Source organism: Watersipora subatra, chromosome 11 (assembly GCF_963576615.1).
Source record: "Watersipora subatra chromosome 11, tzWatSuba1.1, whole genome shotgun sequence".
In the NCBI taxonomy this organism is placed as follows: Eukaryota; Metazoa; Bryozoa; class Gymnolaemata; order Cheilostomatida; family Watersiporidae; genus Watersipora; species Watersipora subatra.
The window spans coordinates 14955824-15027912 of record NC_088718.1 but is presented as its reverse complement, the minus strand read 5'-3'; the positions used below and the strand labels follow the sequence as shown (position 1 = coordinate 15027912).

General features: G+C 34.8%; 2 protein-coding genes across 2 annotated transcripts; both read right to left on the bottom strand.

The window, feature by feature from the left end:
* Window positions 1-26042: 26042 nt before the first annotated feature.
* LOC137407852 (uncharacterized) lies at window positions 26043-36416 on the bottom strand. The gene is made up of 4 exons (XM_068094232.1): window positions 36331-36416; window positions 35436-35638; window positions 34962-35084; window positions 26043-26466 (listed from the first exon to the last, which is right to left on the bottom strand). Exons 1-4 carry the CDS (start codon window positions 36414-36416, stop codon window positions 26294-26296), a joined length of 585 nt encoding a protein of 194 aa, XP_067950333.1. The 3' UTR covers window positions 26043-26293.
* An 8254-nt stretch (window positions 36417-44670) lies between these two features.
* On the bottom strand, window positions 44671-70113 carry LOC137408837 (galactoside alpha-(1,2)-fucosyltransferase 1-like). The gene is made up of 3 exons (XM_068095418.1): window positions 69993-70113; window positions 54399-54741; window positions 44671-46439 (listed from the first exon to the last, which is right to left on the bottom strand). Exons 2-3 carry the CDS (start codon window positions 54739-54741, stop codon window positions 45571-45573), a joined length of 1212 nt encoding a protein of 403 aa, XP_067951519.1. The 5' UTR covers window positions 69993-70113; the 3' UTR covers window positions 44671-45570.
* Between the last annotated feature and the right edge of the window lie 1976 nt (window positions 70114-72089).

The window sequence follows — 72089 nt, the reverse complement described above, 5'->3', positions numbered from 1 at the left end:
TGGGATTAATTTTATCATAATTTTTGTTACATCAACAAAATATATATTTTATAAACTTATTATGCAACACTTAACGAAGCAAAAAAGATCTTGCCACATTGTATTATTCATTAACTTTTTTATCTTTATCAAATGTTTATTTTCAGTTTCATGCTCTACTAATCCATGATAGTCTCAGTAACGCATTAGACCAGCCTGCTGACATTGTTATAGTACCAAGACATGATTCTGAGCGAAGTCACTATTCCCTCATGGTTAGTATTCTTATGCTGCACTTTTATACTAAAAGACTATGTCATGATATTAATTTTGAGAACAATTCCTGCTGCATGGCTCTGCATAGCTATTATAATTGTTTTAAAAATTTAAAACAGCACTTCTTTTCTATAGCGTGTAACTTGAGTAAGATAACTGTTTTGTAGTCACGGGAATACTTGCTCTGCGTGCATCTATAACATGCAACTTGCATTAGCTTGCATAGCTTAATATACAAGTTGTATATGGTACTCTGTTTGCAGCTGGTAGATAGGAAACTTAAGAAAATTCATTAAATGAACTCTTTTTCTTACAAAAGACAACAGACCATTGAAAAAGGTAAGCATGAAATACTTAACTAGGTTTGTCGGTAAATCTTACAAAAAGCAACAGTTATTGCCTTTGCATTCTAGCATAAATGGTTTAATCCAAAAACTCACTGTTAGCAACAATATTTGCAGGAAGCTTATTTCTGTTGATGACAGGTTTGCTGATTATGCTGCGACAGATAGTGAGATGGGGCTATGCAACAGAAAGATTGTGTAAGCTGTGGGCTGTATGTTATCAAGGTGAGTGACACCGTCATTCGTAGAGGTCTCAAGACTTCAACAATTATCAGTAGGAAACGTCTAGTTGGATTATTTATCTACACATTAAAAGTTGACTTGCAACAAAATTCACATTACAGTTATTTGGTATCAAAAGATTCACCATGTCTTACTCTATTGTGTTGTAAGTGTCAAATATGTGGAAATGTGATTACAAGCTCTTAAAAGCTCAAAAACGAAAAGCCGCCGTAGATTGGAATCTCCTTATTTCGATGGCGTAACCACGAAATTTGGTTATCGTCTTGTTACGTATATTCTCACGTGAATTGAAAGGCCAATACAAAGCTCAATATAAAACTTATCATAGTACTAGTTTATGACAAACACTTTGGGTTTTACTGAAGACCCCGTATCAAATATAGATGCTCGCTACTTCACAGTTTTGTTTCGGCATTATTCAATCGTCAAGTCATAATCTGATCATGTGACCCAATACTTCGCAAATATTTTTTGCAACACTTTTCGATTATCACAGGTGACCAACTGGCTCGTCATGATTATCAGACAATGATATGTACTCATTTGAGATAAGGTTAAAAAGTTTAACGATTTTTTACGGTAAGTTATAAGATATCAGTGCTAAAAGTGACAGCATTACGATGACGATAAAATAGACACATAAGATCAATAGACATAGTTTTATTGAATGCGTGAAGTATATTTGTAAAAATATTTTGACGAATAAGGTTGCAAGAAAGTGTAAACAGAAACCATCTCTCACAACAACATCACATTTGAGCCGTTTTGGAAAGGGAATCCAAACTACGGCAGTCTCGTGTGGCTGCGATTTTCTGTTCGTTTTTGAGCTTTGAAGAGCTTGTAATCACATTTCTACACATTTTGCACCTACAACACAACAGAGGAAGACATGGTGAATCTTTTCATATCAAATAACGGTAATGTGAATTTTGTTGCAAGTCAACCTTTAACTATTACTAGGGAACCCAGTCCTATTCTGTCAATTTTCCCTGTTAACCACAATGTTTTTTCAACAAAATTAGTGTGATTCCTTGTAGGGGGTTATGCAATAATCTTGAACTTTCTAGATATTCGGCACACTTTTTGTTGTTGTAAACTTATTAAAGAATAATTCTAAGAATCTCTATTTTTATAATGTTATTAATATTTTCAGCACGCGCCACGATATGCTGAATCGTTTGAGCTAGAAAATAGAAAAGATGGTGATATGTCTTTAAATCCTTCCACATACCATAAAGAATTATTGGCAAGTATAAAGGTATGTGAAACAATAACTATTCCCAGCAGATTTAGCACATTTGTATATCTTGTATTTAAATATATGTTAAGATACTTCCTCACTTATTTGGTTTAATTTTTTCAACCTGAACTAATAACTTTTTAACGTTTTTGCATTGAATTTCGTTTTTAACCAGTTGTCTTTATTTATGTTAGGAAGATGGTTGAGCATTTACGGATATCAAGCTCTCTATTGAAGCAGGTAGGTTGAAGATGTAAGCCACATACAGGCTAACAAGTTTTATATTTGTATCATGTTAATACATAAAAATTATTTTACTGTGTTCACCAATCTAGAGCATGAGAGTACTATTCTGATATCTTTAAAATTTAATAGTATAGTGTTGGTATCTACAGACATTACCTGCTTTATATATATCTAATGCATGTTCTTAACCCTTTGGCTATGGCGCGCTTACGGCCGGGAAAATACCAGCGTACAGAGGCAATTACTAGGGCGATTTGAGCCTTCGACACGACTGCATAAAAGCTGCGGTAACTTACATCATGATTCTAGTAGTTACATAACTTAATATCCATAAGAAAGCTGAGAAATTTCTTTACAAGCTGATATTTTTTCTATGCAGATAGCTTGCAAATGCTTTCCAGCAAAAGTCTCAATTTGTTGAAGCTATTAATTTTTTTTATACGCCATTTTCAATTGTATTTTCCTAGTTGATAAAAGTAATTGACAATGTTGTATAAATAATACTTGGACGATTCATAGGTTCTCAACAATTTGCAAAAGAAATTGGTCGTCAAAGAGCATTGAAAGTGGAGTTATGAGCTCCGATGCATTGCGGGAGCGCCACTCAAAATTCTCAGTGCATGACCCAAAAGACCAGCGAAAAATGGAGGCCTGATAATGTCGCCTAAACTTCGCTATAACTTACATGCAAATTGGAATAGAGCTATAAATGAATATGCATTTGAAAGCTTTGAAATTTCTCAACAGGCAGCCATTTATTCCCAGCAAATCGTCCCTGCAAATTTATTCGTCTGGGAATATTTCTATCAAAATTGTGATGTGTCAAAGATGCCACCTTTCTATCATAAAACATCGATAACAAATACATTTTTGGAAGCAATAACTCTGTGAAAATGGTTTATGATAAGCATCTGCACAGTGTCATATGTTTGCAAGAGTTTGCAAAGAAACTGGTTGTCCAAGTTATCCTTTCCAAGCCAGCAAGCTTTCATCTATAGATATGAATTTACCAGGCAGCATAACAGAATATAACCGGTTGCATATCACGGCAAAACATTTTCTAACTTGAAAAATTTATTGCTAGCAAGCTGTTCAAAATTGTCAGCAAACTGCACAGTAGAAAGTAAACTTGCTTCTATTTTTAATTTTATTAAAAATCAGCGTAGATAATAAAGGATTGTGAATCAGTAAGACAACAGAGTAGGCTTTTTGAAAATACTTACATGCAAAACTAAATAAATAACTTGCCAAATATCTTTACCATCAACAGGCTCCAAGGCATCGCCATGTTTTTGGAGGCCATATTTATTCATTTCGTTAAATATAACATTTATAATGGCCAATGTTATAAAAAGCTTTAAATATTAAAAATACTTACTGTTTAAAAATTCGAACTTACTCCTGCCAAGCTGTCAGCAAAATGTAATTTTTTTGGTTTTTAGTCAGCTCTTCTTTGAAATCCGTAAATACTCCTGGTTTCATTGCCGGCCGTTTCACTCTCACTTTCGCAATCCAATTCACCCTGTGATTTTATTTTTCACTTTCATCGTCTTCCCCACATTCTTCCGACCTGATATCCTCTTCTTCACTTCCAAACCAGTCGATGTTTTCCTCTAAACAAACTTTTTTAGTCGAGCTTGAACAACTGCGTGCGCTCATGATGAATAGATTTCCATAAAAGATCACATCTTTGCAAAGTGTAATGCTTGCACATGCGTATTAGGGATTATTTATAGCCTCAAAACAGTATTAAAAAGCCAACGGAAATTGATCAAATTACTAATTTTAATGCTGTTTTTTTAATAAATAACATATTTTAAAAAAAGGTCTATCGAAGGCCAAATTATTTCAGGATTTTCGGGGTCCGTACGCTGAGACAATGCTCGTATTCTGGGCTTTTATGGATTTCGTAAGCAAAGGGTTAACTAGATCAAAACTTTGTCAAGTAGTCTAACATTTTCTATTTATTTATTTATTTATTTATTTATTTGTGTAATAGCCAAGGAAGAATCCACCAGAGAAGGAGCAGTGAAGTGTTTCACGACAACAGAAGATCATGAAGTTACCAACTGGAATGGCAAGGAGCTTACAGGAAACCCTGTGGAATTTCCTGCTGTCTCACTAGATGTTCAGCTTATGTATTATAAAATCAAGTACCTGAAGCGCTATAAAACACACTATACTAGTTATGGTGTATTTAATGTAGTTCCAGCCGAGGATTACAAACATTGTCGACAGGAGCATATATCTGGAATGTATGATGGTATTCAGATGATAAATGAGACCATTTTATATTATCTTAAAGAGAGTAGCTCTGACTATCAGGTCATTAGTCGGCGACTTATTAGATTGAGTCCAGCTGTACCAAAAGCTTATGAGTCATGGTGTAAAAAGTTGACTCCAGAAGATGACAATAGTAAGCCATCTCCAGCATATTATGGTATGGAAAAATCCATTACGCATAGCTAAACATATGTTTTCCTGTTATACTTTCCAATGTACACATGTATGCGGATAACTGGCATATCTTTAATATGTTTTAAAACAAAAATTTATTGTTTGTTCACACATTGTTTGTTGTTGTTTGTTATTTGATGCCCTGATCCAGTAGTAACTACTGTTTTATTAATTTTTATGTTGCATACATTTATATAGTTTAGCCATCCTGTATTTCTAGTCAGTTTGTTTGCATTAGTGGAATATGCATCAAGGCGGTGTGTACTCAGTGTGTACTTTTTCTTTATACAATTTTGCAACTTGGTGTATTCAACTTTTTCAACGGTTTTTCTATTTGGTGCATATTATATTTCGTTGAGAGATGCTATGTAAATGTATGTAAATCTATGTAAATCTAAATAATGTATAACTTTTACATACAACATACAATGATAATACTTTCTCATAACTCTAAGCTTTAGTTTGTATGAAGTCATAAAACTTTTATGTAGCCAGGCTAGTACTTGCTGTTCAAGTCCATGAAGTTGAAATAAGATAACTATTATGTAGCTTGGCTAATAATTGCTAAAAAGTCAGGTTGCAATATGTATTTAATAGAAATATAACTGTTTTGTAGCTGGGCTAATAATTGCGAAAAAGTCAGGTTCTAACATGTATCTAACAGAAATAAAACTGTTTTGTAGCTGGGCTAATAATTGCGAAAAAGTCAGGTTCTAACATGTATTTAACAGAAATAAAACTGTTTTGTAGCCAGGCTAATAATTGCTGAAAAGTTACGTTCTAACATGCATTTAATAAAAATATAACTGTTTTGTAGCTGGGCTAATAATTGCTAAAAAGTCAGGTTCTAACATGTATTTAATAGAAATATAACTGTTTTGTAGCTGGGCTAATAATTGCGAAAAAGTCAGGTTCTAACATGTATTTAACAGAAATAAAACTGTTTTGTAGCCAGGCTAATAATTGCTGAAAAGTTAGGTTCTAACATGCATTTAATAAAAATATAACTGTTTTGTAGCTAGGCTAATATTTGCTGAAAAGTCAGGTTCCAATACGTATTTACTAGAAATATAACTGTTTTGTAGCTGGGCTAACACTTGCTGAAAAGTCAGGTTTTAACATGTATTTAATAGAAATATAACTGTTTTGAAGCTAGGCGAATATTTTGTTTGTGTGCAACTGGTTGGCGGGCAAGCCAAAACCTGCTGTAGTCATATAAAATAACCGCTTTGCAATGTAGTACATACGTAATAGTTTGCAAAAATATTATCAATTTACAAGCTCTATTCAAGAGTATACTAAAAACCATTTACAACAACAGCTTACGACAACTATGCAGTACAACTAACATTAGCAGTTTTGTAGTTCCGTAGAAACGACCTTGTCAATGCGCAGTTATATTGTAGGCGCCAAAATTTATTTCTGTGTACATTCCGCAACCGAGTTAGGAATTGCGGCTAGAAACTTACAAATCGTTATATTTTTTAGATCTGACCCTACTGCAAGATGACACTAAAAACAGCTACTGCAAAATGACACTGGAAACAGCTACTGCAAAATGACACTGTAAACAGCTACTGCAAAATGACACTGGAAACAGCTACTGCAAGATGACACTGGAAACAGCTACTGCAAGATGACACTGAAAACAGCTACTGCAAGATGACACTAGAAACAGCTACTGCAAGATGACACTGGAAACGGCTACTGCAAGATGACACTGGAAACAGCTACTGCAAGATGACACTGGAAACAGCTACTGCAAAATAACATGACAATCAAATCATCTGATCTTAAAAGTAAAATGTCTTTAAGATGAACTCGCACAAAATGTTAGTGGATTTTATTCAACAGGGTCGGTATTTTTCTATCATTGTGTTTTATGTTTGAAGTGATCTGACTGCCAGAATGTTTCAAGATTAAAATCAACAAATTTTATCACGGTTTAAACGTTCAGATCAAGCCAAAATGTGATTATCACATAAATAGTTGCGAAAAGACTGACAGAATAGAAACGCGTAACGTTGCAACTGAACACAATAGCTAATATTGATTATAGCAGTGATAGCAACCAATTACGTCAATTCGCACGTTTTTTATGAGTATTTAACCGTGATGAAGTTTGGTTGATTTTAATCCCAAAACATCCCGGCAATCATATTATCTCAAACATCAAAAATAATCTTAAAGGTTGACTTGCAACAAAATTCGCATTACAGTTATTTGGTATCAACAGATTCACCATGTCTTACTCTGCTGTGTTGTAGGTGCGAAATATGTGAAAATGTGATTACAAGCTCTTGAAAGCTAAAAAATGAACAGCTAATCACAGCCATCACAAAAACGCCTTAGATCGGAATCCCTTTCCGAGATGGCTCAAATGGGATGTAGTTGAACAGGATGGCTTCTGTTTACACTTTCATGCAACCTTATTCGTCGAAATATTTTCAAAAATATACTTCACGCATTCAATAAAACCATGTCTATTGCCCTTACATGTCTATTTCATCATCATTGTAATGCTGTCACTTTAAGCACTGATATCTCATAACCTACCGTAAAAATTCGTTTAACTTTTGAATGCTTGAATGAGAGCATATCATCCTCTGATAAACATGACGAGCCTGTTGGTCACCTGGGATAGTCAAAAAATGCTGCAGAAATTGTTTGGGCTATTTGGCAGAAAGTATGGGTCACATGATGAAATTACGACTACATGATTATACCAAGTCGAAACAAAACTGTAACATAGGGAGAATCTATATTTGATATGGGCCTTTCGGTAGAACCCGAAGTGTTTGTTATAGACTAGTGTTACGAGACGTTTTATATTGAGTCTTTTATTGTCCTTTAATTTCACGGGATCACACCACGTGACAAAACAACAACCACAATTTTTGAGTACGTCAGAGAAATAAATTGATTCCAACCTACAGCGGTTTTGTGATGACTGCAATTAACTGTTCATTTTTTATCTTTTAAGAGCTTGTAATCACATTTCCACATATTTGGCACCTACAACATAACAGAGTAAGACATGGTAAATCTTCCTTTGCCAAATAACTGTAATGTGAGTTTCGTCAAAGCTAACCTTTAAGTGATAGAAAAATACTGGTACTTTCTGCAAGTTCATCTTTAAGCTTGTCCAAAAAATAGTCGGTCTTAATTGCTTTAACTAGCTGCATGAAACTTCAAAAATATTGCTAATAAGTCTAACTCTGTTTTGTCTAGTAAATACAAGACTCTGTCTTGTCGAGTAAATACAAGACTCTGTTTTGTCTAGTAAATACAAGCCTCTGTCTTGTCGAGTAAATACAAGACTCTGTCTTGTCGAGTAAATACAAGACTCTGTCTTGTCGAGTAAATACAAGACTCTGTCTTGTCTAGTGAATACAAGACTCTGTCTTGTCTAGTAAATACAAGACTCTGTCTTGTCGAGTAAATACAAGACTCTGTCTTGTCTAGTAAATACAAGACTGTCTTGTCTATTAAATACAAGACTCTGTCTTGTCTAGTAAATACAAGACTTTGTCTTGTCTAGTAAATACAAGCCTCTTTCTTCTCTAGTAAATACAAGACTCTATCTTGTCTAGTAAATACAAGACTCTATCTTGTCTAGTAAATACAAGACTCTATCTTGTCTAGTAAATACAAGACTCTGTCTTGTCTAGTAAATACAAGACTCTGTCTTGTCAAGTAAATACAAGACTCTGTCTTGTCTAGTAAATACAAGACTCTGTCTTGTCTAGTAAATACAAGACTCTGTTTTGTCTAGTAAATACAAGACTCTGTCTTGTCGAGTAAATACAAGACTCTGTCTTGTCGAGTAAATACAAGACTCTGTCTTGTCTAGTAAATACAAGACTGTCTTGTCTATTAAATACAAGACTCTGTCTTGTCGAGTAAATACAAGACTCTATCTTGTCTAGTAAATACAAGACTCTATCTTGTCTAGTAAATACAAGACTCTGTCTTGTCTAGTAAATACAAGACTCTGTCTTGTCGAGTAAATACAAGACTCTGTCTTGTCGAGTAAATACAAGACTCTGTCTTGTCTAGTAAATACAAGACTGTCTTGTCTATTAAATACAAGACTCTGTCTTGTCGAGTAAATACAAGACTCTATCTTGTCTAGTAAATACAAGACTCTATCTTGTCTAGTAAATACAAGACTCTGTCTTGTCTAGTAAATACAAGACTCTGTCTTGTCGAGTAAATACAAGACTCTGTCTTGTCTAGTAAATACAAGACTTTGTCTTGTCTAGTAAATACAAGCCTCTTTCTTGTCTAGTAAATACAAGACTCTATCTTGTCTAGTAAATACAAGACTCTATCTTGTCTAGTAAATACAAGACTCTATCTTGTCTAGTAAATACAAGACTCTGTCATGTCTAGTAAATACAAGACTCTGTCTTGTCGAGTAAATACAAGACTCTGTTTTGTCTAGTAAATACAAGACTCTGTCTTGTCTAGTAAATACAAGCCTCTTTCTTGTCTAGTAAATACAAGACTCTGTCTTGTCTAGTAAATACAAGACTCTATCTTGTCTAGTAAATACAAGACTCTGTCTTGTCTAGTAAATACAAGACTCTGTCTTGTCTAGTAAATACAAGACTCTGCTTTGGAAAATGGCTAGCTTATTTTGGTCTTGTTTGATATGAACAAAAAGAACGTCGATGCTCTGAAGATTTGATTGCATGCGTCTGAAATAATTGAATATTTTGTAGATGAAAAAATGCTAAAATAGATATTAAAGTGAGGTAACTCCAATTTTTATTTCTCTTATATGTTTTCTTGTTTGAATCTCCTTTTTTTTTATCAAAAAAGAGTTTTAAATAATAAAGTTTTTAAATCCATACCAAACTTTTCAATTAATTAATATTATTATTAAAATAACTCGATGAATTCAAATTACTTTATTGTTAACATTAGCATTAGTTTAAGCAAATACTCACTCATTTGGAAGGAAACTGTTGCATTTACGTTTTATAGACAATATGCGTTGACAAATATAGACATCTCCCATGTTTGGAGTTTTAAAAACAATTAATAAACTTCAACTAGTATCATGAAAAATACTAAACTTTTTTACTACAGAGAGTGTTTTCAACAATGGTAGAGCAAAAATTCAAAAAAGTCATGCCATCTCAACAACCTAACTGATGTTCACAAATAAAAATAGCAAGAGAACACAGGTACTGCTATAACACTGCCACAGTTTTTATATCAATTTTGTTTTAATTGTTGAACAATCTTTACACTAACTGAAATTTGCAAATAAATTTAACAAGAGAACACGACTCCTACCACAATAACACAGCAATTTGTATATCACTTGTTTATTAATAGTTGAACCATGTGTCACTGGTTGGCCTAGAAGGTTTAAAACTGTGTTGTACTAAACCATCAACTTAGAACAAAATATGTTAATTTTATTTAGGAAAAGTTAAATGACAGCTCTTTCTCAATTATGCTAATAAAATTTGTGTAATCATAACATATCATAAATAAATCATAACATCAAAGTAATTGAGACATATCTATTCTTAAGACTGAGTGATTATATATACCAAAGCATTATTTTAGCGGTGGTTGTATTTTTTTGGCAAATTTAAAGCGATGACAACACACTCGGCGCTCACGTTGTTGGCAATCATTCAAATCCATTTCAGATGCTTCATTAGAAGGGTGAAGAGTTTTTTAAGTTCAAAAAACTAGAATGCTTTCTTTTAAGTTTTATCTAAATAGGTTTCAGTTAAAAGATTCTCCCTTTCCAGCCTTGGTGTTATTTGTAACATAGGGCAGTCATGGAGTATTTGCAGGCTTGGTCTCTCGCCTTTCTTTGAAAACTTGGCTAGCATTTTTGTTGGCATAGCTTTTCCCTTTAGCAGAAAAGAGTTGAGAAATTTCAACTGTTCATTTAGATTACTTATATGTTGGAAGCAAGTGATTTCCATGTAAATCGTCAGACAGGAATGACTCGCTGAATAAATCTCATGAGAAAACACCACCAATTATTCTGCTGAAAGAAATCTGGCGTGAAATTCTTATATTTTAATAGCGGTAAAGTTTTTTTGACGTTTTAAAAGCAAATTTAAAGCCAGTTTACATGCTGTTGCAACCAAAACTGTTGACTCTTGCTTTTGCAATGCTTTTCATGAGCATTATTATAAAATTTATTTTGTATTTTTAGCTAGAATTTCAAGATATGGCGATTTAATGGTTTGGTGGGGCTTTGAAGGCAGGAAACTTGAAAATCAGCATCATTTAAAAAAATATTGCCATTCATATAAACGATATAATTGTGTAATGGCAATTTATCTTACACCTGACGACGCTCAGATTCAGTGATCCTGAAACTAAAATGCACGGGCCTTTTAGCAATATAATAAGCTCATTCCATGGCCTTCCACATACATGGGCGTTCATAAAATGAATGATTTTAATTACCCTGAACACAAAACAGTTTCTTTTTAAGTTGAAAAACACAAAAAAATATTTAAAAAAATTTACAAGCTTTTTACATAAAAATATTGTAATTGTTATATCACGATATATCGTGAATGGTCTATACATAGAAAATTCGTAATATATCGCAATTCAATTCAATAATGCAAATTTGCACTAAATCGAGTGGAAATCGTCCATCTCTATTCTTAGCCTAGCTGAATTGAGAAAATTTTCATGCGTTATTTAACTTGTTAGATAGCTTTCAATATAGCTTTATACAGTATTAAATATAACTTTACATAGTATCTAATATAACTTTACATAGTATTCAATATAACTTTATATAGTATTCAATACAGCTTTATACAGTATTAAATATAACTTTATATAGTATTCAATATAACTTTATATAGTATTCAATATAACTTTATATAGTATTCAATATAGCTTTATATAGTATTCAATATAACTTTATATAGTATTCAATATAACTTTATATAGTAATCAATATAACTTTATATGGTATTTGATATAGCTTTATATAGTATTCATTATAGCTTTATATAGTATTCAATATAGCTTTATATACTATTCAATAAAGCTTTATATAGTATTCAATATAACTTTATATAGTGTTCAATATAACTTTATATAGTATTTAATATAGCTTTATATAGTATTCAATATAGCTTTATATAGTATTCAATATAGCTTTATATAGTATTCAATATAACTTTATATAGCATTCGATATAGCTTTATATAGTATTCAATATAACTTTATATAGTATTTAATATAACTTTATATAGTATTCAATATAACTTTATATAGTATTCAATACAGCTTTATACAGTATTAAATATAACTTTATATAGTATTCAATATAACTTTATATAGTATTCAATATAACTTTATATAGTATTCAATATAACTTTATATAATATTCAATATAACTTTATATAGTATTTAATATAACTTTATATGGTATTCAATATAGCTTTATATAGTATTCAATATAACTTTATATAGTACTCAATATAGCTTTATACAGTATTCAATATAACTTTATATGGTATTCAATATAGCTTTATATAATATTCAATATAACTTTATATAGTATTCATTATAGCTTTATACAGTATTCAATATAACTTTATATAGTACTCAATATAGCTTTATATAGTATTCAATATAACTTTATATAGTATTCAATATAACTTTATATAGTATTCAAGTAGCTCAAATATTTAATCAATAAAAAACTTGGCAAATGTTTGCTCATAATGCAGCAAAGCCATGCAGCAAACTTAAGTCCCATAACCAAATAATGCAGAAAAATTACAGGGGCCCTATCAAAACGCCACAAATTGTCTTATGTTTATGTGATAAATATTAGGCTATCTGAGACAAACTTGTGCACAAAAAACATGATGAGGTATAATTAATTAATCGTATCATAAAGTTATGTAGGTCATCGTCTCTATGGTTGAAAATACAATGTCTTTAGCAATGAGCACCCTGGCAGTATATTGAATCATGGGAGATTGTCAGGTGTAAGTACTATATGAACAAATAGTTCAGGCTTGCAAGGGGTGATCAATTGCTGCAGCTGTTAGAACAGAGTGTCAGGAACCTATGGCTCTCAAACTATATGTGGCTTTTTTGATGATTTCATCTGGCTCTTTAATAAATTAGCAAAAAAAATAACCCATAACTTTGCTGTTAATTTAATTAACATAATAATACGATTACTGCTGAAATTACAGTAACGATAAACAAAATAAAAAATAATGTCCATTTAATAAAAATATATTCTCATTTGCAACTTTTTGATGTGTTGCGCAGCAAAGAGTTTCTAGTGCTTTCTGTACTCTGTTCTGTGCAGGCCGCACAGCCACCGCACGAGTCATTTTTTGATCAAAGAGTAAATCCTTCAAACCAAAAGTTGGCTAAATGATAAAAAAGATGAGGAGTATCGAGTATTTCAGTGAGAATGGACGAAAAAACATGCCTTCATGGATTGAACAAATTCTGCAGTGTGTCTAATATGCAATGATAAAACCGCGTCGATGAAACGGTCAAATCTGAAACGATACTTCGACTCACGCCATGCCACATTTGCAGCGAAACATCCGATGAGGGATAGCAGAATACAGGCCTGCCAAGAACTTCTGTCTAGATTACAAGCTAGCCAGCAGCAGCTTCATATATGGACCCGATGAGGTGACTTTAATTCCGCTAGCTTCGCTTGTTCTTTAGCAATTGTGAGGAGCGGATGGCGAGTATGTCAAATCATTCATGTTAGATGTGGCTAATAAACTTTTGAAATAAATGAACTTTCTGATGACTTTAAAGAGAAAGAAATGATAATAATGCAAATCAAAGCATGTCTATGTCAGCAATAACTGTACATGACCGTGTCATGGAACTGATATGATAACTTGTACGTTCTCAAACATTTCACTGTCAGTTACTAGTTGAGATAAAAGATTGTTCTTAGTAAGTTTCGAACCTATGACATTGACTTTGGTTTGCTGACACGCTGCCACAGCACTATACGAACTTTTTGTTACTCATGATTATACTGAATTATCAAAAAAAGATTGCATAGTTGTACTCCACAACATTTACTAACCAACAATTTTGGATTTCGGTTTGATTGTGTAGCATCTCATCCAACCTTTGCATTCTTATTCATCTCATAAACAATCATAAACTTTTTTCTTTTGTCAAAAAAAAAATCATTTTGTTGGTGATTACTAACAAAAAGTAAAACAAGCGTAAAAGGCTGAAACCACTGCTATTAAATCTACCCATTGTTATGCTTTTTATATTTTATTAATAAAGAGATAAACACCAATCAACAAAATCAACAATGCAAAGTAAATAAGTCCATAGTTATATACCACAGCATATGTAATTTTCCCAGTGCCTAGCACCCTCAGCAACTTTAAAAGTGCCACGTGGTCCCTGTTTTGGAATTTTAATTTTTTGCTTTATGTATTCTAACCAATAAAACATTTCATATTTTCTTTCTGGTCACTTCCAAATGCCTCCACGCTTTTCCATCGTTAATACTTGCCAGCTTTCTTGCTCTACTTCACTTACACTAACAGGAAACAGTTTCTTATCAGATTAAAATACAGTTGATCCCCGCAGTTCCTTATCAGATCCAGATACAGTCGACTCCTGGAGTTCTTTATCAGATTCAAATACAGTCGACTCCCGATTTTTCGGATTTCACTTCTCCTGACTCTCACTGTCCAGAAAACATGCAGGGTCCAAATGATTGCCAGATGCGACCATTTCTGTTCAACAAATGGCAACTTTGACTGATAGGTGGATCTCGCGACAGGCTGTGTCCACCTGAGTTTTTTACTGTAGTGTAATTTTCATTTGTTATTATTACTGTTATTAATATTGTATTGTATCCTATTACAGGTATAACCATATCTTACTCTCTCATGTATACTATATATGCATATTGTACCATATTGTAACCTAGGAGTACGTGCGCAAGACAATATAGGCTGTTTAATGTACTGTACGGCACTCAATTTTCAATGTTTAGACTTTTTTAATGTCCGGAAGTAAGGCAGTCTGCATTAGTCTGAACAAACAAACAAACAAGAGCTGACTGTATTTAGTGAAGAAAGAAATTAACTAACAGAAGAATGTAAAGGTATTTTGCGTAAAGATAACTTGGAGGTCAGATTGCGTCTTCCTTCAGAACTTAATCTTTTTGTTCAAAATACACGGAATTGAACCAGTTTAAACCAGTATGAACCAGTATGTAATAAAATGTATATTTTTATTATTACAGACCAAAACTCAGTACCAGTTTTTATTTTTTTAATAATGATGCAAAAACATATCGGTTTTCAGAATAAGTCTGAATTTTTTAGTTTTATGAAAGTGTTTCTTTAACTAGAGCCTCAATATTTAGTTATATATTTAATATCTAATCAAATATTGGGCAGTTTTATATATTGCAAAGGGCTGAGAATTATTGTTCATTAACAAGTATGTAAGAGTGAAGACAAGCTTATTTCATGGATTTTTATTACAATCTCCACGGAAATTATCCAGCACGTGTAGACAAAGAGTGTAGACAGAGATTGTAGCATGAACATTAGCCTGTCTTGACAAACTGTTGTTTTGCGAAGTTGTCTCCCGGCAAGTGGAGCGAGCAAAACAACAGCTTGTCACAATACGCACTGCACCTGATGCATCAGCTGCACTGAAGGGAGTTGTTCTCTTCCGTCTATGCAGCTTGGCTGTGATGTTATTTCGGTCACTCTATTGGTAATCATGTTGGATTTAGCCCATACATTTATGTAGAAAAAATAAGATAAAAACGTTTAACAAGAGACCCGTCTCTGCGGTAAACTTTTGTAGAACTTATAAATAAAATAAGTTAAAAATAAAATCACCAAGAACAAATAAAACTGATTGATACAAAAATACAAATAAAACTGACTGAGCGCACAAATAACAACATGTTTAGTCGCTGTTGTTGCCTAAGTTTTTAAGTTCTACTATTGTGACAAGCTGTTGTTTTGCTCGCTTCGCTCGCCGGGTGACAACTCCGCAAAAACAACAGTTTGTCAAGACAGGCTACGCTAACATATGCTATATATTAGTCAATTACAATGCACATTAGTAAGCATAGATGTATCCATAGATGTATATGTGAAATAAAATAAAACTACCACTGTGCTCATTGTACTTGTGCTTATATTCAAATACAACTTTTGAAAAGCTGCAGTTACGCCAGTCAAAGCCGGAGGAAACACTGTTACTCAAGGTTTTATGACTCGAGGTCTAAAGCTAGCTCATGTGAAAGTAAATGTAGCTTTAGCTGGCTGGATTCAAGGCTAGGGTTGAACCTGTGTCACCGATACTCAAAGCAGTGTAAATCCTGCTGAACATTGCACAATTCATGGCTCATAGTCTTTCTTGAATGGGATTAGCATCTTCTTTATTCTCTGATAGTTGAAATTCTGGCCTTCTGATTGGTTGTAAAATGTAAGCAGCCAGACTGGTCACAAGTTTTCCTATCAATGCACAAAATACATTATAATATAAAAAGTATTACGAAGGAAATATGAAAGCTACTGCTCATTTCATCAGCATTCCATTAGGAAATGACTGCATGCTCCACATCTCTGCAGATAGGAAATGACTGCAGGCTTCACATTTTTGCAGTTAGAAAAGGACTGCAAACTCCACCTCTCTGCAGTTAGGAAATGTCTGTGTTAAGCGTTTGTCTTTAAAAAAACATGATTCCAGCATCTCAGCAGATGTTGGTGAATAAGAAATATTCTTAAACATTTCTAAGGCCTATTCATAAAGGTTTAATTGATTTGCTTTCACATATCGCTGCCTGTGTTGCATTTGCAATAGGAACCATTGCTTTCACATATCGCTGCCTGTGTTGCATTTGCAATAGGAACCATTGCTTTCACATATCGCTGCCTGTGTTGCATTTGCAATAGGAACCATTGCTTTCACATATCGCTGCCTGTGTTGCATTTGCAATAGGAACCATTCAACTGCCAAACTTGTGAAACTTTATGCAGAAGTCTCCATATTATTCATATGTAATGCTAGGCCAGAGTTCATCTACTTGTATGTATTCAGCTCAATGCACTTAGATGAACTTTGGAATGAGAATTTACCACTTCCATATGCTTGCACTTTTTCCATGGATTGGATTTGATAACTTTCTTGCTCTTTTTTACCATAAAACCTCTATATTAATGCCATGGCGCTCTAATTTTCAACCTTTTCCCTATAGTGGGGTTTCATTGGTTGTGACGTTCAAATAGAGGGTGGTGCTGTACAGTAATACTTCAACTTACGAGTGCTCCAACGTACGAGAAATTTGAGATACGAGCCAGCTTTCAAGCAAGTTTTAGCACTAACATAGGAGCCATGTTTGAGATACGAGCACTTGAGTCAGTTGCCAAGTATGCCGGAGGTGTTTTATGAGAACAGCATCACTCTGTATTTTTCAACTTCTCAGGTTATACTGCTGTACCGTGTTTTTTTGTGCACGATTTTCTGTGCAGAATTATGTGAATTAAAAGTGCGGCGCGTAGACCGAAAGTTTGCCAGTAAAATGAACGATATTACAAAGAAAAAGCAAATGATAACAGTCGAAATTAAACGGAAAAATATTGAAAAATATGCGAAATGTGTATGCGTGATTCAGCTATCTCGGCAATATGACAGAAATACATTCATAATTATCAAACAGAAGGATTATATTCAGGGCATTTAGTTCGCAAAAGGACTAACCATAGTTTCTAAACGGTGCAGCGATCTTCACGACTGCTGATGGCATTGGACAAACAATTGGCCGGTGACAGCGTAACTGAAACGATGCTATGTGAAAAGGCCGGCGCTATCTATCCAAACTGTTTAATAGACATTCGGACAAGTTGGCTAGTTATCGTGCGTTAACCATTTGTGGCGACACCTGTGTTCGTCCTAATCGCAACATGTTGCAAGGGCGACAAAGGCAAACGTCCTTAGATAAGGTTTATCTTAAAACGGCCGGCTAGTCGTGAAAGCGAAAAAAGAGGAAAAATTTCTCGCAAACCAGCGAGAAATTTCAAACTATGAACGCCGAAGAAATTTTAATTACGTTTAGTTGAAAATGAAAGTTTGCTTTTAGGTTTGCTTCTGAGTTTTTCTTTTAACACTTTAATAAAATCCAAATTTATCAAGGACAACTGTTGTAACGAAGGATAACTTATATCTCCTTCCCTGGCAAATGCGAGTGTTAACTGCTATTGTATGTATTTAATTTTACATTTTAATTAATCACATTTCCTTGCATTATTTTTTATTTGTTGCTTTTTGAAAGCATGTAGTACGTAAGGACAATAACCAACATGTTCTTTCTGTTACAATATCTTGTTTTGAGTGTTTTATTTGCTTTTTTTAGAGTATGGAAACCAATCAATATATATTTAATTGTTCTATATATAAATGAATTGCACCAACATGCGAGTAAATTGACATACGAGCTCAGTCTCGGAACGCATTAAGCTCGTAAGTTGAAGTATGACTGTATTTTCGACTAGCTCATCAGAATTTGAGTAAATAAACCTTTTACAAGCTTTTTACAACCTTTTACCCTTTTACAAGCGAAGTGTTGCTAATGTTGTCGATATTTTGTAGTCTCCTTTGTACTGTAATATTTGTTTTTATTATTACTGTTATTAATATTATAGTGTACCCTATAGAAGGTATAACCATTGTTTACTCTCTCTTGTATACTGTATACTGTATATATATATATATATACATGTATATTTATATATACATGTATATATATATATATATATATATATATATATATATATATATATATATATATATATACATGTATATATAAATGTATATATACATGTATATATATATATGTTTGACTGTATATATATAAATATATACGAGTCAAACATATACAGTATATACAGTCAAACATGGATAACTCAAACTTTACGGGATCGACCAAAAGTGTTTGAGTTATCAGAGCGTTTAAGTTATCAGAGCACTGTCACAAGTCCATGTATTTATTGGTAGATACATGTACATATACAAACTATATGCAAATCAAAAGCATGAATGGCTTGTTTGACCAAATTAAATGCTTCTAATGTAAAGTTTAAAAAAATTTTATCAGAAAGTATATAATTTTTTCTATCACTTGAGATTTGGTTTTTGTTTTAGGTGATGTGACTGCCAGGACATTTTCAGATTAAAATTGGCAAAACTTGATCGCTGTTGAAATGCTGAGAAGAAAAGACATCTTTTTTCTTTGAGCATTTTAACCAGGATCAATTTTGCTGATTTAATAACAATGCTGACTCAATAATATTTGCAGAAATTCCAGATAAAGAAAAGAACCCAACCCTGTACAGCATCATTTGGCAACCTCAATCGCTTTTTTCTTGTATGAAAAACGAAAAATGCACCAAACAATACCCGCAAGCGCTTATTCATGACACTCTGACTACTGATGATGCATATCCACAATATAGAAGACAAATGCCAGGTATGGGAAGACATGTTGCAATAATTCAACACGGTGGCACAGAAATAAAAATTGACAACAGATGAATTGTGCCATACTGCTCTTTTTATCGAAAAATTTTCAACACCCATCTCAATGTGGAATATTGTCATTCGGTTAAATCCATAAAATACATTTGGAGCTTATAATAAGCTCTACTTTAGTATCGAGCACTTTATGCTGACTTTTAGCCTATAAACTATTGTAAAATACACTTGCAAATACGTTCTCAAAGGTAGTGTTCAAACAGCTTTTGTAATAGAAAATAACAGGGATTAAGTGACTACCTTTTAAACCGTAGATATATTTCCAACCATGAGGCTGTTTGGAGAATTTTAGGTTTGTCAATTCATCAGAGACATCCTGCAGTAACACACCTTAGCGTACATCTAAAAAATGGACAGCGAGTATACTTCAATGAAGACAACAATGAACAATGTGCACAGGAACCACCAAGGACTACTTTAACAGAATTTTTTAAAGCATGCCAAAATGATGAGTTTGCTCAAACTCTACTATATCATCAAATACTTACTTACTACACGTGGACAGCATAGAAAAAGTGGCAATCTAGAAAACAAGGGACGGTAGTTAGAAATTGGCCTCACCTACGTGCATCAGATGCGCTGGGAAGAGTAGATACCGTTCATCCAACAAACGTAGAGTGTTACGGAATCTACTTCGTTTCAACAGTTTAGAATTGTTGACAGAATCGCTTGCTCAACATTTAAAGAAGCATGTCTCAAACAAGGATTACTAGAAGATGACAGGCAGTGGCATAACACTCTTCAGGAAGCTTCAGTTTCACCTTTTCGGTTGCGTAATCTGTTTGCTATTATTTTATTAGCTGCAATCTGGCTGACCCTAAATAATTTTGGCTAGATCATAAAAAAGCATGAGTGAAGATGTATGTCGACAATTGAATCAACTTCAACCACAGATCTCTTTAGATTTTACAGATGAAATTTTCAACAAAGCTTTGATTTTGTTAGAAGATAAAATTATTAACATTTCTGGTAAGAGACTAGAACAACTCGGATTCACATTGCCATGCAGAGATATAGACTTGCTTTCGCAGACGGAATTGCGACGAGAAACCAACCATGACATGGCAAATTTAGATAGATTTGTTAACAGCACGGAACCAAACCTTACATTTGATCAATCTTTAGTTTATGGAAAAGTTGTAAAAGCTGTGGATGATGCGCACGAAGTGATCTTTTTCTTGGACGCTCCCGGGGGAACTGGTAAAACTTTCTTGCTCAATCTTTTGCTTGCTAAAATCAGATCTAACCGACAAGTTGCACTGGCAGTTGCATCTTCAGATATAGCCGCTACGTTGCTGGAAGGTGGAAGAACATCTCGTTCCATGTTTAAACTACCATTGGATATAGGACACCTGAAGACTTCTGTTTGGAACATCCGTAAAGGCACTGAATTGGCTCAATTACTACAGACCATGAAACTAAAATTTAGTTTTATGTTCTGTAGTAATTGAGAGAGTAGTAATTCATTCCAAACATTAAATGTTTGGAATGAATGCACAATGGCACATAAAGCAACATTGGAAGCTCTGGATCGCACACTTAAAGACCTTTATAACAGTGACAAACTATAATATATAACTGTGGTGTATAGTATATTATGTGGCCTAGTATATTATTATGTTATGTACTATATTATGTGTATAGTATAACTGTGGGGTATAGTATATAGTAACTGTGGTGTATAGTATATAATTGTGGTGTATGTGTACTTCCTGCTGGCGATTTTCGTCAAACTCTACCGGTCATACCAAAAGGAACTCTAGCTGATGAACTCAACGCTTGCTTAAAAAATCCTTATATATGGCACTGTGTAGAAGTTTGAAAGCTAACAACAAATATGGGACTGCATCTGCGAGGGGATGACTCTTCGTGGGGGTTTTCTGCACAACTTTTAAATATCGGTGATGGGAAGCTACGTTAACAATGGGCTAATCTCTCTTCGTGAAAAGTGCGAACTCATTGTAGACACAGAAGACATTCACGAAAACTATGTTCAGCACTGATGGCTGAAAAAAAGAGTAATTCTGGCACCTAAAAATAACACTGTTGACCACATAAATCAACTACTTATTGAAAAAATTTCTGGGACTACGACTTCATTCCTTAGCGTAGATTGCGTTGTTGAAGAGAATGACTTTGTCAATTATCCTACAGAATTCTTGAACGCTTTACAGCCTGCCAGTATGTCTCTTCATAATTTTCAACTACGCATTGGTTCCCCGGTTATGCTTCTTTGAAATTTGGATTTACCTACACTTTGTAATAGAACAAGATTGATCATCAAAAATCTATCACCAAATATTGTTTGTGCTACCCGTGCTTACCGGAGTTGCGATGGGTAAAAAAGTGTTAACCCCTAGAATACCGCTAATTCCTCACAAATCAACAAATCCCAAGGTCAAACACTAAAAACTGTCGACATTCACCTCCTGGCACCTTGCTTTTCACATGGACAGTTGTATGATGCGCTATCCATAGTAGGCAGTAAAAATGGCTTACACAATCTCTCGTCATTCGGTCAGACAAAAAATATTGCTTACCATCATTTGTTTCAGTGATATACTAACAGTGTGCCCAGAACTTTTTTAACGATATCTTCCACAGCAACAATAACCTGTCATTGTTATTATTCATTTGATATAGTCATGATTCTGTTGTTTTTTTCACATTTCTATCAATTCATATCTTTTTGTAATCATCAAAGTAGAACAGACTACATTTAACCATTGCTTGCTAATTACTTCATGTTAAACACCTTTACTGATGTCTTTTTTTCTGTAAATTAGTTGGTTTTGCTCAAACTGCCTTTCTTATGAAATGTTTTAGAGAATTTATATTTTTATTGTCATGTAATAAAATTTGTGCAGAACAATAAAATTCTTGATATATTAAATATTGTATACATTTTGGGTGGTTTATATGCCTACAGGGGAACCCGCCAACTTAAAAAATAAGCAATGCGCCATTTGTCTACTTCTTGGGTAGTGTGAAAATGACTTATGTTCACAAATATTAAAAAACTTTTATTTCTTGAGTACCACCCGGTAGTACAGCTAGTATATACATATAAATGTATATGTAAACATACATGTATATGTAAATATATGTACATTTATTTACATATACATTTATTTACACTATTTATTTGTATATTTACATATACAAATAAATAGTGTTGGAATAGGTTAAAATTACTTACCGTAAACCGGGGTTACTTTGATCCATTTCGGACCTATTTTTGGTATTCCATCAAAAGTATGAAGCTGCACATTGCGCTTTTTGGTTGCTAAATGAAGCCTAGCAATGTATGAACGTAGTACACTCATTAAAAGTTTCAAGAAGTTACTAGATGTCCTTATTTTTTATTTGGGAACAGGTGGCCAAAGTAACCCGGCTTGCGGGGTTACATTGGCCACCGGCAAAGTTTTAAAAAAACAATATAGTTCACAAATATGGAAAAAGATTACAACGAGACATATTTTGCACATATAGTAAAAAATTCAAGCTAGTCTATATCAAATGTCAAGAAGGTACTTTGATGCCCAAGTAGGCCTACCATCACTGAATAAACATTCCACTAAATGTCATGTTGAATTCAAAAACACCTCTTTTGATAACTGGCATATCAAGTTTCAGCAATATCTGCTCGTTTGTGATGGTGCCCACATCAGCTGTGGGTGGGAAAGTAAATCTCCTAGCAGACGATGGACATTTTCGCAAGTACATCATGCTATAACAGTCATCTTTTACTTCTTCAACTTTTCCCACATAATTCTTAGTTGACTTTTTCAACTTAATAGGTGATAAGAAGAAAATCTCCTTCCTTCGGGTCGCTCAGGTCGACCTCTTCATCCGAAACATTTACATCATCGCACTCGTCAGAATCTGTTAAGTCCGTGGCCGACTGGGGCTCCGAGTCACTCTCACTGGAAGAGGGTTCTCTCTGTCGTTTCTTGCGCTTTTGCAACGTTGATTTATTTGAAGGCTCTGCATTGCTGCAGCCAGGTTGTGGTTCAGCTCCTGAGGACGTGTCTGCTCCGCCAATACTTTTTCCGGGCTCCATACCTCAATCGATTTAGATGGCCAATAAAAATGTCTCCAATGCTGGACTGTACTTGCTCACCATCTTTTTCTACACTAGGTAGAAGAGCTAAAATCTGATTGGGGTTGAATGGAACTATTCCTGTTTTTCTCCGTCATAGAGTCTTGCAATAACTTGAGGAGCGATGGAAATTTATTCTTGGTCACAATAGCATTCCTCTTACCACTATTTAACTTCCATGTTAACAGAATCTTTCTCCAGTTTATCTTTAAGGGCCTGAAAAACGCCACATCCAGTGGCTGACAAATGTGCGTGGAGTTGGGGGGAAGGCACACAAATCTGATATCATGTTTAGAGCATAGATCAAACACCTCTTTATTGAAGTGTGAGCTAAGATGGCTATGCGCGAAGCTATGCGCGACGAACCACCCAGATTTGCTACGATTGTAGCGAGTTCCCGCTGGGCCACCCTCTGTCCATGAGTTCCACAGATTCTCCGCTCAATACACTACATATGTAGGTAACAGCTCGCCTGACGCCGAACCGGCAAACATAATGCTTGTTGAGCTTTTGCTGCTATGGATAGTCCTTTCTGGATATTTTGTACCTCTTTGAAAAATGCATTTTTTCCTTCCTGGGTCGTCTGGTAGATTCATTTCGTCGTAATTAACAATATTTCCTAGAGGAATATCCTTGAGCGTTTCTTCAAGATTTTTGAAATATTCCTTCACACTATCAGGATTAACCCCTGCACGCTTTGGTGAGATGTTCTGGCATAATCTGTGAGACAACCGATTTTTGTGTCGGGACATAAAACTGAGACACCAGTCATCCCCGGGATAGTTATTGGTGAACCTATTAACAATCCTGCCACACTTATCCAGATAAGTTTTTACTAGCATCCGGAGGTCTGTAACAGAATGCAATATAATATTTAAAGGTATAGAATAGTGAGGGATTAGGATATAATTTCTGCTAGGTCTACAGTGTGTGTAATGCAAATAAATTTGATAAGTAATAATATGGAGAGGGCCTGCAAAGCCAACCTGTTTTATCCAATGGAAATCCCCATTGAGCAATCTTCTCAACATGGTCCACAATTGTCATCTCTTCTACTGGTGTCAATACAACTTGGCGCCCTGGCTTCAACTTATGTTTTCCTGCTGCTTTGTTTTGTAGCGTTCCTCTACAAATATTATATTTCTTGGCAACATCGCGTTGAGATTTTCCAGCTGCCAAATCTCTTAACGCCGCTTCAATGTTCTCCTCTGAGTTCCCGTATTTTCTGGACGATGGGTTTCTCTGATATCTTCTTGGCATGTTTGTTTCTGTAATATATATTGCCCAAATATTACTTGTTTGATCAAACATACACTAGTCTTATGTTAGTTAAATATATCATGTAATGGCAATGATATGTTGGGCAAGTACCAATGGGGTTACTTTGGCCGTGGCCAAAGTAACCCCATTTGACACACCAACTGGATATAATAAATTCCAATTATTTTTTTTAGCAAAAATATATATGTTTAAAGCTATTGTTTGCAATAATATCTCTGAAAACATACCAAAGTATCCTTATGTACTAAAAGAAATGGTCTGAACCTCTCTAAAGTCGGAAAGTAGATAAAAGTTTCCAGAGCATGAAACCCATGTGCTCAAACAGAAAGTTCCAATTTGGCTGATTTCAGGAATGCAGTGAATGAGTAACCAAGTTTTATTTTATGAATAATGTACACAAATATACACTTAACACATACATATAATTAAAATATTTTAAAAATTATAATAAACTCCTCAGAAAAATCTGTTATATTTTTTGCAAATGGCCAAAGTAACCCCGGCTGGCTAAAGTAACCCCGGTTTACGGTATATTTGTCTGCGTTGATGTTTCTCTCTGGAGTCACGACAGGACAAGACAGGTCTGTTTTGTACTACTGCACTCTTGAGGTGACTCTGCAGGTGTCTCTTCAAGTGATTCTTGAGGTGACTCTTGAGGTGACTTTTGAGGTGACCCTTCAGGTGACTCTTGAGGCGACTCTTGAGGTGACTTTTGAGGTGACCCTTCAGGTGACTCTTGAGGTGATTCTTGAGGTGACGGGTGTATCATCCACCATTCACCTCAAGATTGATCGCACAGTTTGGGCTATAACAAAGTGATGCAGTATAGACATCACACATAAAACAAAGCCTCAGGTTATAGCAGCTGATTCGAAGGCTAAGCAAACTAGTTGATTTGTAGCGGACAACATAGCAGACAAGTTATCTTGTAGGTCAGCTGATTTAAAAGAAAGTTGTTCATTTTGCTAACTCACAGTCTCAGTAATTCATAGAAATATAGGGATATACATTGTATGCACTTGTACCTACCTAATCTATGTTTTTGCACTAGTTTGCTGAATTCTGGTAGTTGTCTTCTCAATAATAAAATTCTATAGAGTTTGTATTCTGACTAATTGGTCGTCTCTTATATCTGTAAGCCCATTTGAACCAAATTTATTTATCAGTAAAACAAATTGCAGAAGTGAAGCCACAAAGGTCAAACAACTCATATTTCTGCTGGATATGCAGATATTAATGAGGAAGCCATTTCTGCTGAGGGTTAACCAGAGTCTAGCAAATGCGAAGCAAGTAACAAAAACATTTATTAGAATGCCATAATATTAATAAACAACGATTTGAGATGCAAAGTTCTATGATACAAATATGAAAGTTGTTTCATAAATGTGCAAAATGACATGAAAACTAAAAACAAAATAATAAAATAAACTTTTTAGTGACTAATGAGTGAATAGATAAAACAAACTTCAAAAGGGCAATCAGAACTTAGCTGCTGTCACAAACACTGAGTGAAAGTTGTCTGGCAGAATCTTATAAGATTGACTAGTTGTACAGTCTGGCAGCGAGAAAAGCTGCCGCAAAAACAAAGAATGAGATGGTGACTGTATCGGCAGCATTGCACAGATCTCCTTCACAGCTGCATGTAATCATTTCCATCCATCCACTTTTTTCTGCCTGGCAGCCAGCATAGCAGCTTGTACCACAGCTTCTGCCAACTGCAAAACCATCATAATATTATATCTAATTATAGACTAAATTAAATTTTGTATAACTAAAAATACTGTGGTTAATGTACATCTAAGGTACATTTAATTAGCGTTGTTTTAAATCCTTAAAGCTCTAAATCAACAAAATATTAAAAGTTTTATATGATATGCATATATGTGACATAGTGATATATGCAATTTTAGATTATTTGCATTTATGTGATATGTTGATATGTTTAATTTTATATGTTATACATGTATTTGGTATATTGATATGTACAATTTGTGATATTAACCATAACATGACTTAATATAGAAAAAGTGCATGTTAATATTAAGATAATAAACGTCAACATAAATACAACATGTGTTAATATAGACATAGTGTACATCCACATAACCATAATTATGTTAATATAGAGACAGCCCTGTATGATAGCATAACTATAATATCTGCCAATATAGAGCTAGCAGAATATGTTAACAATGCTTATAACATGTGTTAATATAGAGATAGCATATGTTAACCGAATTATATTGTTTTATATGATTAACAATGAATGCTTAATTAGCCATATTTTGGATTTTTTAGGATAAATTTTAATATCATCAGTCAAAAATTACGTAGGTTTAACGAAGATGTGCTGTACATTGTACAGTACATCTTCGCTAGAGACAAGTTACTTCTTATCCCACGACCAAACACAAGCGAAGCGATTGGTTGGGAGATTTATGATAAGTGCATATGTGCACACAACTCACGAAAATTATTCATTAACGGCCGTCGCAAACCCTTGTACCGAAATCTCATCAATAAATTTAAACATTTTTCAATGAAGTCGTTTAAGTATAATAATGATACAAAACCTAATTAAATATGTTACCAAGTCTTTGAAAGGTTACCGCAATATCCTAAAACTAACCCATCTAATTGGATTATGGATAAATAAACAGATTAATTCGGTCAAAAATCGCGATAAAAGCTTGACAAGCTTTTTCTAATCAAAATTAAGACCGGCGAACGAAACGCCGATAAAGCTGTGCGACAAATAGTAGAACTATCAAGCCGTGCACATTTCACGAGAAAAACGTGCACATTTCACCAGTCTATAGCATTGTTCAATTGCCGAAGTTTTCTGTAATTAACGTAGAGGTACTGAAAACTGATCGTTTCTTTTTTTTCCATTTTGGAAAGTAATAACGGGTACTTTGGTATTCCAACTGGGGTCCAAAGCTGTGAAAGTAAAGGAAATGACAATGATATTTTTTTAACGATTCCTCCAATATTACCTATAAAATTATTACAATATTTAATTATAAGAATAATTATTCGATTTTATAAGATTTAGTTATAAGAATAATCATCTGAATATACAAGATCGAAATATATAGTGACCGATGGTGTGCAATATGTTACTGTTATTATTTTCTAAAGATTTTGTTGATGTTAGTACGGCTGCGCTCAATGTTGCGGTGCTGCCAAGTCGTTTTTAATATCTACAAATTTAAGTAATGGCCCTACATTTTTTATAGATATACATGTATTTCTATGACAACCAGCTAAAATCTGTTTAGATTTTAAATTCAGCATAATTCTTTAGATATAAATACAGAAATCTAGATAAATATCACAACTTCTTGATATTGGTTGCTATGATCAATGATATACAGCCCCCCAGCAATATGTGTGGGATATATATATATATATATATATATATATATATATATATATATATATATATATATATATATATATATATATATATATATATATATAAGTTCATCACAGCAAAGCTCATCACTTTTGTGATTTGAGCACTCTGGTGCCAGCACATTGATTTTCTTAAAGTCTGTGAGGCAACCTAGTTGTTTCCTGGCAGGAAATCAACTCTCATTGGTAATGGGATTTGTGTCCCTTGCCTAAGCTCTGAGCTGCACTGATGAGGCTTCAATAGCCGAAACAGTACTGTCTGTAGCATGAGTATATATATATATATATATATAAAAATTGTTTCCTCACCCCGGATACTCCGTATGGGTGGTAAATTCTGCTCTAACTCGGGTCTCCTACCAGAGACCTGGGAGTTTGAGCACTCGTCTCAAGATCTTAGCTGTTCCCAATAGCGCACTTTTCTGCAACTCACCTGAGTTGATTGTTGTTGGTATTTGGGCAAGCCACATTTTATGCGCCGGTGTTATTGCGCCCAGTGCCCCAATGACTACTGGGATTACAGTTGTTCTTACATTCTAGCATTTTTCCAACTCTTCTCCAAGAGGGAGATACTTCTCTACCTTTTCTTTTTCTTTGCTGGCTATATTGTAGTCATTGGGTACTGCTATATCTATTATAGTAGCTCTTTTGTTCTCCTTGTCCACCACCACTATATCTGGTTGGTTTGCTAGGACATGCTTGTCAGTTCGGATGTAGAAGTCCCAGAGGATCTTAGCGCGGTCATTTTCATTGACCTTACCAGGAGCTTCCCACCAGTGTTGTGGTTTATTAAGGCCATACTCATCACATAGACTTCTATACACAACACCTGCGACATGATTATGCCGCTCAGTGTATGCGTTTCCAGCTAGCTGTTTGCATCCACTGATGATGTGTTGGATGGTCTCAGATGCATCTTTGCACAGTCTGCATCTAGGATCGTCTCTAGTGTGATAGATTTTCGTTTGGAGTTGCCTTGTTGGGAGCACTTGCTCCTGGGCTGCCATGATTAGCGACTCTGTATTGGCCGTTAGGTTTCCTTTGTTCAGCCACATATATGTCTGGTGAAGATCGCCAACCTTAGATATTTGTTAGTGGTAAGCACCATGAAGAAGTTTCGTGTGCCAGTCAATTTCCTCATCATCAGGGTGTAGGTCCCTTGTAAGAGCAGCCGATTGAAATTCAGCTAGCAACTTATCTGAAATGGCCATGGAGGCTGCATATGCTTTGATGTTTTGCTCCTCCTCTTTCACTGTCTGATGTACACTTTTGAGCCCCCTACCGCCATCTTTTCTATCAAGATACAATCTAGTAGTATCAGATTTTGGGTGAAGTGCTCCATGCATGGTCAGCAGTTTACGAAATGCTATGTCTGTTTCTTTGATGGCTTCCTCAGTCCACTTTATTATGCCTGCTGGATATCTTATTACTGGCAGTGCGTAGGTATTTATTGCCATGACTTGGTTCTTGGCATTGAGCTGGCTCCGTAAGACCTGCCGAAGGCGTTCCTTGTATTCGGTAATGGCTTTGTGACGTACCTCGGCTTCGTGGTTGATGTTGCTTTGCATAATCCCCAAGTACTTGTACCCTTCTTCTATATCTTTGATGGTACCATTTGGCATTCTTAGGCCATCTGTGAGCATAGAATGGCCTTTCTTAAGAATTAGCCTTCCACATTTCTCAATACCGAAGGTCATTCCGATGTCCTTGCTGTATACCTGAGTGAGGTGTATTAGCGAATCAATGTCCCTTTCTTTGTTAGCATACAGCTTGATGTCATCCATGTAGAAGAGGTGGTTAATCATGGTGCCACTCTTAAACTGGTACCCATATTGAGTCTCCTCCAGCATATTGCTTAGAGGGTTTAGGCATATGCAGAAGAGAAGCGGTGATAAGGAGTCACCTTGATAGATGCCTCGCTTAATTTGTACACTCGCCAGCTTTTTGCCATTAGCCTCCAGTTCCGTCTTCCATTTGGTCATTGACATCTTGATGAATGCCACAAGAGCAGGGTGAACATTGTACATACTGAGGCACTCAAGTATCCAACTATGGAGAATTGAGTCATAGGCCTTTTTGTAGTCAATCCAAGCCATGGCAAGATTGGTTTGCCTTCTTCTACTGTCTTGACAGACCGTCCGATCCACCAGTAACTGATGTTTAGCTCCTCGGGTGTTGCGCCCAATTCCTTTCTGAGCACTGGTCATATAGTGACTCATGTGCTCTTCCAGTTTGTCTGCAACTATTCCTGAGAACAGTTTCCAAGTGGTGGGCAAGCACGTTATTGGTCGATAGTTTTTGGGAATCGGCCCTTGCTTAGGATCTTTTATCAGAAGTACAGTTCGTCCTTTGGTCAGCCATTCTGGATAGTCACCTTGTTCTATTAGGCATTCCATCTGCTTAGCCATTCTAGTGTGAAGGGATGTCAATTTCTTTAACCGGAAGGCTTGAATCATGTCATGGCCAGGTGCTGCCCAGTTCTTCATACGCTGCACTTTGCACTTGATGTTCTCTTTGCTGATGGTGAGTCCTTGCTGAGCCACAGTGTGTTGATGGTTCTCTTTAAGCCTCTTCAGCCAATTTGCAGTGGTGTTATGAGTAGTCTCTTTCTCCCAGATGTCCTTCCAGAACTTTGAAGCGCTAGATCGGGGAGGCTCAGACATTGGCCTCTGCAGTTCACCTTTGAACTGGGAATACACTCTAGATGGATTATTGATGAACAGTTTGTTCATTCTCTTGTTATCCCGCTCTTTGGTGTACCGCTTCAGTCATGCCGAGAGTGCTACTAGCTGCTGTTTGGCAAATTCTAGAGCTTCTATTGTGGCTTTCCTTTTTGGACGCTCCAAACTGTGGTTAGATCTCTCACTGAGCCTACTAACTTTCTTTCGCAAGTCCTTGATCTTATTTTGTAGCCTCAGCTGCCAGGATGGAATGACTTGAAGCCTTGTTGGCAGTGGCTTAATATTCATCTCCTCCAAGATGACGGTTGCTGTACTGTAGATTAAGGCATTAGTTTCACTGATTGATCCAGTTGAGATCGACTCCAGTGCCAAGTTAATGTCTTCTAACAGCTTTTTAGGTATGGCCTTGCTAACTCTTTGTAGTGGTACCCTGCTTCCATAATCATTAGCAGCTGATATCTTGTTGATGATATTTTCCGCAAGCTCTCTCACCCTTGGGTCAAGGTCCAAGTGCATGTCTTCTTCAACCCGTGAGCCAACACATGATCGTGTATCCATGACAGTGTGTGTTGATATGCACTCCTCGTTGGTTGAGGTTACTTGGGTGAACTTTTCCCTAATTTCATCTACCTCAAGTTCTGATATGAGGTGCTGCTTGATTATGTTACTCCTCTGAGCTACAAGTTGCTTAGTAGTTAGTGGCAATTCAGGGCGCATGTTTATCCACAGTTGACGCATCCTTCCCATGTAGCCCCACTTTTGAGGTTCACTCATAAAGTAGCACTGCATGAGGTCCGGGTTATCAGTTCGAGTCCATTTCATCCGTTTTGAACCAGTAGCCCATTTTTCACTGCCTTGTCCTGGTTCAGCTACAGGCAGCGCGAACCTTGTTTGACCGGGCGACGTCCGAGCCAGCATGGCTTTGGTTATTGCACTCATCATAGAGGTTGTAGACGTTATACAAGCAAAGGTCTTGTCTAAGGACCACCAGAGAAGTGCAGTTGTTGGGGTTTAAACCGAGGACCTAATGATCATGGTCCCAATACCTTACCAACTGCGCTATATGTATATATATGTATACATATATATATATATATATATATACATATATACATATATATATATACATATATATATATATATATGTATATATATGTATGTATATATGTATGTATATATGTATGTATGTACGTACGTACATATGTACGTACGTACATACGTACGTATGTATGTATGTATGTACGTATGTACGTATGTACGTACATACGTACGTATGTACATATGTATGTACGTATGTATGTACATATGTACGTATGTATGTACGTATGTACGTATGTACGTATGTACGTACGTACGTATGTATGTACGTATGTACGTATGTACGTACGTATGTACGTATGTACGTACGTACGTACGTATGTATATTACACAGCAGCTTGCCATTTTACTTCTAATATTGCATTTCTCCTAATGCAGGGAGAGATATAATCTTTTCCTTTCATTATTGCTGTTTGTTGTACATTATAACACTCAGTACATTACAGCTACCATTGCAGTTTTCCTATATCACTGCGGTGCCATTTGACTGCTAATATTGCATTTCTCAACCAGCAGTACCCTTTCGTTTTCCATTATCACTTTGGTCGTGGGCTGTACGACAGGGGAATTTCTAGTATATTTTTTTGAACATACGTAATTATAAAAACTTTTACATTAAGTTACATTTTATTTATAGTTATAAATCTGAATAAATATAATATTGCATATATATTTCATTGCATTATCAATTTATTTTTTGCCATATTATCTATGGTATACACATTTTATTATAATCTAGCTCCAAGATATGTCAATAATGATTTATTTTAATGGTTTAATTTCGCTGCAAAAAGAGCATGCCTACTAATTGCAAATCTCCATCATATTCCAGTGAATGGTCTTTCCTGATCTTTGCATCTTCTTACTTTACCTGTGCTATATGTTTATTTTATATTGATTAAAAGCTTCAAGATTTTTCATGGTTTTTATCCTCGTTTTTTACATGACAATTACAGGTCTTCAACTCATTTCAACTGACGTGAAATAAACGAATTGCATGCAATCACTAACATTTATTTTAAAAATATCATCGTTGGCCCCTTAAACAATCTTCTACCTAATATCCGTTATGTTAGCAGTGAAAAGTATTTTAAACACTATATACGAGGCATTTATTTGATGTTAGCGACTAACTGTTGTTTTTTCAGTTTTATGATTTTTTTATGGCATAATTTGGAAAGCAATCTTTGTTTTAAATTGAATTATCTCCACTAAAATAGTATATATATATATATATAAACTAGATAAACGCCCAGCGTTGTCCGGGTAATAAAAACAGTGTTGCACAAAAAATTTATTTTTGTTCAACATATAACAACAGTTATCATCCTAACTTTCAAACTTCATATCATGGAAAATGTATTCTGTGCAGTTTTAATAAATTAGGAAAAAAAAGAAAACAACTGTAAAAGTTTTCTAGTTTTGTCAAATAACAGCAACTTTCAAACTTTATATCACGAGGAAAATGCTTTGTGCAGGTGTTTAAATGTGAATGTGAAATAATTAGCATGGAACAGCAAAATTACGTCTGTTTTGCTACGAATACAATAAAAGATGATTTGGTAACGTTACAATTACTACAAACTGAAAAAAAAAAACAAAATAAAAATCCTGAATATGTTGAATTAATAATAACAATTCTTGCATAGAAGTGTGTGTGTATAAAAAAGTTACTGTTCCACCAGAAGCTATCCATCAAGGCTTTGAATACGATGATACTGGTGCCGCTCAATATTGGTACAAATATAAAACTGAGATATCAGACTGTTTTTGTCTGGTACTTTGTCTGACCAAACAGAGAGAGAATGTAGAGGCAATTCTTCCTCAATAACACAGATGTCTGCGTGAAAATTATTAGCCTTTATCGATTTGGCAATTGAACCTTACCATAGAAGTGTAGCGGCGCAGTTGAAATTGAAATGGCCCATTTAAAAATTACAAATTAACAAAATAGGTGATGGTAGCAAAATATAGTTTTTAAACGATTTCAAAAACTAATAAATTCAAAAAGTTATACAGTCAAACATGGATAACTCGCCCACGGATAGCTCGAACACATGGTTAACTCGAACGGTTTCTTTGGTCCGTTCCCACCTAATGATAAATTGCTATAGATAACTCGAACTCAACACTGTTAACTCGAGCTGTTTTTTGCCCAACGGCTACCGAAACGGTTGTTATCGCTTTAGAAAATCACTTTGTTCCAAGCCATAGAATAAAACCTAAACTTTTCGTAATTCATAAGCGTCGTTATTACCACCATCGGCAAAATATTTTTTTTGTCAACGACTTTTCTAAAGGTTTAGTGAAATTTGATTTATACCAAACATCCGCTTAGCGATCGCCCTTCGGAAGCAAGGTAAAGTGAGGTAATCTTTGCATAAACTTCAAGAAAAATCGGCAAAATTGATCGTGGGTAAAGCGCTCGAAAGAAAAAGATGTCTTTTCTTTTGAGCATTTCAACAACGATCAAGTTTTGCCAATGTCAATCTGAAAAACGTCTTGGCAATAACATCACCTCAAACAACAAACCAATCTCAAGTGATAGAAAAATCTCTATACTTTTTGATAAAAACGTTTTAAACTTTACATTAGAAGCATTTAATTTGAAACAAGCCATTTGTGCTTTTGATTTATATTATAGTTTGTATATGTATATGTATCTACTAATAAATAAGTAAATACATAGACTTGTGACAGTGCTCTGATAACTTAAACGCTCTGATAATTCGAACACTTTCGCTCGGTCCCGTGAAGTTCGAGTTACCTATGTTTGACTGAAATGGTTTATAATCAAAAGTGCACATTTAGCATGTGTATATCATAAGAGTGAAAGAATACTAAGGACTGTATAGCTCAGTGGTTAAATGCGTGGTTTGAACCTTGAGGTTGCAATCTCCTTGAGTTCAAATCTAGCACGCAGCTTGCTTTCAGTTCAGAGATTTTAATAACTATAGCTGGAAAAACCAAAGTACACAAAGACTCAGATTTATATATATAAATAAACTTCCTACCAACTCCATTCACATCAACCTTCGTGCATCCGATGACATTTTCTCCACAGTTTGTCACTCCAGTTGGTTTGCTGCAAGTTGCGCATGAATAACATCTAATTGCATCTAACTGGCTGATCAGCGCTGTAACAAACACCAGCGAGTTCAGCAAGTAAAACATTTTTGTTTTCTAAACCTATATAAACCACCAACAACACATAAAATACCAGTGCCTTCATGTAGTATATACGTATGTACATATGTCTATGTATAGTTTCTGAACGTTTTAACCACGATCAAGTTTTGTAGATTTTAATTTTAAAGCATCCAGGCAGTCAGATCAACTCAAACATCAGAAGCAATCACAAATAATAAAAAATACCAATACTTTTTTGCAAACTCTACTAAAATCTTTGCTAGTTTCTCAGTAAACTTGGTAAATAAAAGAGCGGGATTAGAAAACACCCAAGTGCTATGCCAAAACAAAGAGTTTACCTGAGATAATAATAAACATCATAACTGCCTTCATGTCGTGCTGACTCAATACTGCCAGGTGGGTTGCACTGATGGTGTCTAGTGGGTTGAACTGATGGTGTCTAGTGGGTTGAACTGATGGTGTCTCGTGGGTTGCACTGATAGTGTCTAGTGGGTTGAACTGTTGGTGTCTAGCGGGTTGCACTGACCTGCTGCTTTGCTGCCTGATAGAGAGTGCTCAATGAGCTGAAGACAAAAGTAGCTGCAAATGCATTTATGGTAATGTTGCCAAATGAAGTGTGGAGCAATTCCTTCCTTTCATGCCGTAAGATTTTTTTGCGCCTACTATCAGCCTAAATAGTTAGTTTGCATTTGGAATGATAAGCCAAATATGTTGTGAATATTTCTCTGGGCCTGTCTTTGCTCATAAAATGTTGCATTTTGATTTATTTTGATGCCAAGTGTAATGATCGGAATAGGCCATGCTTATGTGTATATCTGTAATGTAAGCCAAATATAATTATTTTAGAACTTTAATTTCTGAAGAAGAATCTTTGATATAACAATAGCCATGTACATTTGTTAAGCATGTGTACATAAGCCAGGCTGAAAGGTTAGAAAAATATTGCTTTCAACAGGATTCGAACTCCTGACATTCAGCTTACTAGACCTTCACTTAACTACCAGCTCCAATTCACTGTGTCAACATATGCTACAATAATTGCGAAGTTAATTGTTATGCTAAGATCTTTTAAGGCCCACCAGACTGCTGAGGTCCTAGTGATGACAATATATGTAATTGAATTTTCATTCAGAGATCAAGATTTTAAAAAGACGCATGTCGGAGTTGTCTATCATCTGTGATCTGTAGCACCTGCGCTGCGGTCAGCATAGTTTGGGAAATCTATGCACTCACTTGGCATTGAGTACAAGAGAGGATGTATCATAAGAATTGCTAATTTTCTTGGGACTCAAGCCAACTCTGGCAGTCCAAACAGTCATCATTCTTTAACATTAAGATGTATCAATGTGGTTGCTAAGGATAAAAGGAAATCTGGTTCAAGCAGGAAAAGGATGATGTAACTAGTGTGCAGCTGAAGGAGCTTGAGGAGACAATATTTAAAATAGATATGTCCATACCAACATTGCAAGTAACTTACTATAATAAGAACTGTGTCCGTCTGTTCAAGGTTACACTTAGAGAGTTAGGACAAAAATGCATCGTCTGACGATTGAATGATTGATAGGCTTGGTGGACCAGTACACTAATCATCGGACCACTCGGCTACCTTGCAGCGCAATGGAATAATTGAAAATTTAGAAAATTGAAAATAAGAAAATTTTAGCATCACATGTCAGCTTTATTATACCATTCTGTTTATACCAATGATGTCTGTACCACATATGCTTGCCTGTCACGCCTGTCTGCATGCCCGGAGCATGTTTTGCTCTGATGTATTATTCTGTCAATTTTTTGCATCTTGTGTTTAGCTCACACCACACATATATTTATTGGTATAAGCCAGAGTCTTGTATAAAACTGAGTGTGACTAAAACTAAAACTTTCAGCTAATACGCACTTATATGATGTACGCACTTACATGATATACGCACTTACATGTATGTACTTACATGCCATACACACTTACATGCTATACACACTTACATGATATACGTACTTGTGAAGTGATATCTTATATTAAAGGGTCACTTACATCAAATTTCAAAAGGCTTTACCAGAAATTATAGCTATTTTTCTATCAGTTGAGATATTGTTTGTTGATTTAGGTGATCTGACTGACAGAATGTTTCAAGACTAAAATTGGCAAAACTTGATCATGGTTAAAACACTCAGAAGAAAATGATTTATTCAAAATATTGATACTTTCTAATATAGTATTTTCAAGTTTGCCATGAGTTTATTGTGAGTGCTCTTCTAACTAGACTCTGCTTCACTTAAACACTGTCTCTTGTAATTCTTTGAAATACACGTGTAAATAAAGATTCTGCACACTTTGGCTTTAAGGCAAAAAAGTCGGCAAATGGTAGCATTGCAAAAGAGGTTAACAAGCTATCACAAAACAAACTTTTACCATCTGATAAGACAAACAGATAGATGATTTCCTGGCCAGAAACTACGCTTTAACGATACGCATACTCTTATTCAACATAGGTAAACAGTATTTACTACAATAATACCAGTGGTCTGTTTAAAGCCACAATAAAATAAGAGTTAAAAAAAGATATTGCACCACATAGGAATCAAACCCCCTATATTCAGATTTGAAGGTGAGCATGCTACAACCGCTCCACTCAACCATCTTCCTGCATCATGGAATAATTATGCGTATAATTATTACTCATGATGATCTCTAATGGCACAAGAGACTGCCAGAGTATTAGTTGTGGTAAAACCCAAACCATAAGACAATCAGCGTCCAAACAACTAATTGCAAGACAAACAGAAATTATTGTATTATTGCATTATTGTATTGGATTATTATTAAATTATTGTATTATTGCAGTGAAGTTATTACACAATTTGCTCTTTGAGGTAAACTGTATTTTAAATTTTTAGATTCATCAGCTAGTTTTACAATAACATGAAAATTCTTTAGCACTGTTTTTAACTTTGACCCACCAGCAGACTAATGCCGTCTCAGTTTGTTGAATATTTCGAAAACAAATCAACTATTTATTGCTAGTGCACAAACAGTTTAGATTTAAATAAAGTGAACATTCTTGGTATGCGAGTTATTTCTATGAGTAATTTTAAAGGAAATTTTTGTAATAACTAGAGCCATATACTTATCTTTCTAGAATGTTCTGTTTTAAATAGAAAACGGCTGCCACGACCTTTAACCCAAATTAGATGACTGTCTGGAAATCAACGACTGAAATCCTATGGTTAGTTTATTTCCTACAGACTTGATGAAATTCCTAGATTTAGTCCTGCCATAAAAAATCTAATTAATTTGTCGAATAACAAATAAAACATCAAATTAAAACACATTCACTTAAAGTGTGCACATAATTTATAATGATTTTTAGTGAAACAAAAATTTTTTTAAAAAGTTATTTTTATTTCCAAATTTTTCAAATTGTTTCTATTTGCATTTCATGTAAAAATAAATTTGGTGACAAGGAGAGATTGTACCAATGGTTTCAATTCAATATATCAATAAAAAATCAATAAAATAATCATTAGTAATAATGCACTTATCCCTAATATGTTATTGATAACCAATGATATATTATAATTTATAAATATTGATAAAAAAAACTAATCGAATCACTAAACTAATTTCTTAAAACTTCATAGCAACCTATTTTGATGTCTCAGATGATAAACTACTGTCTAATATTCTAGTTTATTACAATATTAGACGGTAGTTTTATCACAGATTTAAACGTCTTTACAGCCTTTTTGTATCATAAATTTGGCAAAACACCAGATTAAGTTAAAACAGAAATAATCTGGTAATTTTTTTGTTTTTCTGTTTAGTTGCTTTTAATTGTTAGATAATTATAGCGAGTAGACAACTCCTTATGACTCTCCTCAAACATCATTAAATCTAAACAAGTTTAGCTAAAATTGGATTTGTTGTGTTTGAAACTGTCACATTAAAATTATTATATTAATTCTATGACATTAACACAATTAAATTCAAACAACTAAATTAAGATTATTGCATTAAAAATATTGCATATACATGTAACTACTGCATAGAAACTATTACATTGAAATTGCTAAACTGAAAACTATAATATTAAACTTATTTCATCAAAACTATTGCGACTAAAGAATACGTATTATTACATCAATGCTCCATTCAGAGTATGAGCTTTAGAATGTCATTATTTCTTTAAACAACTCTTGTTAGATATTGAAATAAAGTCAGCAAATTTTCTATTAAACGGTTTATTTTTATGCCGTCAGCACTAAAAACCTAGCAGAAACAAACTGAAAGCATCAGGCCTCCACATTCTTAAATAGTTTTGAGATAGCAGTATGTTAACATGAATATAATAATAAAAATAAAAAGGGCTTCTTTAACATGACCATAACATGCGTTAATATAGAGAAAGTGTAGGATAAAACCTGTATGGTTTTAGTGCATGTTAATATGGAGGTAGCATATGTTAACATAATTATATGGTGTTTTTTAGGATTTACAATGCATGTTGCATTTACCATATTTTTAGTTTTCTTATGATAGGTTTTTACATTCGTTAAAAGTTCACATGATGATGTACATTCCAGGTTACTTTACCTTTTATACTTTTCTAAGCATATATGTATATACTGTTATATTATAACTAGCACCCTGGTCCCTCTTTGAGTCATGAGAGATCATCATGTGTGATAAATCTTTGCACAAGTATTCCCAAGTGACATGAGGTAGTGAAGTGGTGAAGGTGTTAAAATATCAGGCTGATAAGCCTAATGGAAAAGTTCAAATCCGGTGCGATGTAATTCTTTTCCCAATATCCAACTTTTTTATCAGCTTTTAATAAGTGATTTTTCTATAAAAAGCCTTACCTCTATGCTTCCGCTGATAATGCTAGCTGGTTACAGTCGTTAGATCAATCTACCTCATCTACCTCTGAGGCTAGAAAATGGTTGGAGGAAATAAAAATGGTCGTAGGTACTCATAAAGCGGCATCTAACTTAACCGAATTACAACAAGAGGCATACAAAGAAATGAGGGAGTACGAAGATGAAAACATGTTGGGACCTTCACAGAGCGACTACAGACCTAGAGAGGCTAGTAGGTATAGCTAAAGATTAAATTTGGTGCTGAAATTGAAATGCAAAATGTTTGTGAAAGTTGGGAGTTGTTCCTCCATTATCTTTCAATGCACACACACCGACAACTCTTAATCTTTGAGAGAGTTGAGGTATAAAGCTTACAAAGTTGGTAATTTAATTAATCGATAATAAAATTGAATATCACAAGATCACATGATTAAGTAAATGGCTCCAATTTTGATTATTTAGCCAACATAATTAGGACTTTTTTGCGTTCTCAGTTTGTATTAATTGTATCATTACCGAATCATCTTTTATTGGAATCAAAGCAAAACCGACTTAATTTAGCTTTTACTTGCTAATTATTTTACATTTACAATTAAACCCTTTGATTATTGTATTTTTTAAATTTATTCGACTTGCACAAAACATTTTGTCATGATATGGAGTTTTAAAATTAAAATGGCAAATGTTGTTATATGTTAAATACAAATAAATTTTTTGTCTAAAGACTTTTACATTACCCGGGCAGCGTCGGGTATCAGGCTTGTATTCTATAGAGTGGATAGGCAGCTGAGCCACCCCAATTTTTTAGTGATTTTCGGCGGCTAAGTGCTAAGAATTGCAGTCTAAGCTCATTCACTTGGAATTTCCAACAACTAATTTACTAGCAACTGGGTTCTATATTGTCTCCGTGGTGGTCTCGCCAAATGAGTGATCTTGTGAGACTTTGCTAAGACTTGGAAACTGAACTTTATTGCTTATAGTGGGGGGGGGTAAATAAAACCTCTAAACTTGCACTTTTCTTATCATATAAAACTTAATCAACATAAAATCAAAACGTCGACGAGGAGCACTATGAGGCAGGCTCGTCTAAATATTCTTATAATATTACAAATATATAAAGATGTTGAAATAGATACAGAACCAGTTGTGAAAGATTTCTGCCATGGACACATTGACAGAGCAAAAACTATCGCAATAAAAAAGTAACAGTTCTTGTTATGTCAAGGTCCCTTATAGAAATCTGTAGTGTCATGAGTTTTATAGTGTGCGTTGAATAAAAAAAAGTTTTGCCTATCATGAATCATAAACAATATATCTATGTAGATTTTGATGCTTATAATTGATTGCATTTATGCATACTTCAAGGGTTTTTGATGCTTACAAGGTCCAGAGCTTTGGAGTGCTGCCCGAACCCCCTCGGGGGGCTTGCACTGCTCCTCCCAAACCGCCAGGTGTTCATAAATAGTTGCCTAACATTTGCAGCTCCAACCTACAACCAGGGAACGCAGGCCTGTCGGACATTCAGTAGTATATATATAAATCTCAAAGTTTATGTGTGTGTACTTAGGTTTGTCTAGCTATAGCTATTAAAATATTGGAATGAAGAATCCGTATCGCAAATCATTTTATCTCAAAACCTCTCGTTTGCTAGGCAAATATCTTGCAATATTTACATGAGGTTGATGAATTCATTGGGGGATATATGTCACTGTGTGGGTGAAAATACGCATACCGCTTTCCGTTATCTATGCTTGCTCTCACGGCTCTTATTAGTAAGTTTACTAGCTCGCTCAAATTAGCCATTGGCAATGTGTCAGGCCAATGGCCAGTGGCAGGCAAGTACATTACCTGTCATTGTTCATAAGCCGATTTTTAATACCCGTGCAACTGCTACCCGTGCTGGTAGATGAGAGGAGCCCAACATGTAAGTTCGATAACGTCTTTATGTGAGCTTATTCTGTTGTTGCTTCCAGATCCACTAGACTCGCTTCACATATTCCAGATATGCACAGAAATTTTCATGTTTTTTCTGCTTTAGTATCTTTAAATGAATCTGACTTTTAGATGGTGTTCAAGTCATTCCTCAATTCCTACTTTTTGGTTGTACTTGATGTTATTTTAGACCTATTATTGACTAGCGCCAAACTGGCTCTACATTCGAGCAGTTTAAGGCCACCCATAGACACAAATATTTAGTTTAGTTTGTCTAAGGCCCCTACTAGTTATCCCATATATTGAGTATGGTGCTACAACTAAATGTTAATGTATCAAGTACATGTATATTTCACAGTATTGTTGATTTATTTTAAGTGTGTATCAATATCAATTTACAATATATTGTAACTTTATTTTCAAGTTATATTCTTTTAGAAGTTAGTTGTAATCAGATTTTCATCACTTTTGGTTTAAATTACATTAAATTATAATTTATTTAGACAAGCTAATTGATGCAAATCGGTAAACTAAAATTTTAAAACAACATTTTACAACATGAATACAGACCAGGTCTCATACCTGCAGCCATTACAAATTTTAATTTTAAGGACCGTCTCCTTTATCTGTTGTATGATTTGTCCCTGTTTTTCATAGTAAAAAACTTCCTATTAAATTGAGTAAAAAACTATTTTAGGCACTGAAAATATCACAAAGAAACATTTTTTGAGGTGAACAAGTGCTATGATTATAAGCATATTACAACAAATAGCTAGAATATAAATTATATTCCAAAATTATTGGGATAATTAGCTCTGTACTAACTGCAGGTGAAGTGAGAATGACCTATGTCAACTCTAAACCTAACCAAGATATCGTGTCAGAGGTTTCCAGCACTATAGCAGTGGAAAATAGAACGACGCACCCAGATACTGAGAAAACTTCAACAAAAAAGAAAAAAACTATGCCATGCTGTTTGCTGATGTAATGTCATTCGTGTCGTCGGGCAACACTAGAATCTTTTGTTTTCTGCTAAAGCACCTGCCGGAGAATGTCAAGATTACAGTTATACGAGTTATTTGAGGTTTTGAAGTGTCAGACCTTTATGACTCGATATAAAAAGCAAGCTAGTTTTTTATTGAGCATTCTTTGACCTCTTGAACTCTGTTAAAACTGATGCCTATACTTTTAGTCAAAATGCATTGCTAAGTTGACCTATAGCTACTGAAAAGTATTTTACTTGGCAAAATTATTGTAACAAATTCAAAAGACTTCTTTTGATTTTTTGACATGTAAAAGTTAATTAAAAAGTAATATACATGTGGGTAACATAAATAACAGTTTTTGTTCTTTTCTACGATCAGGTTTATAAAGTAAGCTTTTGGTTAGTTGTGTCTACATTTTGTACTTTCGTAAAATCTCCTCATGTTCTACTGAGGTGGATATACCAATACTGTTTGTATAGCCATTGTCTCAACAGTTTTACAACGGAGATAGTGGTTTCTAAGAAGAATAAGTACATAATGCTAACGTATGTCCAATTGTCAAGTGTATATTTGCTCTTATTCTTTTGTAGATCAACACCGAGTTTCAAAATGTAGCATGAAAAGTCAGCATGTAGCGTAGCATAAGAAGTTATCGTACCTTAACCAATCAAAACTGTCGTGTCTTGCTGTTTAGCCAAAGTAAAAAACAGAAATATATCCTGTATCTAGAGATGTTTTAATTTAATGGATGATGTTTTAAGGGATTTAATGTGATGTTTTAAGTGCGTGCTTAGTTGCGAGAGTTGTCTTAGCTTGGTGATTTTTTGTTTGAGTGTATAGCATAGCTTGGGACTTATCTTACCTTATCAGATCAGTTGAAAGTATATAGCACGGATAGACCAAGCCTATATAAGCGACGAGATGCATGAGCGATTCTCTAACTCGTTCAAGTATGTTAAAACTAATCAGGGAAAGACTTAATGTTAGCAATATAGAAGTTAGTCCACATTAATATAATGTTAACCCACATGGAACGCTGAGCTTTAAAATAGTGAAGTTTTCTTCTCTTTATAAAATTAATTTCTATTATAATTGATATGTGTACTTTGACAACTTTTTTGCTTCATCTTGTAAATTCAAACTTCAAAATTAAATGAAATTTTAAAATGTTTTGCGCTACAACATCTAAATTTTTGTGTTTAAAAATTCAACTATTTTAAACAAGACTCGTAGTTATATTTCTATTTATATGAATATTGTGATAAAAAATGTGATATTGTGTTCTTTTGCAGTATAAAAATATTCTTGTTTTTTTTTGTGTACTTCGAACAAAATTTTCAATGATAATCAAACAACCCAACGGTAGGCAACAAAAAAGCATAAAATCAAATCATAAATAAAATATTCTACCTACTTTTATTACCCAAAAAGGAACTATTTCTGAGTACTTCTTTCTAAACTCAATACAAATGTCACATAATACAGTAGATGCTCTTATAACGTATACTTCCTGGTATGTAAATTCCACATAACTTGAAGAATTTATGTAAATTATTTGCTGTGTACAACGTAAAAAAATTTATATAACCTAAATTTTGAAGTCAGCGCAAGTTCTCAAATTTGATCTTAATAGCGCTCATTTTGTTGTTAGCCCTAAAAATATCGCTTTCATTTTTGTCAGTAACACTTGGTAGAGAAATCGGCGCGTAGGGTTATCTCTATATATACGCTACTAGCATTCTGGCAGTCTACTGTACTCAAGAAACATCGTAAGTAGACAACTCCAAGCTGCCATATTGCTTGCTTTTATTATTCATAAGTACAAAGAGATCACAAAGTTGGATTCAGCGAGCTACCACTGCATGTTTCTAATTCTCAACAGTGTACAAATACAGCATACAAAACCTGATATATAAAGTGTATATCATACACAATCATCTCTATTTTACTTGGTAACCTATGATACTTGGTACCTTTAAATGTCAAACTCATCGTGAGCAGCTGAGGAGAGTTATTGTGCTCTTGAGAGCAAAATAAATTTGGTTAAAAATTTCTTAGCATGATTAGACTACAAAATAAACGGCAAACCTGGAATGCATAAAACTTGTAGTAAAAGATAGTGTACAGTTAGTGTACAATTAGTGTACAATTAGTGTACAATTAGTGTACAATTAGTGTACAATTAGTGTACAATTAGTGTACAATTAGTGTACAATTAGTGTACAATTAGTGTACAATTAGTGTACAATTAGTGTACAATTAGTGTACAATTAGTGTACAATTAGTGTACAATTAGTGTACAGTTAGTGTACAATTAGTGTACAATTAGTGTACAATTAGTGTACAATTAGTGTACAATTAGTGTACAATTAGTGTACAATTAGTGTACAATTGGTGAACAGTTAATGCAAAATTAAATAGCAACATCACTTTAACAATGCGTTGTAGAAAAATTGCATTTAAAATATATGTCGTGTGCTAAACATAAGAGAGAACAACTCAACAATTAAATTAAAAAAACCTACCACAAGATTGTCGACAAAAGAGGTCAAGGAATAAGCTTTTTGCACTACAATGATACAAATGGGAAAAGGCCAATGATTTTTGGTGATATGTCAAATATTTTTTATGTTTAAAACTTTCAAAAATTTGCAAGACTTTGTATTTAATAAATCTTTGACTAATTTATAACCATTAATTACTGAAATACATATTTTGACCAACCAACAGGCCTCCATTGAGGTAAATAAAAATTACTTGCAATAAAACCCTTGTGAAAGTTTGTACCAGGCTTCGAAAAATTGCTAAAATAGAACGTTTCACCTCCAGCCAACCACGCTGTCCAGAACCCATAAGTTCCCCCACTAATAATGCTGTGATTACAATAGGACAGCGTAGCAAAGTCTTCATACGCTGACCCGTGTAACCAGACAATATTGTACAATTTTTCTGCTGGAGAGAGCATTTCTTTAGCATCCTTCAGTGTGTCCGATGCCACAATAAAAATAATAGATTCTGATTGGTTTAAGCATGTTTTTGCTGCTTCTAATGCATTTAAGTAAAAACTTTGGTTTGCCATTTGGTATCCATAATTTAAGCGATCTTTGTCCTTGAGGTCTCCTATGCGCATGTGGACACCGACAAAAATAGGCTGTTGTATTTTAAGTGCTGATTTTGCTGACTCTAGAGAATGGACAGCTGCTGAGTCATACTTTTTATTGAATCTAAATGTCTCTCTCAAAGCACTCGCTTGACTACTGCTGTTAAAATACTTCCACGATTGTCTGTAACCCCCGATGGAAATATTTTGGTTTGAGTCCGGCTCAATTGGACTAAAATGTGTAAATCCACCCTCGCCAAAAACTTCCCAATCTTTGAAGCTCTTCTCTGGTAAAAGAGGAACAGTTGAGCTAACAGAAATGAAAAATTCTTTTAGCATATCAATCCAATCACAGCTACCGCCATCTTGTGGTAAAACAAAGGTACGATTCAATTTTGCAGCGGCAGCAATTGCAGGCGCCATCATAAACATCTTGTTTCCTATCCTTGCCTGTCCACACAGCCAACCTGAAACACCAGCATTTTTTGAAATTGCACATTTTTAAATATTGTTGAAACTAATACAGAAAACGTCGCACAATAGTCTAAATATTGTAGCTCAATATTAAAATAAGCTAATCATATATTAGAGATAACTACTTCACAACGTTAGTCAATGCTCAGCCACTGAAAATAAACTAGAAGGGAACCAATATTCATCAAACAGCAAAAGACCAAATGATGAAAAAGATTCAGGAACAGTGCATACCTATTGCTCATTTCTACACATGAATGTATTTTTCAATTCTGTCTAATACTCTGTAATTGCTATCTCCTTTTTGATGAAAAGGACAGTTACTACTGTGAGCCAAGTGTTCTCATTTTGTTCCTTGAACTCCAAACTCGATATTTCATACATAGTGCATTTAAATTAGTGGCAAAGCTGTGATAATTCTTCATAAATATCCTAAATATTTATTTATGAATTGTTATTATTATTTATGAATATTTATTTATTTTCTATGAGTCAGTTGAAAATAAGTAAATATTTCTTTTAAAAATTGCACTGAACGAGTTTGTTTTAAATTTAACACCCAAACTTTTCCAACACTCACAAAAATGTTTTCCCTGAAGTTGTCTTTTTTATAATTATTTTTAAAAGCTTAAAAAAAAAGCAATGAAGTTTTATTTCACCTCATACTCTAGTACTCTGGTGTGCTGTGATAGATCATCATGAGTGCCAATGAAACACTGAGAACATTTCTGGGTGCACAATTATTCTATTTTACTTGATGGCGAATGATTTACGCAGGTGGTAGTATTTCAGACACTGAAGCAGAATGAAGAGGGATGCAATCCTAGACTCTGCGATCTTTTTCTCAACCTTCAACTGTGCCTTCGAACAGCTGAACGTATAAAATACATGTAGCTCTTATTATAGTAGAATTTGTTCTGTTTTAACTGTATTTATTTTAATGAATCCAATAAACAGCTCAATAAATATCAATAAATACATTATATCAAATTGTATTGCATGAATATATAATATCAATATTCCATAAATATCTGCAAATGTGCCTCTTTGCTGCCTCGGCAAATATTATTGCCGTCATAATGGTTTATAGTTACCAGAACCAATTTAAATATTGTTATGATTTGCTCTGAATTTTATTTTTCTATCATCTGCAATACCTAAAAAATTACTTCGAAACATTTTTAAGTAAGTCATAATGAATTTCAAACACATTCAGGTTACTCAAGGTAAGAAGCACATTAATGGCAGACAATGAGCAGCATAGTGTGGCTGGTGCAGCTTTAGTAAGCTTTGTACAAAACCTTTCTGATTAGTGAATAGTTACAGTGATTAATTAGCCTATCATAATTGTACTTGAATAAAAGAAAGCAATCATACCCTTGCATTAAGCCAATAGAAAACATGTTTACAGTTTTGCTTTACAGAAACATGAAATTTTGATAGCTATTTTTTCTTCACTTTTGAGCAGCTGTGTCAGATAGATTATAGGTACTAAGGCTTCACAAATTATAGATCTATAGACTTCTGATGATTCTTCATTTAGTAACAGCACTATTTACAGTGATTTTTTTAACAATAATAGCAATAATAATAATAATAAAAAATAATAAAAATAATAATAAAATAATAATAATAATAATAAAAATAATAATAAAATAATAAAAATAATAATAAAAATAATAATAAAAATAATAATAAAAATAATAATAAAAATAATAATAATAATAATAATAATAAAAAATAATAAAAATAATGATAATAATAAAAATAAAAATAATAATAAAAATAATAATAAAAATAATAATAAAAATAATAATAATAATAAAACATGCAAAACAAAATAGCGCCAGTAGTGGATTGACTTTGGTAAGGATCCACTAATATCGGCTTGGTGCCTGACGCTTAACTGGACCCACTACTGTGAGAAGGCTTTTATAGAAACTCATAGTAGAGCCTGCTGCCGTGTAGGTTAGGTTGATGTTTCAACCTAAGGCTAATGGAGTTAACCTTACACAAAACCTACTGCCTTGTAGCATTGGAAAATGATTAAGGCAATGGGAGAAAACCCTATACAAATCACCACTCCTACCCATGATGAATACACAAACAGAAAGAAACCCCTACGACGCCGAGCGGACAGAACAAGCCTGTCAACTCTTGCTCGGCAGCTCACCTGCGCCACCCCAGGCAGGGAGCGGTCGTCAACCTGTTACTGGGACAACTAATCACAATGGGAAGAGGAGAGGATGGACACGAATAAACAACATCAATGCAATAGAATGTTACTACCAAAGTCAACCAGAGAAGAGAGGATACATGAAAAGGATGCATCAGATATGGAAAGATCGAGGATTGTTTACCACAACAGATCAAAGGACAGCAGATCAAGTCCGAGTCATAAAAAGAAACGGACTGATGTCCGACTTGGATATGGACGAGATAAAACAGAGAGTAACATCGTCCCCACCAAATGCTATGATTCAAAACAACGTAAATGAACATATGGATACAGTTGAAGAAGAAATGGAGAGCGAAATTACTGTGGAAATAATAGAGACGCCAATCGAGAAACCAAAGGCCAGTGAGGAACAGAGAGAGATTATCAATCGCCTCAAAGACATCATTGAGGAACTGGAGCAAAAGTGAAATATGCCAAAATTAAAGAAAATACCGAAAGATAAGATCAGGAAGGAAACAGGAATAATCAATCAGGCGATCGGGTTTATTGACACCACTGATATTGGAGGTACAAATGACTTGATATATGCAGGAGCACGGCTGGTAATGGAAAGATTACAGAAAGAACCGAAAACCAGTGGCAAGAGAACCCAAATACCGTCATGAAAAATGAGACTAGAAAGAAAACTGGAGGAAACACGTAAAGATCTAGCAAAGATGAATAGCATCAAAGAAGGTAGGCAATTCATCACAAGAGAAATAGAGCAAGGTTATTAGCTGAAGAAAAAAAGGAATAGATCGAGTGATTGAGGAACTTAAACAGAGAGTAACATCCACAATAGCAAAGATTAAGAGATATTCTGACAGAGTGAATCAGTTTCATACAAAACCGTCTATTTGAAACAGACCAGAAACGATTCTACCAAAGCCTAGAAAATAAACAACAGAAACAGATACCACCGCCTGAGCCCAATGCTGCCATGGAGTTCTGGAGTAACATATGGGCACAGTCGCACACTTATAAAGAAGATGCCAAATGGATCAAGGAGGCCGAACATGACTACAAAGATTTAGAGAAACAAACTGATATGGAGATCAATGTTGTGGGATTAAAAAGAGTCCTTGGGAGATTATCACTATGAAAGCCGCTGGGCGGATGGAGTACAAGGCTACTGGGTCAAGAACTTCACAGCTTTTCAAACGAGAATTGTGAATCAGATGAATGAGATTATCCAGAGAGGCACTCCGACATCATGGATGACAACAGGAAGAACGGTGCTAATTCCTAAGGATGCAAGCAAAGGCAACATACCATAAAACTATAGACCGATTACCTGCCTGCCAATAATGTACAAAGTACTGACTGCAATGATCTCCGACAGCATTTATGAACACCAGGAGAGAAATGAACTACTAGCATGGGAACAGAAGGGATGTGGTAGAAAAAGTCGGGGAACTAAAGATCAATTGATAATAGACAAGTGTGTTATGAAAGACAGTAAGGCAAGAAAAACCAACTTGGTGATGGGATGGATTGACTACAGAAAAGCGTATGATATGGTTCCCCACTCATGGATAATGAAAGTAATAGATATGTTAGGGATCTCAGAAAACATCAAGAGATTCATGACAGCAGGTATGAAACAATGGAAAACAGAGCTAGAAAGTGGAGGGAAAGAACTAGGAAAAGTATCGATTAGCCGAGGTATCTTTCAGGGAGACAGTCTTTTTCCTTTGATGTTTGTGATTTCAATGATACCCCTCACAATTGTACTGTGTAAAGTTAAACCATCATACCATCTCAAAAACAAATGTGCAGTTAACCATTTATGTATATGGACGACCTGAAACTGTATGGGAAGAAGAAAAATGAAATTGAGACACTGATACGCACAATGAGAATCTTCAGCGATGACATCGGTATGGAGTTTTGATTAGATAAGTGCGCTACCATCACCATGATAAGAGGGAAACTAACTGGCAGAGGAAATATCATGCTACCAAATCAAACAGAAATCCATGAACTAGAAGATGATGAAAGCTACAATTATTTAGGAGTTATGGAGGCAGACGACATAAAACAATCTGAAATGAAAGCTAAGATCAAAAAGGAATACATTCACAGGCTCATGAAAATGCTGAAATCAAAGCTGACTGCTGGAAATCTCATTACCGCTATCAATACATGGGCTGTGTTCTTGTACAGATACGGAGCAGGGATTATTCATTGGACGAAGGCTGAGTTACAGCAACTGGACAGAAGAACACGGAAACTTATGACAATGCATAAAGGTCTTCATCCAAGATCTGATGTAGATAGAGTATATGTTAAAAGGGACCAAGAAGGAAGAGGATTAATTAGTGTTGAGGAAACTGCAAATTACGAAAGTCCCAGTCCGAAAAAGTACACAGAAGGCAACCCAGTCGAATTTATAAGAACAGCGGGTAAGATCATAAATACCAACAGAGAAGATGGAAGACAAGAGTATAGAAACCATCAGAAAACTGTACGAAAGCAAAACTGGCATGATAAGCCAATGAACGAACAACATCTAAGACAGACAGAGAATCAAGCAGCACAGGAGACATGGCAATGGATGAAGAGGAGATGTTTCAAATGAGAGACTGAAAGCCTGATCACTGCTGCCCAGGATCAAGCATTAAGAACCAACCATAGGAAGGCCAAGATAGAAAAGTCAACAAACGATCCAAAATGCAGATTGTGCAAGCAGAAAGTTGAAACAGTGTCCCACATAGTCAGCGAATGCAGTAAGATCGCCCAGACAGAATATAAAGGGCGGCATGACAAAGTGTCGAGTGCAGTGCACTGGAGTATATGCAAGAAACATGAGTTGCCCCACACAGAAAAATGGTACAACCACCGTGCAGAAGCTGTTTTGGAGAATAAGAAGGTGAAGCTGCTATGGGACTTCAACGTGCAGACAGACAAGGTTATCGAAGCTAGAAGACCAGATCTGATACTAATAAACAAAGAAATCAAACAGTGTCAGGTCATAGACATAGCAATACCTGGAGACACAAGGGTAGTACAGAAGGAGGATGAGAAGATTGGTAAATACAAAGAGCTTGGGTTCGAGATAAACAGACTGTGGAAGGTGAAGACTGAAGTGATACCAATAGTAATTGGTGCACTCGGAACAATGTCAATGAGGCATATAGCATACTTGGCCGAGGTGGGAGTGAACATGTCTTTTGAGACTATACAGAAGGCAGCCATCTTAGGAACTGCTCACATATTGAGGAAGGTCCTCTCTTAGTAGAATTGAGGAAGATGTTGGATCCTTTGGCCTTTTGTTAAAACCCGGACTCAACACGGACTAAAACCAGTCACCTACCACCTCACGACTGTGAAGAAAAACTTTTACAACAATAATAATAATAAAAATAATAATAAAAATAATAATAAAAGTAATAATAAAATTAATAATAATAAAAATAATAACAATAATAATAATGACATAACTATCAGCAATAATGATTGCACTTCTGACCCAGAGCATGCTCAAGTTGTTCGTTACTGTAATAGGAAAGGGAACTGAAAAAGTGTCTGAACTCATTTTAAAACCCTTTTGCAGATTCCCTTTGATGTCGTCTGCTGATATATTCTCACAGATACTTGATACAATGATACAATGTTATTGCATCAGAAATTGTAATACAATCATACCTCTACATACGAGCGCCCTAACACACAAGAGAAACTCGAGATAAAGCTGACTTTCTACCATGTTTCTTCTTTGAGATACGAGTAATCTTTGAGATGCGAGTAATCTTTGAGATACGAGTAATCTTTGAGATACCAGTAATCTTTGAGATACGAGTAATCTTTGAGATACAAGTAATCTTTGAGATACGAATAATCTTTGAGATATGAGTAATCTTTGAGATACAATCACATAAGCCGATTGTTGATGGTCACTTATGACCAAGTATGCAAGAGACAGCTTTCGAGAACAACATCGCTCGCTGATAGTGTGTATCTATGAACTGAGCACGTTTTATCTTCAAGTACCTCTAGCTTTTCCATCCAAATTTATTAAAGGTTGACTTGCAACAAAATTCACATTATAGTTATTTGGTATCAAAAGATTCACCATGTCTTACTCTGTTGTGTTGTAGGTGCAAAATACATGGAAATGTGATTACAAGCTCTTAAAAGCTCAAATACGAAAAGCCACCTTAGATTGGAATCAGTTTATTTCTCTGACGTAGTCATTACATTTGGTTATTGTTTTGTCACATCATGGTCTCACGTGAATTGAAAGGCCAATAAAAGGCTCAACATAAAACTCCTCGTAGCACTAGTTTATGACAAACACTTCAGGTTCTACTGAAGACAGACCTTGTATTAAATATAGATGCTCGCTACTTTACAGTTTTGTTTCAGCTTGATCTAATTGTCTAGTCGTAATCTGATCATGTGACCCAATACTTCGCAAATAATTTTTGCAGCACTTTTCGATTATCACAGGTGACCAACAGGCTCGTCATGATTATCAAACAATGATATGTACTCCTTCAAAGTAAGGTTAAAAAATTGAACAAATTTTTACGGTAAGTTATAAGATATCAGTGCTAGAAGTGACAGCATTACAATGACGATAAAACAAATGCGTAAGAACAATAAACATGGATTTATTGAATGCCTGAAGTACCTTTGTGAAAATATTTCGACGAATGAGGTTGCATGAAAATGTAAACAGAAATCATCTTGTACAACTACGTCCTATTTGAGTCGTTTTGGAAGAAGAATCCAAACTATGGCGGTCTCGTGTGGCTGCGATTAACTGTTCGTTTTTGAGCTTTTAAGAGCTTGTAATCACATTCCCACATATTTTGCACCTACAACACAACAGAGTAAGACATGGTGAATTTTTTGATACCAAATAACTGTAATGGGAATTTTGTTGCAAGTCAACCTTTAAGAAAAGTTCTTAAAAGGTTAGCTAAAGGTCAAAGCGAACGCGAGGCAAAACGCTGCTGAGCGAAAATTAAATACAAAGTTTTTATTACATGGGGCCACAGAAGTTTATTGTACTGAGTGCATTGCTGTTAAGTCTCTCACACACAGCCGCTGGCCACTATGTCTGTCTGAAAGGTAAAAGCGTCATACAGTACTGTAAATAGTGATGTTACATCTTATTGCAGATCATAACAACTAAATAGGTATTGGTTACTTTTTAGCGCAGATACTGAATTAAAATAATTAAAAACACATTTTTTCTACCTTAATGTCCCGTTTAAGTGTTTTTTATAGTATGCTAATGGGTTATTTGTACCTGATTATTTTATATAATAAATGGTGCCTTGAGGCGCGAGTAAATTAACATACGAGCTCAGTCTTGGAACGCATTAAGCTCATATGTTGCGGTATGACTGAATTTTGTGTTTTATTCGCAATTTACCATGTTTTTCATTTTTTTACTTTTCAATTTATTGTTAGTTTGCCTCTGAGCGTGATGATTTCATCACCTTATTTTATTTATTCCTTTATTATTAATTTATACTCCCTTATTCATTGTCTCATTCATTCATTTGTAAACTATTTCATTCATTCACTTTTGCACTCACTTTCACACTAAATTGCACACTTTGGCTACTCATCCATTTTTACATGAATATTCACTCACTCAGTTGCAACCTCAGCAGCTCCCCTAATGTTTACCTTTGCTTTATCTTTAGGCTCCTATCAAAATATGACCTATGACCTATTCACCTTTCACCCCTAAAGGTTTCCCTCATGTCCAACTTACCTTTATTCACGGTGACAAGAGATTTTCCAGCCAAGCAGGCATCGCATTCTCCGAGATTAGGAATCACAGGGTGTGGTGGCGTTGTCGTGGTAACAGCAGCTGATGCCGGTGTGGCTGTTTGATTTAAGCCGTGATCATATAACTTTGGTAGAAAAACTGAAGTAATTTTTTTACAAACAGTAATACACTCAGGCTCTTCGCTAGATCGGCAGTCGCATTGCGAATTAAAGACATTGTAGGCTACAGGGGAGGCGGACCGATAGACTAGCATTGTAAATAAAAACACTGCTATGGCTATAGTCAAACAGAAATGCTTTCTCTCTATGGGGCTGGTTGGCGCCATCTACAAATAAACAAATAAACAAAAATTATTGTAACATTATAATAATTTTAATTATGGACCAAATAGAACAACCTGAGAAGATGTATTATGTTTTTGAATGAAATCTGTTTTTGCTTTGTAATTTATTTGCTTCTTGCTTTATTTGCATGTAAATTGATTAATTTGTTCCCAGATCTTCCCAAACTCACTCCTGTGGTTCTTCAAAAAAGAAAAAGACTAGACTCAGGGTAAAACTTAGCGTAAGACTTAGCGTAATCACATCCTATATTGAAGGCATATTAAAACGTCATGGCGCTCTATAAGATTTCAACTCTTCCCTAATAGCGGTGTTTAATTAGAGGTGAATTTAATAAAGAAAGGCGCTGTATTTTTTAACTTGTTCGTTAGAATTTTAGAATATAAGTTTAACCTGTTTACATGAAGTGATGTTAATTTTGCCAATATTTTGCACTCTTTTTGGTAGGTATCGACATTAACGCCCTCTTCTTCAGGATTTTGCTGAACTGCTTTTCAAATACGTTGAACTATTAGACCGAGTTAAACAAGAAACTACTTTCTTGATAAAATATTAACGTAATATTGTTATTAATTCTTTAGATGATGTCACTTTTAAGTTTAAAAAAAAAACTAAACCTTCTGAGTTAAAAAACAGATATAAGATTTTTTATTTTTAAAGACTTTATAGAATATTAAAGTTAAAATGTGTCATAATAATGGCTGCTATTACGCAGTATGTTGTTCCTGAAGAATATTCTCATCGTTCATCGACACGTTTCAGAGTATTCAGGCCAGGTTGTAAAGGACACTGTGGATGACTCTGAAGACAGTAAATAAGCACTTTCCCTTGGTTTATAGTCCATGATTGCTGTAATTTTACAATGAGTTACGCAGAACTCATGCCTAGCTCATGAACCTGAACTCATGCCTAGCTTATGAACCTGAACTCATGCCTTGCTCATGAACCTGAACTCATGCCTTGCTCGTGAACCTGAACTCATGTCTTGCTTATGAACATGAACTCATGCCTTGCTCATGAACCTGAACTCATGCCTTGCTCATGAACCTGAACTCATGCCTTGCTTATGAACCTGAACTCATACCTTGCTCATGAACCTGAACTCATGCCTAGCTCATGAACCTGAACTCATGTCTTGCTTATGAACCTGAACTCATGTCTTGCTCATGAACCTGAACTCATGTCTTGCTTATGAACCTGAACTCATGTCTTGCTCATGAACCTGAACTCATGCCTTGCTCATGAACTTCAACTCACGCCTTGCTCGTGAACCTGAACTCATGTCTTGCTTATGAACATGAACTCATGCCTTGCTCATGAACCTGAACTCATGCCTTGCTCATGAACCTGAACTCATGCCTTGCTTATGAACCTGAACTCATACCTTGCTCATGAACCTGAACTCATGCCTAGCTCATGAACCTGAACTCATGTCTTGCTTATGAACCTGAACTCATGTCTTGCTCATGAACCTGAACTCATGTCTTGCTTATGAACCTGAACTCATGTCTTGCTCATGAACCTGAACTCATGCCTTGCTCATGAACCTGAACTCATGTCTTGCTCATGAACCTGAACTCGTGTCTTGCTTATGAACATGAACTCATGCCTTGCTCATGAACCTGAACTCATGCCTTGCTCATGAACCCAAACTCATGCCTTGCTCATGAACCTGAACTCATACCTTGCTCATGAACCTGAACTCATGCCTAGCTCATGAACCTGAACTCATGTCTTGCTTATGAACCTGAACTCATGTCTTGCTCATGAACCTGAACTCATGTCTTGCTTATGAACCTGAACTCATGTCTTGCTCATGAACCTGAACTCATGCCTTGCTCATGAACTTCAACTCACGCCTTGCTCATGAACCTGAACTCATGCCTTCAATGTCAATTCGCCTCGAGTTTTTCTTTTATTCCAGACAGCAAAGTCAATTTTGCAAGAGAAAAACAATAAAAATGTTTAATATGTCTAAAATAAGGTAAAACTAAATACAATTTTACTATAATAAGAGCAGTGTATATGTGTCCATCCATCTATCCATCAAAAAGGTTCAAGGTTATGATAAAGTATAGCTATAGGTGATACTCCAACTCAGACAGATCAGATTGGTAGACCGACGCTCTAACACCTACACAGAATAATTGCCTTATTATGTGTCTTTTATCGACACACTTGACGATTTTTCACAGCGAACTAGACTGCCAGAATAATAGTAGTGTATATATAGAGATGACTTTATCTGTTGTTTTTTCTCTCAAGTGTGACAAGAGGAGAAGAAATATTTTCAATGTTAACCATCCACAAGGTGTACATTATGCATGAATTTGTGCCGACTGGGCACTTAACGTGATATGAAATATTTGATGTGTACAAAGCAAAACCTTTACACAAATTGCTTACGTTATGTGAAATTTACCTTATAGGAGCATCTACTGTGGTTATATTTGTCAGTTCAAAGTTGAATGAACCTAAACAAGGATGATCTTTTTAAATAGTATCCAAATCCTATTCTGTGAGCTGGTAAACATTGAAGTAATATCTGTAACAACCAAGCTAGTCAAGGTTGGTAACATAGTGTTTGTATTTCAATGTTGTATTCTGTTTTAGAGTTTGTCAAAACATTTTATCATTAACACAATCTTCTCGCAAGTTCATAAATTGTCTGCCATATTTATTGCTTGCTGATTCTTCTGTTAGTTGTCAGCACCGATTCTCTTCTTTGAGCAACATTTTCGTAAAAGGATCCTTCATACTGTATCGTCATACCAGTCGTATTTTTCATGATCGTCTAATTAATAGAGTATATGGCCTTATATAGTCAATAATTTTTGTGTTTTGACTAGTCAAGCTTAATGATCATTGTGGTGTTTTGAAAAATATCATTTCCTTGTAAAGAGTCACTGGAAATGTCTCAATCGCTGGAAATGTGCCAATCGCTGGAGATGTGTCAATCAGTAATGAAGAGAACTAGCTAGACTTTCAGTGACCTATATAAAGGTCTGGAAACATAAAGCTAAATAGTTTGACTTTAACATCAATCATTTGTTTCTCATGCCACTTTTTTGTAGAAGTCGCTTGTTGTTTGGTCACATTGGGCAGGAACCATTTGTTGCCTCATATAATATTTTATCAATAACATGTCAGCTCATACCACAGCAGATAATTAGTTTAACTGATGCATAGCATACAGTGCAGTTGTTCATTGTAATCTACTCTGCATTTCGGATATCAGTTGGCACACACTTTTCCTACAACACTGAGCCAAAAATGTTCCTCTTTTGGCTCTCTGGAGCCAAAAAATCTGTAATAAGTCAATCATATAAATTTGTTGTTTACCATTAAAATGCATTTATTCTAGACACCAGACTCTTTTAGTATAGTGTGTTGTCAATGAGCTTTACATAAGTGATTGTCACAGCTGATTGATGAATCAGCTGTGACAACTTGCTTCAGCTCGGCATGAATAGTTTTTTTGGGAGGACACTTTACCATTTATGTGTGCGATTTAAAAGTTACTAACTTAATTTTGATATCATTTCTGTTTATAACTATATAGCTGTAACACTTTCTTTTTCAGCAATGATTTCCCTGTCAGAAAAACAAAAAAGAAACAGTTTTTGGAAACAAAGGTTCTCGCGATGCAAGTTCCAAGCTGTGATATGAGGCTACCGCTTTTTCAGCAAAGCACAGACTAAGGTCAACTACCGATAACTAGCATGGGCTATGATGTCAACTACCAACGATAAGACAACATTTGAATGCAAGACAAAAGCACTTCTGTTGGCCACCATTTCAATACATCGTTCCCTTATCTGGCCACCATGTAATGCTGCTGTGGTTAACCAACATGTCAGATTATTACAATGCAAACTCAAGCATATTTCTTCAATTAAAAATTTCTACTCCGCATTTATATGTTAGTTGGCATTAACCTTTAAGTAGTGGTAGTAGAATTACACCGATTGGCTTGTACGTGCATCTTGTGGAGTACGCTAGCAAAAAACTATTCCATCACAGAAATAGGGAGGTTAAAAAAATGTTTGTAAAAATTTTCAGAAGTTATTTGTTTAAAACCTACTAACACATGATCTGCTTTCATAAATGGAGATTTTGAACAGAAAATATTTTGACCATTCGGTTAAAAAATGAGCGGTTTTTAATTTTTTAAGTCAGCAAGCCGCTCTCTCCAGCTTTCTGACACTGCGCAGCTCATTTGCTTGTAGCATCAAAACCACTAAAAGTAGATAAATAAATTTTTTTTCTACAAAATGCACTCATTGGAATTTTCATGTCGGCGAATTAAATAGCTCTATTATTTTTTCAAAATTGACAATAAAAAATGAATGCTAAATTGCCAAAGCCAAATATCAGGTTTAATTTTTTTTATTGCTATGAAATGAGTGACACAATTGGCGTAAATTTTGTTATGTGAAATGTCCAGGAGTTTCTAACTCTGCTGCAATCAAGTAAAAGTGTTATAGAAAAGCTTTTAATCAATCAATTTGACAGGTAAGTTATCCTTACCCATCTATCATTTTCACAGGTGGCTTCGAAAGTTTTTCAGTAAAAAAGTTTTAAGACGTAAAAAAACGTTTTTACGTCTGAAAACCGTTTTTTAAAAAGCTTAGAAATGGCCCAAGTCAACACTTTTATTTTGTACAAACTTACAAAGAATCTTCTACACTAAGTTTCAAAGAATACAAAAAACATTGATCACACAACTTCTACAACCCTACTCATAACTTCTCGTGGTGCCTAATGAAAACATGTCCTCTGTAGCGTAAAATAATAAAGCCACTATGAGGAAACATGTCATTGTTCACTATGATGAGCATGGCTAATATGAGAGGTCACAAAACATGTATAACATTACAATTTTGTTGTTATAGCCAATAATTTCCTGAAGATTATTGACATTGTATAAATAATTTTTTTAAGCCTTTTTTACATTATTAAATAAAAAATTTTTTTAGTAGAGCTAGCTATTTTATATACCACTAAAATTTAGATTTTGTGCTTACTTTAGATGCAGTTTTTGGTTTGAAAAAATACCCTTTTTTTCTAAGGTTAGAAAATATTATATATATGGCTATGTCAACTTTTATAAAAGTTTAAAATTTGATTCTGATTTTAAAGTGTTACTATAATATATATAATATATATAATATAATATATATAATACTATAATTATGCAGCATCGCAGCTGCTTCTGGTCAATATTTTGTAATGATTGCAAATATTTCTGTTCATCTTCACTACTTAAAATTGTCGAACAAACCTGATACTTGGTCAAAATTAAACAAAAAATATTTTTGAAACCTCAATATGTAATGCTATCTATTGCTGTTACTGCAAAAAAATCTTGGTGCTAACAGTTAACCTTTATGTATCAGGTAATTTGATATTATAAGATTGCTCACAAAATTACTGATATGGACTTACTCTAAAACTAGGTTCTAAAGCTAATTATCTTAGAGTCTTTCTATGCATTACACACAACATTTTTTGCATTTGATTAAAAACAGAAGTTCCTCCACAAGGCAATGGAAAGGTTTTTGTGTATTCGGACAATAGTGAAACCATCTGTTAAATGACCCTCACAAAGAATAAATGATTTGTAACGCTCAGTATAAAACATTCCAGTTTAAATTTTAAGGCTGCCATTTCCTGATACCATATTTTAAGTAACTTATTTTACTTACTAGCGAGTAAGAAGAGAATGCTGGGTAATCTGCTTTAACGCACACCAGCCACCTAGCACCTCCAAAACAGACCCTTTATGCGCCGTGTGAGAAAAGCAAAGTGGTTTATTTCTTTAAAGATGAGCTTGCATAAGATTTTAGTTAATTTTATCAGAATGTATCAATATTTCTCTATCACTTGTGATTATTTTTGATTTTTGAGGTGATCTGACTGCCAAGATGTTTCAAAGTTAAAATCGACAAAACTTGAAGGAAGTTGAAAAGCTCAAATCAAGTGAAAGAGCGACTGTGGTGTCTATAGTTGTAAAGAGACCGACAGAATCGAGACACATAACGCTGCAACTTGAACACAATAGCTGATATCAACTATAACAATGATAACAGCTAGTGACATCATTTCACACGTATTTTTTCTGAGCGTTATAATCGTGATCAAGTTTTGTCAGTATTAATCTTAAAACATCCTGGCAGTCAGATCACTTCAAACATCAAAAATAATCGCATATGATAGAAAAACACCGGATACTTTCTATTAAAATATACTAAAACTTGTGCAAGTCCAGTTTTAAAGGAGGAAGCTGAATGTTAACTTGAACAATAAAATTGTCATAGAGCTATACATATCTTAATAACATTGTCATAGAGCTATACATATCTTTTAAAACTAATCTCAACACTTTGATCGCTGTTCTACCTCATTGTGATGCTCACCAGCTGGCAAGCTAAAAATTACTTTGGCTCTAAAATCGAGTTTTTACTCAAATTTTAAGACATCTGTTAAAAGAATTGCATGGTAATCTTAACCTACCGTTTGATTGCATGCAGTCAGTTCAAATATCATAAAAAACTTCAATAAAATACAGTAAGTAAACATTGACACGCATGTTCTGTTTGACATGGGCATGTGATGCCCTTGTTGAACAATGTGTACAACAGTAGCATGAGCATACCTCCCCTTAATCAAAGTAGAATAGCTCTGCTAAACTACGGTGTAATCCAATTTCGGAAGCACTAATGTGGCAATACCCTATATAATGAGTGAAAGGAGGAAAGAGACAATGTAAGCCTAGGCATAAATGTCGACAATCTTAGTAACTGGTTAGTTACTAATAGAAGCTAGTACCTGCTACTGGCTGTTAAAACATGTATCTGCTACTAGCTGTTAGTATCACTACTTGATGTTAGTACTGACTACTATCTGCTAGTACCTACTACTAGCTACTAGTATCTAGTACTAGATGATAGTATCTACTACTAGCTGGAGTGTGTACAGAACAGTTGGAGTGCTATTGTTTCATAGGCTATTTCAGACCAAATTTGATATCTCAACATACCGTGAAACCTCTAACTGAGCATCATGGCGCTCGATTTTTCAACCTACTCCCTATAGTGGCGGTCAATTAGAAGTGGCATTCAAATAGAGGGTGGCGGTGTATTTTTCAAATGGCTCATCAGAATTTTCGGAAGATAAATTAAGCCTTATTACTGGTGAGACGAATGTCACCTGTATTTTGCTCTCTTTTTTCGGTGAAGCGATATCAAACCTTTTGGATGCCAACCTCCAACTTGTCAATGGTCTTTTAATAAATATGCATAAAGAATCTGAAAAATATCTCTACCAGTTGATATCTATTGTTTGCAATTAACCTGCGATGATATCATAGCCTGTGTCGTTCAATTTGTTGGAATTTTGAATTTTTATTTCATTGTAAATTTGACAACATATTTTTATTTTATATCTATATTTAACAATGTTGCATAAAAGCTCAGTTCGCTCATTAATATGTTTGCTACAGTTTGCAGCCAAAACTAGCTTTTTATGTGCAATTGAAGTGAACTTATGAGCATTGATTCATTGTAAACCACTGCAATGATGCTATTAAATAACATGCTATAAATATGCATATTAATAAGTTATATAATGATAATTTATCAAATTATACAAATATATTTCCGAACAAGTGACATGAACGAACCAAACTTATATTACATGCAGAAACAAAAAATTTTTTATCCTTTAATCGGATAGCTGCGTTCTGATTGTTGCTTTTGATGGAACGAACATCTGGTTGTCCAATGCCTTCCACAATGTCTTTTGACCTCAACCCTTCTTCTGCATTGCTAAACTAATCAATATTAGAGTCTAAACAACTTTTGGCAGAGCAAAATTTTCACGCTGCCTTAGTACAGGTGCAATGCATAAAAATTTACTGGCTAATTGCAACCTTTGACCCAAAACTTGCAAACTATTTTCATATGCATGTACTTTGAAGTATTAAGACAGCGTTAAACAAGGAACTACTGTTAGCCTAAAACCGTTATTGGTTAATTCTATGGCGTTGCGTTAAAAGTTTTAACGAAAAAAAGCAGATTGCTTTGGAGTTGCAAAACAAGAGAATTGATTGGTAATAATGTAAACGATTCATCATTAATACGATATTGTAGACTCTTTTTGCGGATCACTTGATATTATGGGTTCATAAAGATCAAAGATAGTCAACGTGGCGGTCAAATTGAGGTAACGTTCAAATGGAGGTGGCGTTCAAATGGAGGTGGTGTTCAAACAGACATGGAATTCAATTAGAGATTTTAGGGTATTTGTTGTTTCTCATTCAGACATTATGGATACATGTATTTAAATATCAGCAGAATTCTTAGACTATAAGGAATCCAACTATCAAGTTTCAAATGTTTGTTAGTCATATTTTAAAGAATAGAAAAAGCATAATATTATTATGCTTTATTATTTATCTTGAGGTGTTGACTGATGTTCTAAAAAAAGAATCAAGGAGATTGACCAACTAGAAGCTGAGATATAGTCAGCCAAACACAGGTCTACCTAATAACAAACCAGGCGAGAATCCTTCGAAAATCTCGAGAAATGTGACATATGAAATCGACTTATTGGTCATGTGCCGGAGTTGCGCACCCTTACCGCCGTTATGTATAATGATTATTTTAGGCTACGAGATGTGAAACGCTTCTCGCGATCGTTAAGAATTTACATACTAGCTCTGGTTTCCCAGAAAAATCAAGCAAACTTTGTGTGGTAAAGGCATTTGCCCACAACCCCTCGCCATGATTTTTCAAAACAGAAGAGCAGCTTTTGACTATTGTGCTTCAAATTTTAACTCGATCTCCACAGATATGCTCCGAAGATCCTCTGTTCAACGAACAGCGCGTGTATAGTCTATATGCGACATCCGCGATTTGCAGTTTGTTTAGAATAAGAAATGGGAATGGGAATTTTTGTTCATTCATCGTTTTTCTACTGTGTACCTACTGCAGCATTCAGTTGATTTTCATGATTATCGTCACTATTAACAGACTGCAAGTTCACTACAGCCGTAAATTTAAAAAGAATAACTTGACCGTGCTGCTCTTGCTGTAAGAAAAGAAAACGATAACTTTTGATTTGATTTTTCTATTTATCTATTATCTTATCTATGATTATTTTTTATGATTAATATAATAATCATAATGCATATTATACAAAATAACTGCGTGTAGAATAAATGATGTAACTAATATAACTTGTAGAAAATTCCAAATGATAACCAAGATTGATTTAATTGATTCCATTTATTAGCTATAGTTTAAAAAAATCTGAACAACGCTAAAGATGAGTCTGAATAGGGAAGCTAAGTGGGAGAACAACAAAACTGAGCTGAACTAGAAAGATAGCGAAATGTTGCGAAATAATAGATGCGTGTAATTATTTTATGCTAAAACTAATCTACACGTCAGAGGGACTGGTTCGGAATTCTCAGAGCAATGATTGTTAGGCCCAACTTGATTGTTCTATACTTCCAGGGATTAAACCAATTAAAACGCCGTGATTGTTATAGGAGAGCGCATTAGTTGGCTTAATCGACCAATGGCACACAAGTCGATTTCATATGTCACATATTGATGATTACCAAAACACTTATGTTTTCTGGTAGACCTGTGTTTGGCTGGCTATATCTCAGCTTCTGGTAGGTCAATCTCCTTGATTCTTTTTTTAGAACATCAGTCAACACCTCAAGATAAATAATAAAATATAATAATATTATGCTTTCTCTATTCTTTAAGAGAGTTGCTACAAGCTAATTGCTGGAGCCAACCAAATACTAAAACTAATCGACTGATTCCAACAGCCCACTATACTACAAGCAGTCCACAACAGCCCACTATACAACAAGCAGTCCACAACAGCCCACTATACTACAAGCAGTCCACAACAGCCCACTATACTACAAGCAGTCCCCAACAGCCCACTATACTACAAGCAGTCCAAAACAGCCCACTATACTACAAGCAGTCCACAACAGCCTTCTATACTACAAGCAGTCCACAACAGCCCACTATACAACAAGCAGTCCACAACAGCCCACTATTATACTACAAGCAGTCCCCAACAGCCCACTATACTACAAGCAGTCCCCAACAGCCCACTATACTACAAGCAGTCCACAACAGCCCACTATACAACAAGCAGTCCACAACAGCCCACTATACAATAAGCAGTCCACAACAGCCCACTATACAACAAGCAGTCCACAACAGCCCACTATACAACAAGCAGTCCACAACAGCCCACTATACAAGAAGCAGCTATTTAAAACTCTAGGAGAAAAACGAATATTAGGGAGTTCTATTAAAAGAATTTTTTTCTACAAAATGTTTGGTGATGCTTGTAAATATGCTCTCTTAATTGGTGTTTGACTTGAACAAAAAATGATAACATGAAACTCTTTAGGTTATTAACATTATAAGGAATCAGAATAATTATATATAGAGTTTTGGGAGTCTATCTGTAAAAACTTAAAAGTTATTCAAGTCCAAAGCTAAAAACCCACGCATTGACGATTGTGTGCGCTGCTTGTTCGGCACCATGTCTCCGAATAGCTACTAGCAGCTGCTTGAATCTACTAGCGGTTAGTTCCATATAGGCCTACTATCATTTATTATTCAACTAGTCAGAAATATAAACACCTCCCTCCCATCTGCCACTCTGACTAATCAATACAAACAGCAAGGTTATAATTAGGGTGTATCCATGTCTATGTGTGACACAAATATGTTGTATAGACGATAGATTTGCAGGGTGCCAGCTAGCTAAACACATTTGCAGCCAAGCGCCTACACAGTTACTAGTTTATCTTTTGTATAAACAAAGGCACTTCAGTGCTATCTTGCATTCCATCTAGTTGCTATTAGTCAAGTTGTTATAGCAACAAGAAAATCACTTTTAAAATCTGAGGAAGCATTTTGAATGATTCTGTCATAGCTGAAAGTAAATGAGCCCAAAATGAACTTACATAAATTCTAGTAGGTTTTATCAGAACTTATCAGTATCGCGCTATCATTTGTGATTGTGATGTTTGAGGTGATCTGACTGCCAGGATGTTTTAAGAATCACATCAACAAAACTTCATCGCGGTTAAAATGCTCAGACTGAGCGAAAGTTCGAGTATGACGCTTATGGGTGCAAAGAGACCAACAGAGTAGACAAGCGTAGTGCTGCAATTTGATATAACTGATATCAACTATATCAACGATAACAACTAGTGACATCATTTCACACAAATCTTTCTTTCGAGTGTTTTAACCCGATCAGGTTTTCTTAAAACCTCCTGGCAGTGAGATCACTTCAAACATCAAAAACAATTGTGAGATAGAATGAATGATAGAAAAATACTGATACTTTCTGATAAAATCTATTAAAGTTATGTGCAAGTTCATAGTTAACTTTAAACAATGCTAAAACAAATGATTCAATAGCGATGAGTGTCAAACAGGCAAAGCATGAGATCGGGAACAAATGAGAATGTTGACATATCATTAATACAGAGTTGTGATGATATCATGAGAGTATGTGCAGACTCATTAAACCCTGATTACGGTTGCTTGGCAACGGGAAACATTGCTTACAGCATCATTTAACATTAAAACACTTGAGATGTTCTACATAAGATGGTAGCAATCAACAAATTGTCTACTCCATATTTCTAGCTTTATGCTCACTCGACAGGTTTGATCACAATGTTAGCGAATCTGTTAGAATATATAAATAATGCTCGCCTATAATTTCTGAGCGGGTAATCAATGAGCTTTGAGAATGCTTTAAATTATTTCTTTCGTGTTAGATAACAGTAGTAACAATCGTTTGCTTTTTCTAATATCATTCTATCGTTGTCAGCCATCTTTGTAGACAACTTTTATTGTTAAAAACATGAAGCTTTTGCAATGAATTTTTGAAAACGATGCTGTTGTTTGCAATTTTTTTATTATAGTATCAAAACAACACCAGACAATACTATTAAATAAGAGAATGACGATCATTTTCTACAAATATGGCAGCTTTTCCATGAACGTGTCCATGTGCAAATGGCATGATGACGTAAAAAAAATGATGGATAGCGATCATAGCAATGGCAGGATCGCTAAACCAATAAATTTCACCAAAAACAGTTTTTGCTTAGATTCCTGTCTGAACTACCATCATTCATTGTTTTTTGAAGGCAGCTGAAGAAAAGTTTATTAACTTTTTTGCAAAACAATGGTGTACAAAACTTATTATTACTAGGCGAACATTGCGGGCATCGAGTGTAGCAGTTGTGCTCTCTTACTCCTGTTGCTAAGCATTATTGTTGTAACTTCGTATTTTTCAACTAACCCGAATGCCTTATTTATTTAAGATTTGTTATTTTTGTGTCAGCAAATCTCTGTCATCTCACTGCCAGGATTATTAATAAGAATATTGACTAAACTGAATACTTTAAAAAAAAGCAAAATAATCTTTAAAAAAAATTAGAAATCTCTAGTAGGAGTAGTAATTGGTCATCAGTAGAACTACCTGACTGCCAGCACTTGCTAACACTTGCTAGAACTTGCCTGTTTTAAGACAGATGCAAGCTGAAAAAGTATGAGCAAGTTAACCCTGAGGCTGAGACTGACGGTAAAGGCTATTTGCATTTGTGCTTATCAGGAGAGCTTTATATCTACTTTACTGTCGTTGGCCAATCGAGTGTCAGCAAGTAGGTCTTATAACTAAAACTAACATACACCAAAAAATATAGCTTGACATACAATTAGCTTTGGTCGCTCTAAATAATATAGCATACCTGCTATTCCTTGCCATTACTCACTGCTACCTGCCACTGCCTGCCACTAGCTGTTATGACATTTCTAGCTGCCACTAGGAATAATTAATGTGTCACAGCTTTCAAGAACAAGAATTTACAAATATGTGTCAAATTTAACTATTAAAAAAAATGATCATAACAATGAGGCTGTTAATCTAAAACCAACTATTTTCTTTCCATAATTCATAAAAGATTTTAAAGGTTTACATGGAGATAGGTTAAAGAAGCAAGAAAGTTTGGTCACACTAAGATTTTTTACTGGCCTCACGCAACATACATACAAACATCTTTTGTGACATACATACATTTACATCTATTGAAACGGGCATATATCTATTAAAACAGTTGTACATACATCTTTTCGTTAGATGTACATACATCTATTACGAATGTCATAGATATATTATGACAGATGTACATCTATTATGACAGCCATACATTTATTACGATATACATTGTATGTACATGTACATCTATTAGGATGGATGTAAATTTACCTCTATCATGGCAGTTGTGCATCATTACGGCATGCATTCATCTATTAAGACAGACATTCATCTATTGCAGCAGTCGTACGTTTAATATGAAAGGCATACATCTATTATAACATATGTATGTCTATTACGACAGACATACATATATCATGGCAGTTGTACATCATTATGACATACATACATCTATTACAGAATATGTAGGCCTACATAAATCACGATTTACGTGCATTTATTATGACAACATTTACACTCAAATTCCATTGGTTGTCTACAGAAAAGCATTCAGTTTAAAACAAGGCTATACGACCTCTGAAGTGCTCTATAATTCCAATACTTTCCACACCAATATTAACATAAATCTTCCATATTAGGTCTATTAGAATCTACAAGTTTGTGAGACGAAGAATTTTGTGAGCGGCTTTATAATATGGAATCACCTGCTATTAAAACATCTTAGAAACACAAAAATCTAAGAAATGTGGCAATCTATAATGTTAGTGATATCGTATGTCTATTTCTATTGGCTAATAATTTGGTCTATTTTGATTAGAAGCAATTTTATAGGCTAAGCTTTAGTTCACCATCATAATTGGCTCGTTTATAAAGAAATCTATTGGCCAATTTCAAAAGTAAACATTAAGGTCAAACGTTAAGTTTTAATTCAATTCATGTATGCAATTATTTACAACTGACACGTCTATAAATCATCCCATTTGTTAACTTGGTGCAACTCTCAGACTTATTGGCAACTAATGAAAAGCCAGCTCTGTCGCTCAAATTTGACCAGAAATCAAAGTCCTCACCTTTATACAACTTCATACTTGTCCATATTGGACACTGGAAAATTAAATTGTGGCCTTAAAAACCATAGCCTGATCTTGGAGTGAGTTTGTTTATAGCATTTTAAGGTAAAAGGGTAGCAGGTAAACAGCGATGTGTTTATTAATTGTAGCTCTGTGCGGCACTGAGGGATATGTGGACTATGGCGTCTATATTCTTGAATCTGTAGGTCTATTGATAGGAAACAGTGATTAGAGATAATTAAAAGCATCCCTACACATAAGCTGTTTGTTTGGCCTGATCATTGTCTCCACAGGTACAGAGCTGTAATTAGACTTTGTTTAAACACCCTTAAAGTGCTGAGGTAAAAGGGAAGGGGTAACCTTAACCGAAAAACCTTTAAGGCCACGAGCTAACTAGATGTACCGCTAGGTATAGACACTACAATGCTCCAGAATGGAAGCATAAAAACTTTCACATTCAACTCAAAACATCAAGCAATTGCTGACTACTTGCTGAAAACAGAAAATTAGAAGTTGGCATGGCACACTCTTTTATGTAAGGACAAACCTTTTTCAAAAAAGAAGTCAGTCTCGAATATCCTTAGCCGTCTTTACGTGTTAACTATTGATGTAGGGAGAATGCAAAAAGTTACCAAAACCTGGGAAAGTTACAGCTTTTGCAGACACTCGCAAAGTTACCGGCCATACAGCGAGTAATATAGGACAAAAATTATTATGCATTGCACTAATATTCTAAGAGGCAGAGAGAACGGGATGAAATTTTGGCCTAACAAGAGTAGATGTGTAGAGATTGACACTCTCAACCAAACTACTGTCATTTATACTAATGCAGAAAGTGACAATGTCATCCGAAAACTGGCACCCATAAGAGTGTGAGAGTACGAAAAAGACACGGCCAGCAGGTGCTTGATGTAAAGTGACACCAGCAGCTGGTGATTGATTTATCAGTTGTTTTGCAACTATATCCATCAAATGCTATTCTTAGGTACGAAAGGTTACACAGTCCAATTCAGGTTCATAAATCCACTTTGGCAGTTTCATTTGTTGTAAGCGGTTTGAAATGAGAATGAAGGATGAGAATAAGATTAACTATAACTAACCTTCTGTTTATCTAATGTATTATTTGTATCCTCGTCCCTCTAGACATGTTATATTGACACAAGGGAAGGTCCTTGCCTACTGACTACATGTTAGTAATGTGGACTTGCCACGCTGTTGAATGTCAATCACTCACTCCCCTTCATTGTTGAGATTAGTGGCGCTGCTGGCCAATCAGAAAGAGTTATTAGGTTTACACTCCGCTGCGTAAGTCATGCTAGTACAAATATATGTATGTTTCACGGCGCTGCATTAAGTCCATCATTCATTCATTGATGAGGAAATAAAGCTGATTCATGTCTAAAGAGAGTGAAAGTACAGTAAACATCTCATTACAGTCATTGAGTCTACCACATCCACTATCATATGTTTCAGCTCATGAACTTTCTGTTACTACAACCTACAATTCACCATCCAGGCTCTGCAATACTATTAGATTACCAACTTTTAAAACAATTTTTTTCAACTCACACAATAATTCTTGATTTCTGTCTTATAAAGAGTTATACATACGTACAATAAGTGGTTTATAAAACAGGTAGAATGAGGTGTACGTAACCATCAGAATTTGGCAAGAGGTTTGTTTGAATATGTTTGAGCGTAGACATAGTCATGACGGTCTAACAAGAGTAAGAGCATCTTTCAAGTGCTGGGTCAATGATCAGGGGGAACCTACGGAGAATACACGCTTGAGGGTCTGATTGACAAGAAGGCAAACAACCTTACACATTATTTACCCGTCCCTTTTCATGGCCTATTCAAATAAAAAGACATATCTTGCACCCGCGAGTTACATCCTGCCTGCCTTATATTAGCAATGCAATGGACAGCTGCTATGTCTTTAATTACATTAGGATTTCTGAAAAGCTTGCCACTTATAAATTTATACTTAACACTTGTTGAATTTTCATTTCGGTTGTAAGTCAATAACAAATTTGGAGCAGCACTTCATAGATGCCTCTGAAGTGGTGTGAATGTTATTTAAGATTGTTGCCCACAAGGTAGGAATTCTATCATCACAGAGCTGAAATGGCTGCTATTTACAAAAACATTAAACAAAAGCATGCTAGAATAAGTGTAACATTTGAAAATGCAAACAATGCATAAATCGCCTTATAAACATATGATGTGTTCAGCAGGTACTGTATATAGCCTACATAATGTGTACAGCAGGCACTCTATATAACCTACATAATGTGTAAAACAGGTACTGTATTTAGTCTACATAATGTGTACAACAGTTACTGTCTATAGCCTACATAATGTGTACAGCAGGTACTGTCTATAGCCTACATAATGTGTACAGCAGGTACTCTATATATCCTACATGATGTGTACAGCAAGTGCCTTATAAACATATATACTGTACATTTCTCAGAGGTTGTCGTTTGAAGGATTGATTGTCCAGCTATCGATCTTAAAATCTTGGAATAAATATTCTGTACCGGAGAAGATTCGATTTCGGACCCTACCGTTCACCAGGCTGACACTTTACCCACTAGCCTACAGAAATTAAATTGCTAGCTTGCCAAAACAAGCCATTATGTGAGAGCAAATACCTAACGGCTTTGCGTATGACGCGGTCATAGCATAAAGTCATGAGAAGCTGTTCGCTCACATTATTAAACTGTCTGATAGCGAGCAACTCTCACTACTTCTCGTTGTTTTAAGACAAAACACTTTTCTCATGATATGTAGTTTGAAAGTTAGAATGGCAAATGTTGTTATATGTTAAATACAAATCAATTTCCTGTCCAAAGACTTTTCTATTACCCGGGCAACGCCAGGTTATAGAAAGTCTTTGGACAGAAAATTATAAACATATAATTTTCTATATAAATTTCCTATATAAATTTTTATATAATTTTCATATATAAATTCTATATATTATATTATATATAATATATGAGATAATATATATACATATATATAATTATATTATATGTATTATATATATAATATATAAATATATATATAATATATATATTTATTATAATATTATATAATTATGTTCATCGATGAAAGAATTGACCAATGAGATCAGTAGGAACTAATACTAACTAACTGACCCTACTGCTTATGCTCTGAACAGCTGATGC

Excerpts from the sequence above, each read along its gene's own strand:
- LOC137408837 (XM_068095418.1), bottom strand. The coding sequence starts at position 54,741 with ATGGCGCCAACCAGCCCCATAGAGAGAAAGCATTTCTGTTTGACTATA. Across the intron at positions 46,440-54,398 it reads TCTTGTCACCGTGAATAAAG|GTTGGCTGTGTGGACAGGCA; the intron begins GTAAGTTGGACA and ends CTGGTGTTTCAG.
- LOC137407852 (XM_068094232.1), bottom strand. The coding sequence starts at position 36,416 with ATGACTGTTTGGACTGCCAGAGTTGGCTTGAGTCCCAAGAAAATTAGC. Across the intron at positions 35,639-36,330 it reads TCTCTTGTACTCAATGCCAA|GCAGCAAAGCAGCAGGTCAG; the intron begins GTGAGTGCATAG and ends ACTCTCTATCAG. Across the intron at positions 26,467-34,961 it reads GGTTGATGTGAATGGAGTTG|TTGGCAGAAGCTGTGGTACA; the intron begins GTAGGAAGTTTA and ends ATGGTTTTGCAG.